This window comes from Lutra lutra, chromosome 3 (genome assembly GCF_902655055.1).
Source record: "Lutra lutra chromosome 3, mLutLut1.2, whole genome shotgun sequence".
In the NCBI taxonomy this organism is placed as follows: Eukaryota; Metazoa; Chordata; class Mammalia; order Carnivora; family Mustelidae; genus Lutra; species Lutra lutra.
In genome coordinates, this window is record NC_062280.1 from 142,813,044 (window position 1) to 142,885,132 (window position 72,089).

Here is a 72,089-nt window from a genome sequence, read left to right on the forward strand (position 1 = left end):
AAAAAAAGAAAGAAAGGAAGGAAGGAAGGAAGGAAGGAAGGAAGGAAGGAAGGAAGAAAGAAAGAAAGAAAGAAAGAAAGAAAGAAAGAAAGAAAGAAAGAAAACGTACATCAAACACAAGCAATATAAGCTTTACTGAAAATTTCGTAGACAATTTAGGAGAAGGTCACACTTCCCATTATGTGTTTCCACACTGCTACATTACTTGTCACTCGGCTACCATCTGAGTGTTTCTCCTCTCTGTTTCCTTCCTAGACTCCATTATGAACCTACCTACTTGCTTCTTTTTCCTCCTTGGGTATACAAAACAATTTCACTCATATACACATAAAACCATCAGTGATCAACAAAATGACCTCTCATTAACAGCACTGAACTTTTTTTTTTTAATATTTTGTTTATTTATTTATTTGAAAGAGAGAGAGAGAGAATACAAACAGGCAGAGCAGCAGGCAGAGGGAGAGGGAGAAGCAGGCTCCCCACAGAGCAGGGAGCCCAATGTGGGGCTCGATCCCAGGATTCTGGGATCATGACCTGAGCCGAAGGCAGATGTTTAACCAACTGAGCCACCCAGGAACCCCGAGCACTGACCTTTATTAATATCAAGTATCAGAAAACTTCTGAAACTAGAACTTGCTGCTTGGGGACTTACCTCTCATGCCAATAGATTTCCAGTTTATTCTTCTCCCCAAAATGCCATGCTATCACCAACAGGAACTCTGGTTAATGAACTATTTTTTCCCCACAGTTTTGCTACAGTGGAATGATGCTTGTATTTTGAAATATAGTTATATGATTTTCTCTGGTGCATTTATATGTACATAACTTTTCAGTTGAGTCAGTAAGATAAACTAGTTACCTTTTTTTAAAGATTTATTTATTTGACAAAGAGCGAGCATGGCAGCAGCAAGAGCAGAGGCAGAGGGAGAAGCAGACCCCCCTCTGAGCAGGGAGCCCTATGTGGGGCTCGATCCCAGGACCCTGGGATCGTGACCTGACCTGAAGGCAGACGCTTAACCTACCGAGCCACCCAGGTGCCCTATAAACTGATTGTTTTAACAGAGATGAACAGGCTCAATATAAAAAGACTGAGAAGGTAGAGAAGGAACAAACAGAGGTAGCACAAACATATGAACTGCAGGAAGCAGCTACGACCTCTAGGGCTGGAATGCAGGGAGATGGTGGAAGCTCAGTGACCCATCTAGGGAGTAGAAATTTGGACCTCCAAGGTGGTGGCACGAGTAAGCCTAATTCTGGAAGTGTGGAAAGAAACTCACAAATTGAACTAACTGCAGCTGTTCACGTTAGAAATCATTGCTGAAGCAATGTAACAAGGACAGGAACCCAATTGGAAGGACTAAATTTCTTCTCCCTTTTCCTATGTTCCAGTCTCCCTCTATTAACCCTGCTGACAAAACAGAAAACTGCTTTGCAGAACCACTCCATTTCAAAGCCGAAGAATTGAATGCCTTTGAAACACAGGACAGCTTGATGACCTGAGTCATCCATCTGCCTAGGGTTAGGGAAAGGAGGCAGGGGTCGGAGTAGCGGACAAAGATTTTTACAAAAGCAATTCTGATGGATGGAAAGATGGTGTTAATATTCATCTTCTAATATTTGCATGATGAGTTTTGAGTTTGCAGTGAGACAACAGGCATTGTTAGAGAATTTTTTTTCTAAATTCTTTTATCTCTTCTCAAGAGATAAGCCTAGGAAACCAGACAATTAAGTTTACCTTTACACTAAGGGTAGGAAGAGAAAATTACAGAGATAAACTGATAGCCTAAAGCTTGCCTCTTCCAGTTCAGTGGATTGGGAACAAGGAGAAATGCTGTAAAAGTGAACAGGTCAAAAGCAAAGGTTTTCAGAAAAATACTGTATGGGCTCATTTAACGCCAAACTCATAGGGGGAAAGAAAGAATCAGACTTTTGGTCCCACAGGCAGTGAATGGGGGAGGGGAATTGGAGGAAGATGATACAAAGGTACAAAATTCCTTATGGTAAGTCCTAGGAATGTGACATACAACATCTTGACTATAGTTAACACTATTGTATCATAGATAAGAAAGCTGTTGCAAGAAAATCCTAAGAGTTCTCATCCCCAGGAAAAGTTTTGTCTTTCTTTTTTATTATAACTATATTAAATGATGGGTAGTAAATAAACTTATTGTGGTAATCATTTCACAATATATGCAAGTCAAAACATTATGCTTTATATCTTAAACTTAACAGTGTTATATGTTAGTTACATTCAGTAAAACTGAGGGAGGCTTGAAGAAAGAGCTTTCATTCCCTTTACCTTTCTTCATATCAAACCTCAATAGGAGAGGACAATGGCAAACCTCCAGGTATACAGAAGGATAGCTTAAACACATTGGGACCATGCTCCTTAGGTATTCTGGGGAAAGACTGCAAGTCTTACTCATGGCCATTATGTAATGGCACAGATTAATGTAGCAGCAACATAATGGAAGGTAATTAAGTAGGTAGAAGACTTGGTGTTAGGTGATAAATATTCCTGATAAATATTTCCTGATAAATATTTCTAATATTCCTGGTTGTCCATGTCCATACCATAAATATGGTATGCAAGGAATGGAAAAGTTCTTCTCATGTCTCAGTTATTAAGTGTGAATAAGCTCAAAGAGCCAGTGGGTAGACCGTAGTCTGAGGAAACAAAGAGGCCACAGTGTGTGAGATCATCAAAATCGAGACCAATGGCTAGAATCAAAAATGTTCAAGCACATTGCCCATAAGATGAACCAGAGTAGATGCACAAAAGGATCATCAATTCAGAGAAGCCTGGCATTCATCTCAAGAACCAGAAGTCACTGTGTCAGTCCAAGGACTCCATCATTTTTCTACCTACTATCCCAAGACTTTTTTCTCTTCCTCAATCCCTTCATCTTTTCCCTCCCTCTCCCCCTCCTTCCTTCTGCTAAAACAATGTTCTTTATTTACTTTTTAAAGCCTAATGTAGTGACTAATGAGAACTTTTTCACCTAGGATATTAATTCCTGACCTTCGAATTTACACTATCACAGACTGTGCATGTTCAAGGTAAGGAGCTGGGTATACTCATCAAGTCGGCCTACAAGAGCAACTCAAAGCCGCATCCAAAATGAATGAATGTTATCCTGATGAAGATGGCACAGTAGGAGGACCCCAACCTCACCTCCTCTCATGGATACACTTCAGTACAAATAACCCATATCAGTGTGAAAAACCCAGGAACTGATGGGAAGACTGGCAGAATAGACTCCACCACCAATGTGAAGAAGCAGTATTGAAGAGGTTAAGAAGAGCAGAGAAGCGCTTAGGAGCTCAGGTGACATAGGGGACTATCTGCAAGAGGGAAGGACATCTCAGGAACAGAGAAGAACACACCTCACACCAGGCTCATCAGGCACAGGGGACCCTCATTAGAAGGATGAATCTCCTTAATATTTGGCTTTGGAAACAAGAGGGGCTTGAGTTTTTACAATCAAGGAGCTTAATACCCAGAACCTTAAAAGATCTAGGATGAGGATAGGAAACTGTGTTCCCACCCTTCAAGAGATAGCACAACAAAAAGTCCCACTGAGATACAGTATAAAAGCACCAATTTGAAAAAAATGCCTAGGGTACACTGAGAGAGTGCAAGCAGCCATGATAGGGGTCAATACCACTCCAAAGTGACTTCTGCCCTGAGAGAAGAGGAAGAAAACCACACACACCAGTTCAACTTTGGCCCTGGAAGTAGAATGAAGGCAGACACCTGATCTGACTGCAGGTCCCACCCATCAACAGAAGCTACTCAGGGGATGACACAGGGAGAGCACCCTGCAGATGGGTGCTACTGCACCTCTGGCAAAAGCCCGATTTGACCCAACTCAAGCTGAAGGCAGCCAAAGACTGGCCCACTGACAACACAGGGACTGAGCTGTACCCACAACAGGCAAAGAAAGCCATTGCAGATGCCTAAGACAGAAGGTAAAAGGGGCTCAACCCCAATAGTAGGGTGCATATGACATACTCAGGAGAGACCACTGAAGCACCAGTTCTCATGAACAGTGGATACTGCATGGCAGAACACAACAGGACTTCCTCATAAGGCCACTACTTTCTTTTTTTCTTTAAGATTTTTATTTATTTATTTCACACAGACAGAGAGACAGCAAGATAGGGAACACAAGCAGGGGTAGTGGGAGAGGGAGAAGCAGGCATCCTGCCGAGCAGGGAGCCCGACATGGGACTTAATCCCAGGACTCTGGGATCATGGCCCAAGCTGAAGGCAGATGCTTAACAACTAAGCAATCCAGGCATCTAAGGCCACTACTTTCAAGACCAGGAGATGTACCTGACTTTCCTCACACATAGAAACACACACACACACAGAGTTAGAGTTAGTCAAATTATGGGAACAGATGAGTACAACCCAAATGAAAGAAAAGAACAAAATCACAGCAAGGGAGCTAAATGAAACAGATTTGATATGCCTGAATATAAAGTGTCATAAAGATAATCACTGTTCTGGAGGAAAGAGTGGAGAACCTCAGGGAGACCTTCAGAAAATAAAAAACCAATCAGACAACTCAATAATTGAAATTAAAAGTACATGAGAGGGAAGAAATAGTAGACTAGAGAAGGAGAAGAACAAATCAACAACATGGAAGACAGAGTTATGGACATCAAACTGAACAGGAGAAAGAAAAAACATTGATAAAAAATGAGAACAGATTAAAAGAACACACTAACACCATCAAATGTAACAACATTCTCATTATAGAGATCCCAGAAAGAGAAGAGAGATTAGGAAGCAGAATATTCGAAGAAATAGTGGCTGATAACCTTCCTATTATGGGGAAGGAAATAAAATCCAGATCATGAAAGCAGAAAGAGACCCCCAAAAAACCAAACCAAGGAGGCCCACACTGAGACACACAGTAATGAAAATGGCAAAAAGCAGTGATAATGAGAATTTTAAACACAGCAAGAGAAAACAGTTACAGATAAGAAACTAAACCTGATAAGGCTATCAGCAGAAACTTTGCAGGCCAGAAGAGAATGGCAGGATATACAAAAAGTGAAAGAAAGAAATCTGCAACCAAGAATATTTTATCCAGCAAGGCCATCATTCAGGATAGGGGAGAAAGTTTCCCCAGACAAACAAAAGTTAAAGGAATTCATCACCACTAAACCAGTATTACATGAAGTGTTGAAGGAGACTCTGCACAGAAAGGAAAGAACATAAGAGGGGGTAAGGATGGTAGGAAGCACACAAACAGTAAAATTAAGTATATTTATAAAAATCAGTTAAAGGATTCACAAACTAAAAAGATGCAGAGTATAATATCATATACATAAAATGTGTCAGGGGTATAGGAGTAAAACTTTGATGCTTTTACAATGGGTTCAAACCTAAGCAATTACCGACTTAATATAGACTGCTATGTGCATGAAGTGTCATGTATGAAGCTAATGGTAACCACAAACCAAAAACCAGTAATAGATATGCAAAAAAATAAAGAGAAAGGATTCCAAATATATCACTGAAGAAAGGCAATTAAGTGAAAAGAGAGCAAAAGAATATAACAGAGAACTGCAAAAACTGAAAGAAAAAAAGGGAAGTATACAGCTATTATTTTGAATGTACATGGACTAAACACTCCAATCAGAAGACATAGGGTGACCCGATAAAAAATACCCATCTGTCTGCTGCCCACAAGAGGCTCATTTCAGACCTAAGACACCTGTAGATTTACGGGGAGGATATGGAAAAACATTATGGAACTGGATGTGAAAAGAAACCCGAGGTAGCAATATTTGTATCAGACAAATCGCCTCTTAAAGACCAAAAGGACACTACACAATCATAAAAGGAATAATTCAATAAGATTAACAGTTGCAAATATTTATGCACCCAACATTGGCGTACCCAATACATAGAGAATCAATTAACAAACAAAGGAAGTAGTCCATAGTAATATAATAAAGGAGGGGACTTAAACACCCCTCTTATGCCAATGGTCAGATCATGCAAACAGTAAATCAACAAGGAAACAGTGACTCTTAATGACACGTTAGACCAGATGGATCTAACAGATATGTTCATAACATGCCATCCTGAAACAGAATACACATTATTTGAGTGCACATGGAACATTCTCCAGAACTGATCACACACTGGACCACAAGTCTCAACAAGTTCAAAAGATGAAGTCATATGATACATCTTCTGACCACAATACTGTAAAACTAGAAATCAAGCACAAGAGAAAACACGGAAAGAACACAAATTCATAGAGGTTAAGTAACATGCTACTAAACAATGGATGGATCAACCAAGAAATCAGAGGAAATTAAAAAAAAATACATGAAGACAAATTTAAAAGACAATGTTCTAAATTCCTTGGGATACAGTAAAAGTGGTTCCAAGAGGGAAGTTTATAGCAATACAAGCCTACCTCAAGAAGAATCCCAAATAAGCAATTTAACCTTACATCTAAAGGAACTAGAGGAAAAAAAGAACAAAATCCAAAATCAGTGAAAGGAAGGAATAGCAAAAATAAATGAAATAGAAACTTAAAAAGTAGAATAGATGAATAAAACCAGGAGCCAATTCTCTGGAAACAAGCAAACAAACAAACAAACAGAATCAATACTTTAGCCAGGCAAGAGAGAGTGAGAGAACTCAAAATCACAAATGAAAGAAATAAAAAATGACACCACTGAAATATAAAAATTTTTAAGAGATTATAAAAATTATATGTTAGAAATTTGGACAATCTGGAAGAAATGGATAAATTCCTAGAAACAAATAACTTCCTAAAAATGAAGCAGGAAAAAATAGAAAATTTGAACAGACCAATTATCAGCAATGAAATTAAAGGAGTAGGGGGGGGATCAGCAAACAATCATCCAGGACTAGACGGCTTCACAGGTGAATTCTACCAAATATCTAAATAAGAGTTAATACCTATTCTTCTCAAACTATTCCAAAATATAAAAGAGTAAGGAAAGCTTCCAAATTCATTCTATGAGGCCAGAATTCCCCTGATACCAAAACCAGATAAAGACATCACACACACAAAGAACTATAGGCCATTATCTCTGATAAACATAGATGTAAAAATCCTCAAAATGTTAGCAAACCAACTCCAACAACAATACATTAAAAATATCATTCACCACAGTCAACTGGAATTTATTCCTGGGATGCAAGAGTGGTTCAAGTCAAGCAATATAATAAATTGCACCAATAAAAAGGGTATAAAAACCACAAGGTCATTTCAAAAGATACAGAAAAAACATTTCACAAAGTACAACATCCATTCATAATAAAACCCTCAAGAAAGTGGGCTTAGAAGGAACATATATCAAAACAAAGACCATATATGAAAAACCCACAGCTAACATCATACTCAATAGTTGAAAACAGAGAGCTCTCCCCTAAGGTCAGGAACAAGACAAGGATGTCCACTCTCACCATTTTTAGTCAACATAGTACTGAAAATCCAGGACAGCAATGAGACAATGAAAAGAAATAAGAGGCATCCTAATCAGTAATGAAGAAGTAAAATTTCTATTTGCAGATGACACGATACTATATATAGAAAAGACTCCACCAAAAAACCTACTAGACTTGGAAAATGAATTCAATAAGGTTGTAGGATACAAAAATTAATATATAGAAATCCTTTACCATTTCTATACACTAATAATGAAGCAGCAGAAAGAGAAATTAAGAAAATCCCATTTACAGTTGTACCAAAAGAATAAAAGACCTTGGAATAAACTTAAGGAGGTGAAAGACCCGTATTCTGAAAACTAGAAAATGCTGATAAAAGAAAATTAAAGTAACATAAATAAATGGAAAGATTCCATGCTCATGGACTGCAAGAGTATTTTTAAAATATCTATACTACCCATAGCAATCTACACATTTAATGCAATCCCTCTCAAAATGCCAACACCATTTTCAACAAACAGAAAACAAATAATCCTAAGATTTGTATGGAACCACAAAAGAACCCAAATAGCCAATGCAATCTTGAATAAGAACAAAACTGAAGGTATCACAATTCCAAACTTCAAGATACACTACACACTGTAGTAATCAAAACAGAGTGGTACTGGCACAAAAACAGTCACACAGATCAATGGAACAGACTAGAGAGCCCAGAAATAAACCCATGATTAATGTTTGACAAAGGAGGCAAAAATATATAATGGGAAAAAGGCAGTCTCTTCACAGATAGTGCTGGGAAAACTGGAAAGCTACATGCAAAAGAATGAAACTGGACCACTTTCTTATACCATACACAAAAACAAACCTAAATGGGTTAAAAACCTAAATGAGAAACCTCAAACCATAAAATCTTAGATGAGAACAGGGGAAGTAACTTCTCTGAGATAGGCTGTAGTAACATTTTTTTAGGTATTTCTCCTGAGGCAAGGGAAACAAAAGCAAAAAATCATTTCAACTACATCAAAATAAAAGGCTTCTGCACAGCAAAGGTAACAAAACAAAAGAGACGACTTACTGAATGGGAGAAGATATTTGCAAATGACATATCTGATAAAGGGGTAGTATCCAAAATAAAGAACTAAACACCAAAAAAACCCCAGAAATAAGCCTATTAAAAATGGATGGAAAACATGAATAGATAATTCTCCAAAGACAACTTATACATCGCCAACAGACACATGAAAGGATGCTCAACATACTCATCAGGGAAATGCAAATCAAAACCACAATGAGATATCACCTCACACCTGTCAGAATGGCTAAAATCAAGAACACAAAAAACAAGTGTTGGTGAGGAGGTGGAGAAAAAAGAATGTTTATGCACTGTTGATGGGAATCTAAATTGATGCAGCCACTGTAGAAAACAGTATGGAGGTTCTTCAAAATATTAAAAAACAATTACCATATGATCCAGTAATTCCACTACTGAGTATTTACCCAAAGAAAATCAAAGCACTAACTTGAAAGGATATATGCACCCCATGTTTACTGAAGGATTATTTACAATAGCTAAATTCTGGAAGCAAGCCAAGTGTCCATCCATAGGTGAATGGATAAGAATAAGTGGTGCATATATACAACGGAGTACTATTATTCGGCCATAAAAATGGATGGAATCTTGCCATTTGCAACAGAATGGCTGGAGCTAGAGGCTATAATACTAAATGATATAAGCCAGAGAAAGACACATACCATATGATTTCACTCTTACATGGAACTTAAGAAACAAAACAAAGATAACAAGAGACAAAAACAAAAACAAACCCAGATTCTTAACTACAGAGAACAGATTTTTACCAGAGGGGAGGTGGGTGGAAGAATGGGTGAAATAAGTGAAGGGGATTAAGAATACATTTATCAAGGTGGGAACTGAGGAATGTAGGGAACTGTTGAAATACTATGTGTACACCTGCAACTAATATATTATACTGGCATTAAAATTTTAGAAATTATTTCAAGAAAAAATACAATGGCAGATTATTTTATGTGGAAAAAAACCCACAGACTAAGGCTTCCCTTAATAGAACTGGTAAAATTAAAATTGAATGACCATGAAAATAGGCTCAATTCAAACATTCTTTGCATCTGAAATTGTAAATATATTGGCTTCAACAGATTACATCCCTACTACTGTGAAGTTCATCAGTCATAGAGAATGAAGGAATGCATAGGATGATGTAATGATAGAATTGTGCAATAAAATTTCCAGAAAAAGTTTTAATACTGCACAGTTACTGAAATTTATAAAATGGAGCTTAAATTTTAAAAGTTTATCCTTATCCCTTTTTTCTCTGTAGTACACGTTCTCTTCCATATTACCTGTATTTTTCCTTACCCTCCAATTCTTTATTTTTTCCAACTGAGATATAATTAACCTAATGAGGTATAATTTACCAAGTAAATTGCCTAAGTCTCAGGTATTCCATTTTGATGTTTTGATTGTTGTATTTAACTTCTATCAACCATCCAAAAAAATATAAGAGCTTTTCAGCACTCCAAAAAGTACTTCTGTACTTTTTTCCAGTCAATTATTGGCCACAAGCTCACCCTTCAGGAACCATTTTAACTTTTGTCACTAGAAACGTAGTGATGCTTTTTTTTTTTTTTTTTTTTTTAAGGAACCAGTCTATCTTCTCTTATCCTGTGAGTGGCACATTATTTCCAAGACATTTTGATTCTATAAATGAAATTGTGGAACTTTTGCAATATAAAATTTTAGATACTGGAATTTAGATGGTCTGGTAGAGCACTACTGTATTCTGTAACTCAGAGCAATGGCAACAATGGCAACGCCATTAGAATCATATCTACTATCTTTTATTTATTAGTCCATGTTATCTAATGAGAACAAACAAACGCCACAGGGTAAGAAGGTAGAAATTCTGCTCTTACTATAGTCTCTGAAACAATTATTGCTAGGGATCAATTGGTAGAAAACAAAGATAATCTTCTTAAACAACGTGCTCTCTTTAGAGCCTGAAAGATATTGTCATCTTAGAATTGAAGGGTATTTACCTAAGCAGGAAAAATATTGTTCAATATTAGTGTTCTGATTTCTTCTCATTTTCAGTGTTTTTACAGTAATTTCATAGGAGGTTTGCTGATTGTGTCTTTTTGCAACAATTAAGAACCATTCTTAACTTGCTGGGTTTTTTGTTTTGTTTTTGTTTGTTTTTCAAAGGAGAGCATCTTTTGAAGAAGTGGACCTCATTCCCAAGAATGAGGAGAATCCCATGATTGCAACAAGACCCTCAACTCTCAGAGCTACACACCACCACCATTTGACTTAAGATCCCCAGGACTAATCTTGTTCATTCTTTAATCTCTATTCATATTAGTCACCTAAAGAAGCTCACAATTCCCAGGTGTTTCCATCTCCCAGATGTTACTTCCATAGGAGGTGTCTTGGGCAATGAGGCAACACCAGTCCTACCCCACCACTCCCTACCCCTTTTTCTTCTCACCATACCATTTACCATCTGATATACTTTAAGTTTACTTATTATCTCCCCCTACCTACTAGGAGGTAAGCTTTATGAGAGAAGGAAGTTTTGTTTTGGTCACAGATGTATTCCCAATGTTTAAACAGTGTTACATATTAGGCACTTAAACATCTGTTTAAGGATAAATGAACTAAATTATCCCCTTCTGTAATGGCATATATGACTCCAGAATTATTCTTCTCCCTCCTAGTTTTCCTCCACTAGACAACTGGCATGGTTAGGCAGAGGCAAACAGAGAAGATGCCATGGTTAGTACTGGAAGGATCCTCTCACTTCATTTTTTCCCCAAATGGAGGTCTTTTCACCCCTAACTACTGAGGGTCTCTGGGTAAAAATGGGACAAATTAAAAGAGATGATTCTAAGCTCCAAGTCTGACCAAGGCAAGTGCGTATAAATGGCTATAAGCAAGGCTTTTCCACATTAAAACCCTAAGCCTAACTCCTAGGGTGAAAGCAAGGCAGTAAGTAGTGAAGTGTTTTAATGCAAGAAATGTGTACCCCACTATGCAGGAAATCCTCAAGGACAATGAGAATGCACTTGATAAAATCTCCATGATAATGCCAGAACCTAACTATGAGTTTGAACAAAGCATGCAACTTCCATTTGATACAGTTTTCCATCTATAAAATAAAGACAACCCACACCCCCTCACTGAAATGAGTTCTATTTTTTTATGAGATATGAGGATGAGAATCCTCATATAAGGGAATATTATGGTTCTGGAACAAGATCATCTTCCATCTCAAATCAACTTTGGCTTCTCCCATTCCTCTACTATACACAATCTACTGCCAAGACTTATCTCTCTTCTTGGTATAAAAACTCCCACATACACATTCTCCCCATTCTCTCAATGGCTACTATCCTAACCACATCATTTCTTTCATAGACTCTTAAAGGTTTCTCTACCTCCAGTGTCTTCTTTCCTGAAATCTTTTTCCCCGCAGCTTCCAAAATAGTCCTTCTAAAACAAAAAAAGGGCATCATGTCACTACCCCACTAAAAAAACTGTCAATTTTTCACAGTAATATTTCACATTACTTAATTAGGAAAATTTGTGAAAGATAAACTTCCAATTAGTTATCATTTTTCAATGTTTCTTCCCCACTCCTTATGTGTCTGTCTAGTGAACAGAGCTCAAATGGCATTATTTCAGTACTTAAATACAAGGAGTAGAGATATCAATCTGATTAGTAAATTTCAGAAAAATAAAGGAACATGTTTGACTCTACTCTATCCCATGTTCCCTTCCACTGGAGAACAGGAATTTTTGACAGCACCTCCAAACTTTAAATTGTAGGGACCTGCCCGACGAAGTATGCCTCACTCTGAACCATTTGGAACTAGGGTATTAAGTCAGCCTAATTCTAGAGGTCCACTTGGGTCTCAGATTAAGATACAATACTGTAAACTTGTCTCCTGTCTCTCCTTCTCTTTTTGAAACAAAAATGGTATTTTTTGCTTTCATCTTTAGATTTGGTTTTTATTTCCCATATCGTTTAAAGCTGTTTGGAGATGAAGAGTGTTATTTTTTGAGGTAATGATATTATATAATTTATATATATACACACATACATATACATGTATATAATATTCTCAGGAAGTGTTTAGCACATATTATTCAGTAAATGGTGTTACAATAATGGTAATTGTATCAGGACCTTTATCAGAGTTACCATCCTCATCCCTTAATCACCTCCAGGCAAATGGCCAAGTTGGAAGTTCAGAGAGCACTCCAAACAGAGTTAATGTTCACAGTCCATGGATTCCAGACAACTGGCATTGATGGACGTACACCAGTGAGGGGTTAACTCCTTTTTCCTACACCACTGACTTTCTTCCATGGTCTCAGACAAAATTAAGTACAAGATTATGAGATAATTCCACCTGGGATGGTTGCTTTCAGAACTAGGCACTACATTTCAGGAGTATAGCCAGTGCTGGACTACCATATATGTTCCATGAACAGTGTGGTCTTTTGAAAGGTGAGAATGGGCATTCATTGAACCAACACAACTTCTGATCCTAAAGGACCTACATCAGCTTCAAGCAGGGATAATTCAGGATGAAGATGCTAAAGACCTGACATCTCCCTTTAAGTATCAAGAACTTCTGTGGCTAAACCTGGGAGAACATCTTGGTAAGAAAGTTTATCAGAAATAGACTTTGGACTTTTAACACCCAAAGACACAGAAATGTGATGTGGGGCTTTAAGATTTGGATTAGGGGAAATTCCATGTTGCTGGCATTTCATATTGGTGAATCTTTATAAATTTTATTTTACAAGTATCTTAATATTGCCATTCAGTCTCATTGAGGACCCTTGGTAAGCTATGTTGGATAATGTGGCCAGACTAATCTGTAAGGGAAAAAGAATAGAGAACAGATTTTTAGTCTGGAGAATGGATTAGCCTTAGGTATTTAATCTTCAGATTCTGGAAGCAAAGCATCTGCTCACTAGCAGTCTAGGAAAGTACTAAAAAAAAAAAAAGCAGTGCTGTATATGAAGGTAAGAGTTTCAAGAAGGTGTAAGCAAGGCTGTCCTGAGAAACTGCTGGTTTCCTTTCTTGAGTGTTGTGGGTTTTCCTATTTCTTACCATAGGCTTAATAATTAAGTACAATTGGTTAAAAAAAAGGGGGGGACTAAGAAATGTTAACAAGAAGGACTACTTACCTCCTACTACTGTTTTGTTTTGTTTTCCCAGTGAAAAGAGCATTAAGCTCTCTAGTGTAACTGACTCTATTCATCTGTATACTTTCCTAATGTTGCATATGTGGAATGATTTATCTGACAAGTATAGGAAAAACAGTTAGGGAAACTTGACCCAACCTAACCCAGTCCCTTTTTCCTCTTTGGAGATTCTACCCATATAGAATCACACCATATCATAGGTTGAACAAAGGCTCATTCTTGCCAGAGGTAGGCCTTCCCTATCCAGCTCTCCCTATAACACAGTGGGTAAATCTGGCTGATCCCAAGGTTCAACTCGAGTCTACAGGCTTTTATACCAAGCTACATTTGCCAATCTAATTCCATATTTACCCACTGTTTTATTTCTCACATGGTTGAAAACCCAAACAGAAAGAAGAGCACTAATAATCATGGCATAAATTGCAGATTCTCTTTCATTCCTTCTATTTTCTAGTCAGCCTGAGCTATTAATTTCTCCCCATACTGTTTTAGAATGTCTTGTTTCATGTCTTTGCATCACTGTTGACTTTGCCTAGAATATTCTTCTGTCTGGTCACTGCATGTTCAGAAACGTTTTTCATACTTCAAGACCAATACCAAATACCTCCTCCAAGGTAAGCTATGTGACCCCAGAGACACTGTTATTTGCAGCTGTATCCCTAATGCCTAACATTGTACTTGGCCCATATGGATTGCTAAATATATTAATAAAGGCTGAAATAAAATGAGGTGGGCATTGGGAACATATCACTTCCTGCTTCAAAAGGATTTAATTATTAGTTGTAAGATAATTTATGTTCTTGCATTCAAGGAACTTGGTCTAAGGCATACATTTATGTAAACAAATAGCAGAAACTCATCACTTTATTGGAGTTTTTTATATATGTGCTTCTTACCCTCAAGTCCTAAGCTCCTTTAAGAAAGGTAGAAGGCAGTATTGAATTCAGAATGCAATACGTATTGTAGGAAATGCCTAAGTATCTGTTGAATGAAAAACTCTATGCATAAATTATTAAAAGACACTCTAAAAATGGAGTTTCCATTAACCTGCTACCTCAATGCTAGAACATAGAAAAGCAATTCCCTTTTCTATCCACTGCCCCAAGTCACCACTGGAATCAGTCCTAAAATTTCTATTAAGCCTAAAGATGAAAAGAACTTCTAGTTTATCTGACGTGCTCTTCAGTAAAAGTTGACTATTTATGATGGAAGGATAATATATACTACTGGATTCTCTAACTCTTAACTCCTTAGACAGTTTAGTTATATGTCCTGTTTAGTTCACATGCTGTGTTCTGTTACTGGGGCTGTATTCCATGCCTTTAAGTGTAAGATGACTTGCAGGGTGTTGTCAAAGCTGGGCACCAATGGTGATCCACCATATTATGATGTAGTTAATTTCTTACTGTTTCTCTTATATTTTATCAAAGAAAAAGTGATTTGATGAACTGAAATATAAGCAACCTGGCATTTTATGAGGCAATACATAGGAAATTTGGGAGATTCATATGCTTTAAACATTCTTTGCAAGTGCTGATTTTTTAGCCAAGCATTCCACAGCATAAAACTGAATTTGACTGAATTTTATTAACATTTGTGGCCTTTTAAATAAAATTATAGGTACTTTGCCTCATTTATTATTTTTTTAATTAGCTTGATTTTGAACAAAGATGGCAAATATCACCATTTCTATTCTATACTGCATTGATGTTCCTAGCCAGTGAAATAAAGCACCTTATTCCTTTTTTAAGGATTGTGTGTAGTCCTAAATGTGGAAACTAAAAAAATAAGCAGGTTTTATAAGAAAATACTGCTCATTATCTTCATGAATTTGGATAGGTAATGATTTCTCAAAAGGTATGAGAAAGCAAAAGCATCATTAACCAATTGGACTTCATTGAACTATAGAACTTATGTTCTTCTAAATGTACTTTAAAGAGTAAAAAGGTGAGACACCAACTGAGAAAAGATGGATGCAATACATGTATCTAAAGAAGAATTCAAATCTAGAATATATATAGATCTATAAAACATTAAGGAAAAAATGACTTGGCAGAAAAAAATTTGTAAGAGACTTAAATAGGCAGCCCTCCTAAAACAAACAAACAATATTCAGATATCCAACGAACATGAACATTGTCCCCTATATCATTATTCATCTGAAGACTGGGAATTATAATCACAATGATACCCTTTCAAGTCAGCAACAAGGCTAAAATTAACGGACAGTGGGACGTAATATTAAGTGATTAAAACTCATATTGCTAGCGAAAGTGTAAGTTGTGCAAAGCACAGTTGGTAATATGTATTGAAGCAAAACACAGGCCTACTCTATGACTAGTAATTTCACACCTGACAATACCAATAGAAATAAATGTGTATGTCCATAAAAAGTTACATTCTGAAACTTTCAAAATAGCTATATTCAAAGTAGCCCAAAACTGGATACAAAACTGCAATGTCCAACAACAGAATGAAAGAACTGATTATTCACAGAATGGAATACTAAACAAGAAACAAGTCCAAACTAGTTCTAGACACAATAGCACAAATGGGCAAAAGGGCACATACATTATGATTCTATGTATATGAAGCTAAAAATAGGCACAACCTACCCATGGTGATGTAGGTCATATATGTATATACAGATATATAACTTACATATCCATCTATCTATATAGATAGATAGATCTATAACCCAGGATAATGGTTGCCTTTAAGTAGTATTCACTAAAAGAGGCAACAGAGGCCTAATAGAATCCTAACAAGTTTTTTTTTTAAAGATTTTATTTATTTTATTTGATAGAGATCACAAGTAGGCAGAGAGGCAGGCAGAGAGCTGCCCACTGAGCAGAGAGCCTGATGCGGGGCTCAATCCCAGGACCCTGGGATCATGACCTGACCCGAAGGCAGAGGCTTAACCCACTGAGCCACCCAGGCGTCCCACAGAATTCTAACAAGTTTTAATTCATGATCTTGGTAGTTTTGCATGGATACATACCTATATAAACGTATAGTGAGAGGTACTACTAAGATTTATGTAGTTTACTATATGAATATTTTAAAAAATACATTTTTTAAAGGTAAAACAAAGTAAAATAGTTTTGTATAACTCAGTTGATGGTCTTACACATTTACCTAATGAAATCTCCTAAATATATAGACTTCAGCCCTGAAAAATGCAGGTGTAATACTATGAAGAATTACTTGCTGGGTAGTCTCATCCCCTCTGCCCTGTGGTTTTCCTGCCTTCAGGAAAGACACACCAGGGGAAGGGAAGAATGGCAAGCAAGGTGGTCTCAGCCTGTCTATACTTTAGACAGGTGTCTTCCTGACTATAGGCCTTCCTTTTCTTATTACTTTAGAAAACCTCCAATTGTAAATTCATTCTCATAGTTCTAAGGCTGGCTCAGAGAGCTTAAGTTACTTGTCCTTGTTAACACAGCCATTGACCATTTCCACCATAACTAGGATATAACTAGATCAGTCTTGGACTCAAGAAGCAAACACTGACTCATAAACAGAATGATGCAAAGAGATATTCAAATAACCAGATGTGTCCTATGTCCAGGAACTTGACAGAGACAATGTGGGATTCCATTTGGATCATCATTCAGCTGCAATCTCAATTCAGAACATCAATATGCCCCAAAACATGTTAACTCATTTTAGTCTGGGTCTGGAAAAAATACTTTATGTCATCCATGATTTTTATAAATTGAACAACCTATATTATACCTATAAATTCAAAGAAAGTTAGAAGGACTGAACAAGGAGAAGACAATTATTTCTTTAGGGCAAAACCTCAGAAAGTAGCTTAATAAAGTTACAACTGGCCTAAATAGTGCCTAAGATATTCGGGAGCACTGAGACTGGAGATAATTGGCCAGATATCACATATGGGTCCAATAAAGCACTTTTCTACTTGGTTAAATCAAGTTAGAGCTAGGACCTTCTGAGAGGTAAGGGTCTTTGGATTACACTTCTGTTTCCTAAGAAAAGTAGCTCTGGAACCATTTATCACCCAAGCAGGAAAGGCGATAAAAAGTGTTCTGTGGGTAGCAGTGAGTTAGGTTAGGTGAAGTCATGAAGTCATGGCTTGTTCTCTAGTTTTCCATAGTAGCAGGCCATCCGATATAAAATTGAGTTGAGGATCCATAAAACACCTTTCAGACTGTTCTCACAGCTATTTTCTGCAGGCTGGCATTCTTATGCCTTTTCATTGTTAAGCCCTAGCCAAAACAAAAAAATTTAAAAAATCACGAAAACTTTACTAAGTGTTTCTCTGTCCCATATGGTAAGTATCTCTTGAAGTTACTCTGCAGGTTTATTAACCTTACTGTGGGTATGAGAATAGGGCCATTTGTGTTATAGTGGTTTCAGTATGGTCTTCCTTTCCCTTTTCCATACATAGGTCTAGTAAGTATGAGCTCTCCTAATTTTTCAGATGAAATGGGTCCATATAATGTGGAGAACACTTATAGATCCATCTATAATCAAAGGAAATTATGTCAGTTCCTTCAAAGTTTTGTTTCCTCATTCCTTTACTTTGGGGTACAGCATGCAAGTCAGGGATGAGACTTTGTCACTGTGTTCAGTAGCGGAGATTTTTAAGGAGGCATCAAATGGCTGAAGGGGAACAGAAGACATCATGCAGAATGGTATCATTGCCAAGTTGGCCTCACTCACACTCCACCTCCCCACTAAATCTGAATTATCCATTAATCATTAATTCAATGTGAAGTTGGATCTGTTTACAAAATACACTAAAGCACTGAGTCTACTTCGATGACAAAAGCAAAGTAAGAACTTGAAACTGTTCATGACTTCTCTGAACATGCCTTCCTAGACTCTGCAATTTTATGTTATGAACACTATGAAAGAGCCATGCACAGTGAATTACAGTTGTGTGTGGAAGGCACATAATACCAATAAGTAGTAAGTGTTAAGAATATGTGAGCTCCACAATGGGCTCCTTGCTCACTGGGGAGTCTGCTTGTCCCTTACCCCGCCCCCTGCTTATTCTCTCTCTCTCTCTCTCTTTCCTCTTCATAAATAAAATCATTAAAAAAATATGTGAGGAGGTGCCTGGCTAGCTCAGTTGGAGCATGTAACTCTTAATCTCAGGGTCATGAGTTCAAGCCCAATGTTGGGCATGGAGGCTACTTATAAAAAAATTTTTTTAATGAAAAAAAAAAAGTATATGGGAGAAAGACTGCTCAAGGGGGACTCTGAATTGAGATTTGGGAATTTTAAAATTACAAAGTTTTTACTCTGCTTTTCAGGACAAAGATTAATCTGGCACTGAGTAAACATAAAAAAGGTATAAAAACAAAAACAGCATGGCACACAGACATGGCACCAAGGAGATCTGAGTAGACACACTGCCTTTTTTTTTTTTTAATAAAGATTATTTACTTATTTGACAAAGAAGAGAGAGGTATCACAAGTAGGCAAAGAGATGGGGGGAAGCAGGCTCCCTGCTGAGCAGAGAGCCCGATGTGGGACTCAATCCCAGGACCCTGAGATCATGACCTGAGCCAAAGGCAGAAGCTTAATCCACTGAGCCACCCAGGCACCCCAACATACTGCCTTTTGAAAAGGGATTGTATATTAGTTTGCTAGGCCTGCCGCCACAGACTAAGTGGCTTAAACATCAGAAATTTTCTTACATTTCTGGAGACCAAAGTCTTAGATCAAGGTGTCAGCAGGATTGGCTTCTGAAGACTCTCACCTTGGCCTGTGGAAGATGGTCTTCTCCCTGTGTCTCCCCATCTTCCTCAGACACATCCCTCAGTACAAATCTCCTTTTCTTAGAATAACACCAATAATAACTGAATAACACCTTGAATCAAGGTCCACCCTAACAATCTCATTTTAACCTAATAACCTCTTCAAAGACCTTATCTCCAAATAGGGTAACATTCTCAGGGGTTAGGATTTCAATTTGTTTGGGGAGGACATAATTCAGCCTATAACAGATGGTCAACTTCTTCCTGAATTTTAAGAGTATTTGTCTTGAGACTGAAGTAGAACTCTTTTCTAATTGTATATAAATTAAAAAGAACAATAAAGTACAGGCCTCTAAGTAGAATGACTTATATAGACCAATTACAGAAAATGAGAAGATCTATATATATTTATATATATGTATAGGTTCTCAGAAAAACATATTTTCGGGATACAGAGGTTGTATGACAAAAAGTTCAAATAAAAGAACTGAAAAAGACTAAGGATAGCCTTGCAAAGAACTTTGAATGCAAGTCTAAGCAACGTGGAACTGGTCAAAAGGAAGGTATGAAGATCTTATTGTTTATTTTCATCTAAAATACTAAGAACCAAACAATTATTTTTGAAGTTTAAATTGCTAGTATTATGTAGGTTGGGCTGCTGAGAGAAAGAACTGGAATTTCACACAAAAGCATCAACAGTTGCTAGAGCTTAAATCCAATAGAACTCTGGAAGTGGGGGATGGAGACAGTGGAGGGGAAACTAAAGAGAAAATAAGAAAAAGAGCATATTTAATAACAAATCGGAACTCAAGAACTAGCAAGAAGAATGAACAAAAGATGATGACAAAATGTAAGCCCAACTTATTCATCATCACCCGGGATAGCAATGTCTCTATTTTTCAATTTTAAATATCTAATTAAAATGTCACTTAAAAATTATGGAGTAATTTCTCTGTTGTTTGTTGTCTGATTTTCTTTTACAGAGCTATGAATATTATTTAGAGTATACCTATTTTCCCCTCAGAATGGTCTTTTTTTCAGTGAAGTGTTAAATTACTCACAAAAACTCACTAATTAAATTGACTGTAACTGCCACTATTACAATATGATGGCCAACATAATTGGCCTGAAAGTGACGGCTAATATCTCATTCATAGAGGACATGCAAATTAATTTTATTGTTTCCCATTTCAAAACACAGTGCCTTCCACTCCCTCCATGACCCATCTGTCAGCCCCTGCCTATGTAGTCTCCCTCACTAGGCTTACTTATGGCATTACTACAGTGCTCTTCTAGGTTCTTGAAATAGTAGTATTAACAGGAAGTAAACAAGCCACTTCATCTTAACTAGCAGGAGTGTGGAGACAGTCTCACTTTTATAGATAGGAATTCCCAGCCTAAAGTAAAACTCACAACTCATGGATTGCCCCACTCATCCCCTCCTTCACTAAGACCATGGTCTTACTTCTGCCAGAGCTCCAGGGCATACATGTGCACAAACGTGTACATGCACATGCATCTGCCATTCTTGTCCAATAGCTGGCTGTGAACACCTGCCTTGATTTCCCTACACCACTTTTATTCCCATCTGATTTAACTCTGCCCTAACCTCAACCACCTAGTTAGGGCCCTTGTAATCTGAAATGCTTCTGACAATATTCCTTCCCTCTAAAGCAGGATCCTTCGCTTAATCCTAGACATTAACTGACCTCCTTTCATGAACTAACTAGACCACAACCACCAACCTGAACTTTCAGTAGTCCCTACTACCGGGCTCAGGCTACCAGGCTTCATCTAACAAATGAGACATTCTTAGGTGTCAATACTAAGCTGAGTTATTCATGCCTCCCCGATTACTCCCCTTAAGTAGTAGCCAATAACACACATAGACCCAACTTTTTTCCACTTCCCTATGGGAACCAGTGTTTCTGAGCTCTTTGTAGGTCTCAGAGCTGAGACTATGTGAATGAAAATACTAATTCATGCTGGAATTTTTATACTGTTGGCTCCAGCAGCAAAAGGAAAAGTTCACTCTTCACATTCACAACTGTAACTTATTCTAAAAATAGCCATGAGGTATTATGGGTAGTCAAGTAATATAAGAAAACAAAGGAAATTAAAACAAAATAATAACAAGCCTGAGGAGTAGTTAGCAATTCTAAAATCCTGGAGGAATTCATAAATTCATTGTCTTCAAAATGTAATAAATAACAAAGCTGGCTTTAGATAGTAAGAGAAACAAGTTTTTCTTTATGGAAATATAGCCATTACTTTTTACAATGGACTCCTACAAATAATCAGGAACCACAACTCTCTAGAATGGTCTTGAATCTAGAAATCAATTCAAAGCCCCCAGGGTGAAAATCAAATTATTTGTTACAAAGTGTTCCCATGTGCTTTACGTCTATTTAATCTTATAGTGCTCACTTCCACAGCACATATACTAACTTAATCTTACAAATAGGACTTACGTGATTAATCCAACTACGTATTTTTTTTTCTTGAAAAGCGGCTATAATAAAGTAGAAAGACTAGGAAACTGGAATCAGAAGGCCTGATATATTGAGCAGTGTTTAGTTGAAAGTGACACCCCATTGTGGGAAGTGTAAGCAGAAGTAGATTTTGTCAAAGACAGAATCTCTACAGGTGCTTGAGAACCAGACTTGCTGGCTACACACTAGGGCATACTGTAGCCAGTCTTGCCCAGCCAAGAGGACAGCCCTCAAATTCCCACAGATGCTGGACTAGTAAATTCCTATGGGTGTCGCCAGTGAGGAAGGAGCTCCAGAACCTCCACCAAGGCCAGCTCTATCCACTCAGACACTTCCACCACCGCAGTTGCTCCTTGTTCACTGCCACAAGGCTCCTGCCTGCTTTCCCAGTCTTATATGCTCCATTGGTTTGGTAGAAACCCATCCACTTGCTGGCACTGTAAACTGCAGGGGAATTTAAAAAAAAAAAAAAAAAGGTGGTTGTGTGTGTGTGTGTGTGTTTCCTTTACAACCTCACTAGCAGAGAAAAGCAAACAAAAAGGGAACTAGAATGGGTGTTGTATGGGCCAAACTACAGTATCGGTCACAGTCTGTTCCTATAACATAACATCTTTCCACACTTTCTTCTTAGAATGGAACTTCAAGAAAACAACACACTCCTGCCTAACTTAATACAACTTTGCCTTATATGAATTTAAGCACTTTTTCACAAAAAGTAGAGATCCATTGGTTTATTAATCCCTCTACCCATCTGAGTGGTTACACATTCATTGTCTAGTTCAGACACTACCTTGTCTTGATATTCTGTAGGCTAAGGACTAAATTATATACATATTCAATGTAAAAGTAAGGGGGAAAGTGATAGGAGATAAAGCTCTGAGCTTTAATTTCTCTGAGCTTTGGAGCCCAGTCAGAAGCCAACAGTCCACTGGTCAGTATTCCTTACACATCCATACTACCCTGTGGGAGATGCCTTCCGGTCCACCCACACTCTGTCTTCACAGGCACTCCAGGTGACCTCTAGTGATCATTTAAATAAAGCACAGCAACATGGAATACCCATTTCTCCCCCTGTAATACAATGAATGGATCCTCACTACCTTCAAGCTTGTCAAACCAATCATAATTCCCATTAATAATGCCTGTACCAATTACTAAATTAACCCCCAGTTTTGGTTCTTCCACTTCCCAACTGGTACATATTTATCAACAAAATAGTATAATATGATTCTTTTGAGGTTAAAAAAAAAAAAGTGAAAGCCTAGCATAGTGTACTTAGTAGATGCTTAATATATGTGAAGTGAAACCTATCTGATAGATTATGACCAAAATAACTCTGCTGGGCAAGAAGCATAGGACACTAAGGGCAATGGATAAGAGATTGGGATTGGGTCCAAGGAAATCAATGGCAGTTTAAAAGAGGTAATCCTAGGGGAGTTTCTTAGTCAGCTTGAGCTGCTTTAACCAAAGTACCATACATCGTAGTATAAACAACAGACATTTCTTTTTCACAGTTCTGGGGCTAGGAAGTTCCAGAGCAAGATGCTGGCAGATTTGGTTCCAGGTGAGAAACTTCTTCTGATTTACAGGCAGCCACCTTCTGGCTATATCCTCACAGGACAAACTAAGGGAGATGTAGCATTTCTTCCTCTTTTTGCAAAGTTACTAATCCCATCAAGGGAGCCTTACATTCATGACCTACTTTCCAGAAGCCTTACCTCCTAATACCACGTTATTCAGGATTAGGGATTCAACACATTAATTTTGAGAAAATAAACACGTAGTCCATAACAGAGTTGGTATGAGAAACCACATGTAGAACCACACAGCTCTCCAGGGAGCCCAAAAAGAAGTAAGCATGCCACACACATCCCAGGCACCCTTCGGAAAATCCATTTTACACAACTATGCAATGACTACAACAAGGAGAACGCTTGAGGCAGTGCAGATAATATAAACAGGCTGATACTCCGGAGCCAGATGCAAATGGAAGTCCCAGCTCCAGAATTTACTAGCTTCATGACCATGAGTAATTCAAATATAGTTTCCTTATCAGTAAGTTATAGACATTTTTAGCAAAGCTTAAGAATTTTAAGAGATTATGTATCTAAGACATAATGTCTGGTTTGTGACAGATGCTCAATACTACATTTTAGTAAAACCCTATCTGTGTTTCAGGCACCATAGTAAGTTCCTTACATGCCTTACATCATAAAATTCAAGGACAATCCTGTGAGATGATTCTATTACTTTCATGCCTATTTACAGATGAGAAAACAGAGGCTTAGGAAAGTTAAGTGGTGTGTCTCTAATATCGGCTACTGTAGGGCAAAAAAAAAAAAAATCAGGATTCACACACAGGTGATCTTGCTCTATAACTTGTATTTAATTATTCATCCCTATGTCCTCCTTGTAAGGACAGCTGTAAGAACCAGAATAGGGGATCCTGACCTCACAATCCTGACACGAAATATCAAAAAATAATTATTAAATTTTCTCTGAACAGTAAAGATGGACTTATGTAAAACATTTTCAGAACTTTCAGTCAATGCTAGATTACAATCTAAACATTTCCATGCCAAAAGATAGAAGCTCGCCTATCTGGGAGACAAAAGCCACTAATCTAAGTGCTTGATCACCTGGGAAAACTAAAATACATAAGGAAACATGATAATTACAAGGCACAGGCTGCAGAACATCCCCATAGGGAGAGAGGCAAACATCTCAAAGCAGAGTAAAATTCAGCATAAGGGTTTTCTAAACCTAGAGATTTAGCAAAAGATAAAAATTATGGTCCCCAGAGCTCATTAGCTTAAGAACTAGATCAAGTAGAAACATACAGAGGGGCTACTTGGAGGCCTAGAGAGCTAGGGGAAAAAAATATATAAACAATCTCTATAGCAAATCAAACCATTCCAAAAAGGCACTACTCAGCACAGGGACTGGATGACACTTTCATTGCACCTTTTTTTTTTTTTTTGCCTCAAGACCAACGAGGCCTAAGGCCCATAATGGAAATGCCCTAGGACAAGGAATAGGTAGATCTGGTTCCCACAGGCAACTGGCAGACCAATTAGTTGCATCACAATGATTAAGTGGCTATATGTCTTTGCCTCCATGGCCTTGGTGGCCTCCAGAGTTGATGATCCCAGGCGGAGCAAGGTGTGTGATAACCAAGTCATGGCAATCAGCCTGAGATAATGCATGTTAAAGGCAGGAACTACAAAACAATGAAATTGAAGCTGCCCCTTTAAACCAGGCAGGGGTGGAAGAAAAAACCCTGGCAAACTGTACTAATTGTGAAAAGATGACCTTCTCCTGGCCTATGCCTGGAATTAATTTGAAGACTGTAAGACTATAAATCAATTTTAAATAGGTTATGAATAGTCAGATTGGAGGAAAAAAATCAAATGTTCTTATATGAAAGCTTAGACAGAAAGGGAAAAGCCCTGGAGGAAAAAAAAAAAAAAAGATTCATTTGCCAAAGATATTGTTTGGGGGAAGAACTAATTGTATTTATCTCTTATTATCTTATTCTTCAAAGTTTTCCACTATACTTTGCAGTTTTTTCTAACTCTAACCTTGATGCCTTGGTTTTCCAGGGTCCCAATACTGAGGTAAACAAAGTAATCAAGTAAACACTGAACTTGGACTCAGCACATTTGGTTCCAATCCTGGTTCTAACCACATGTCACTTGAATGAGGTAGACATAGAGATGAGTTGTCTAGTCCTTAATCAAGGAAGGGCTTGCTGCAGACAACCATCAGCCATCAACTGCAAAGAACCATGCGATATTTCTGAATAAAACCCTGTAACTGATGTTAGTTTGTATTAAGATGAAAACAAAATTCCTTCCCACAGCCTAAAAATCCTTGCAGGGTACGTTGCCTACCTATCCGTTCAGCCTTATCTTTCATGACGCAGTTCCTAACCATCTTCACACCACGCAATCTAATGTTCCCTCCTACCCCAGAACATTTGTAGATGTTGTTTCTTTTTCCTGAAAACTGTGGTCATCTTTCATTGGTTTACTATTACTCATCCTTTAGACCTCAGCTCAAGCATCACCTCCTTAAGGAATTTTTCCTGACCTCCCAGCAATTATCATAGTTGCAATTTCACATTTGATCAATGTCCATCCCCTCCACCAGACTATAAACACCCTGAGGACAGAGAAAGCATTCAATTTAATTCTTTATCACCAAAACCTATTACAGAGTTAGGTACATGAGGACTTAATAAATGTTGAATGAATAAATTAAAACACTAGCTATTTCTAGATCAGTATTTTGGGGGTATTTGGTGGTAGTTTCCTGTGTCACACTAGTATCTTCTCCTTTCTGAGCACACAAAAGACCAAACTTCCTGTTCCCCTTATAGTTGGGTAAGGACATGTAATTAGTTCTGACCTATAGGTTATAAGTCAATGAAACATTTAATTGACAGTAGTAAACCTTTTTTCTTTTCTTTTTGATCCTGGAATCACACTGAAATGAACTTTTAATCAGCCTGGCTCCCTGAATGAGGACAGCAGACACAGCAGAGCATGCCAGGCAACCTACAACCGATATGTAGCAGAGGGACAATAGGATATTACAGTTGAATTCTCAGGGCTGGTTGTTATAGCAGCATCACCTATCCTGAATAAAGCAGAAACTCTACTAGGAATATGGCAATCCATATTTTACAGTGATAACATCTGACAAAGTCATTACCTATAATAATTTGGTAAACTGATAAATATACTTGGTGATCATGTATCTCTAGAAGTGGTTAGAAATCAGAACAGTCATACTATGTTCTTAAGATGGTTGGTTTCAGTTACAAGGTGTATAATTTGCTAGGGCTGCCATAATAGACCACTACCAACTGAGTGGCTTAAAAAAATAGAAATGTATTGTCTCAGTTCTAGAGACTAGAAAATCCAGGATCAAGGGGTAGATAAGGTTGGTTTCTTCTATGGCCTGTGAAAGACAATGTATTTCATGCTTTCCTTGTAGCTTCTGGTGTTTTGCTATCTTGGTGTTCCTTGTTATATACTATTCTAATCGGTCCTCATCTTCACATGGCATCCTTCTGGTCTGTGTGTGCATGCCTGCCTATCCAATTTTCCCCTTTTTATGAAGACACACATTGTACTATATTACAGTTCCTTCTAATTACCTCATTTTAACTTCATTACCTCTGCAAAGACACTTTCCAAATAAGGTCACTGTCTGAGGCACTGAGGGGTTACATCTTCAGATCTTTTTTGGAGGACACAATTTAACTATAATAGAGGAACTACAAGGAAGACATAAAGTCCGGAAAAAATGGGCCATGTTGCAAGCAGAAGTATCAATCAGGTAAACGACTAAGTACATACTGTAAGAACTTATAAGTTTGGAAGAGACAACTGCTTCTCAACTATAACGCATAAAGGAAAAAATGAGAAATGTCTTGAGCAACAAATGCCAACTATACACTGAAGAAAGAATTAAACCCAAGTTTAACTACCTCACCTATGATTAAAACCTCTGAATAGTCGATTCTGTTGGTTGGGGAAATATTCATCAGCAAAAAGTACACTGAAGGAATAGTTCTCAGTGTCATGACTAAATGGGACTTTTGGGGTGTGATCCTCGGAGAGGAGTGCATATAGTTCTTATGTGTATAGGAGAGTAAACAAAGTATTTGATGAACATATGAGCAGAAGGTGTTACTTATTACCACTACCCATTGAAATCCAGTTATCTCTTCCATTTGGGAACATGGGCAACTAAATTTCCAGGCTCCCAGTTATAGGGGTGAAACTATGAGACCAGGGAGCATGAATGATGTGGGTCATTTCCAAGCTAGATTATTAAATTGCTGGTGTAAGACCTTCCAGAGTTCCCCACCCCCATTTCTTCTGCTGACCTGATCATGGAAGCCCATGTTAGACTGAGACGTGCTTTCGAGCCTGAGTCTCAGTGAGTAGAACAGAGAAGAGTCCCCCAATTTAATTCAAGACAAACATGTAGCTTCCATAAACATTAAAAATTTTTGCTTTAAAATACTGAAATTTTGCTCTAACATAATTCCGTCATCATGCTCCTTGGTATTTACCTAAATGAGCTGAAAATATGTATCCACACAAAAACCTGCACATGAATGTTTATAACATCTTTAGTCATAATTGCGAAAATTTAGAAGCAACAAAGATGTTCTTAAATAAGTGAATGGATAAACTATGGAATACTCAGACAATGGAGTAGCACTTAACTTAAAATGAGCTATCAAGCCGTGAAACAAAACCATGAAGGAATCTTATATTCATTTTACTCAGTGAAAGAAGCCAATCTCAAGCCTATACACTATATGATTACAACTCTATGATAATCTGCAAAAGACAAAAGAGAAGGGAAGAATACATGGAGCACAGGGAACTTTTAAGGTCAGTGAAACTGTTCTGTATGATACTGTGATGGTAGATACACGTCATTATGCATCTGTCAAAACCCACAGAATATGAAACAAAGAGTAAACAGGATGTGAACTTTGGACTTTGTTAATCGCGTATTGATATTAGCTCTTCAAAAAAATGATATTAGAGGTTATTACTGAAGCATTTCCCTATCCTGACACCGCATTAATAAATCAATTAAGTAATCTCACAAAATTAAAAAGATAATGTGGATTTAGAATAACTCAAGTATATATTTAATATACATTTATATAAATTATATAATTATATATTTATACATAAATATATTTATATATATTATAAATATATTAGCCATTTATTAGCCATTATTAGCCAATTATTCAATATAAAATCAGGATTTTACTTCAGAAGCAACAGCACATGATTAATAGTAATATAGTATAAAACGAGTCTTCCAATATTGAAACACCTCTCAAAAGTAATATCATCGACATTTAAAAAATAAATAAATAAATATAAAAAAAAAACAACTCCAGGGGCACCTGGGTGGCTCAGTGGGTTAAGCCTCTGCCTTCGGCTCAGGTCATGATCTCAGGGTCCTGGGATTGAGCCCCACATCAGGCTCTCCGCTCAGTGGGGAGCCTGCTTTCCCCTCTCTCTGCCTGCCTCTCTGCCTACTTGTGATCACTGTCAAATGAAGAAATAAATAAAAATCGTAAAAAAATTAAATTAAAAAAATAAACTCCAACTAACCAATCTTAATACATCACAAAATTATGAGCTTAATTATTCCTAATAAGTTAATATTTATTTGGGGGTTAATTGCAGTAAATCATATTGATCCTCAAAATTTCAATGACTCCAGTCCAGCATTTCTAAAGAAAGGTGGGCCAACTGTACTGGAATAATCTGAAGCATTTGTGAAAAATGCAGATGCCCAGACTCCCTCCCAGAGTTATTGACTCAGAATCTTTAAGAGGCCCAGGGATCCGAAGTGTGTCGGGTTCTACAGGTTTGAGCATCACTGACCTCTGTTCTATATAAAACAACAAGACTTCATACAATAAATCTTTTTGCATTTAAAGACACTCATTTCTAAATGCCTAAGAAATGCCTGAGCACTGCTTTCCCAATTAATCTTACATATATGCAATACCCAGAGCAACAAATAGGGGCCCGTCCGGGCGCCTGGGTGGCTCAGTGGGTTAAGCCGCTGCCTTCGGCTCAGGTCATGATCTCAGGGTCCTGGGATCGAGGCCCGCGTTGGGCTCTCTGCTCAGCAGGGAGCCTGCTTCCCTCTCTTTCTCTCTCTGCCTGCCTCTCCATCTACTTGTGATCTCTCTCTGTCAAATAAATAAATAAAATCTTAAAAAAAAAAAAAATCCTTAAAAAAAAAAAAATAGGGGCCCGTCCTAGCGCACCATTCTCCCTCTAGCCCTTCAGCTGCAGTGAGTAACATAATTGCTATGTAATAAACAGTCCCAGAGTGGGGCTTACTAACAGAATGCAGTTCAAGCAAAAAGAGCTCATGAATGAATTCCCATTTTTCCTAATGTAAAACTGAGCTAATTCTCAGTCTGAATTTTCCTCCTGCTGCCCACATTTCCCAGAGAGGATAAATTGTATAACTTGAGGTAATAAGGCTTTGCAGTTAGGAAACTGATGGAAAACCTAACAAACTGCAAGATCTTCAAGTGGTTCTTTGGGGAGAACCCAGCCCCATGGTGGAAGCATACAGAAAGAAAATAATATACTGCAGTGGGACAATTCATCTGTGTTTTCCTAAGAATGAAAGCAAAATAGATTATTCGATGTATCTTTTGGTAATGATTTTATTCCATAATTGCATGTCTATGATTTTTAAAATGAATGAATCAAAGGTGATTAGATACAGCGATGTTCTACATCTGGAGAATATTAGCACCTCTAGCATTCTTACAATCTAAGATTGGTGAGCTAGGATACCATTTCCATGCTCTGAGTAAAGGGAAGTTCAATTAATACTTTTTTGCAAAGCCAATCAGAGGCAAGAGTAGGCTAACTCTCATTTAATGAGATTTATTCAACCTATACTGACCTTTCTCCTCTGATATTTAGATTCACATTCAACATCATTTAATACTTTAATGGCTACATATCTGTTAGTTTTTCTACTCCAAATTATACAATGTAAGCTTTTTTGAGAAAGAGACCATATCTAATTAAGATTATAGCTATGAAAACACTGATGACTGTAAGAAGCAACATAAAAGTTAGGTATTATTATCATCATTTGTGCCTTATTCTAAAACAGAAAAAATATAATCATTTGAGCTATATTTAGTGAACAAATACATTTCTCTCCAAAGACTGTGAGACTAAAGTTCATTTCTTAACTAATTAAATCCAGCACACAAACTAAATCTTAGTTTCACCTTCAGTCTAGTTTTTACATTTATGGTCACCAAGAAAAATACCATCAGTCACATAAATGTCATAATTTCACAGTCTCCAGGGAGGTGGGGAGAATTAAAGTATTATAGGATAAGCCAGTTGGCAGATTTCTGCATTAACTATTTGACTTTTTTCCTATTACAAAATGTTTGAAGACACAAATGCATATTAATCTAAAATGCATTAAAATGATAATTCAGCAACTGAAAATATATGCAGTAAACACACTTTCAGGTTGATGGATATGTATAATGTGCTCCTTAACAGAACTTCTCTGACACAGAAGGTGTGACCTACAATACAAAGTTCCCATTACTATACCCAAAAGTTCCTCAATGCCCGAAGGCCTTCCTGGAGAGAAATGTGCATGTCCAGCCATAATACAAAGCTAAAAATCCAGAGAAGTGACACAGACATTTAAGAGGCAGAAGGACTGCGGAGGTACTGTAGTGAGGTGGTGGCTATGGGTCAGATGGAAACAAATATGGAAGATGGATGCAAGGCATATAGGATCTGCCATAGGTTAGGACATTAGAATGCTAGTCAAAACTTGCAGTGGCGAAGGGAATTGATGAATATGCAGTTTGGTGGTCAAATAAGAGAATGAATGTATGGTTAGCTTACAGTATGTGCTTGATGAATGTTAGGTTTGTTTTTTTTTAATGATGATTTTATAGTTGATGGCAATCAGAGGCCCCGCATTTCTACAAAATCTCATACAGGGTTTCTCTGCCCCTACCCATGCCCTCATAACATTCTTTTTTTTTTTTTTTTAAAGATTTTTATTTATTTATTTGACAGACAGAGATTACAAGTAAGCAGAGGAGATAGGCAGAGAGAGAGGAGGAAGCAGGCTCCCTGCTGAGCAGAGAGCCTGATGTGGGGCTCGATCCCACGACCCCGGGACCATGACCTGAGCCGAAGGCAGAGGCTTTAACCCACTGAGCCACCCAGGCACCCCCCTCATAATATTCTTAAAGGAATTGGTATAATGACCTATAAGGGATCAACGATGGATACTAATAAATTACATCCCAAGGAAACTTCAGCAGAATGGAGGGGTTAAATAGTAGAATCCTTCCTTCTACAGGCTCATTTGGTGTTCTATGCAAAAGACTGTTCATGCTGCCTCCACTCAGTAGGATATGCTCTCACCCAAAGACACAGAGCCGGATACCTGAATGGAATGACACTCCTAAAAGCTCATCACTTCTCTTCTCCTTCATTCTTCTGGCCAAGCTTGCCTATCAGAAACCACAATAGCATGGAGTTTACAGAAGAGACCTGAGATCAAAGATTTGGTCTAGGACAGATCTAAGAAGTCTGACAGCCATATTTACCAAGTCAGTATCAAGGACAGTCTGAGAAGGAAACATTTGAAATTGACACTGTAATGAAAAGACCAGGACATGTAGAAGTCAGGAACATTCCATCTTCATTTTACAAATAAAGAAAGCTACAGAGTAAGAACTATGTTTCCCAGTGCCTAGTACCAACATCTGTTCTGCCATGAGGCTGCTCCTCAGGACAAGGGGTGTGGTGAACACTCCTGGCCAGGCCCACTCTTCCTGGACCTCCCCTTCCCATGCTAAAGCCACTCATTCCTTATCAATCAAAGTTAAGGGAAAGAGCACCCATTTCTCATTTCAGACAGATTCAGATCCATCTCTTCCTTTTTACTTACCCCTTCTTATTGTCCCCAGGGACTATTTTATATGTTGTGTGTTTATGCATATGTATGTATATTATAATATACTGTATATATCTGATTTTAAAATATATATTCTATATTTGATATTACATTTCTATATATGTTAAAATGTTTGGGGTTTTTTTTTTCCACTTTTTTCAAATATTTAACTTATTTATTTGACAGAGAGATATAGAGAAGAGCACCAGTAGGCAGAGCAGCAGGGAGAGGGAGAAGCAAGCTCTCCACTGAGCAGGGAACCTGATGTGGGGCTCGATGACCTGAGCGGAAGGCAGATGCTTAACCAACTGAGCCACCCAGGTGCCACAAGATGTTTGTTTTTAAAAAGCAAGGGTTTGTTTTAAAAATGATGTCACTAACATTATGAACATTATTTCATGAGTCATTAATCAGTTTTGCCTAAACCAGGAGCTTCAGAAAATCAGATCATACTTAACCTATCAATCTTCAAGCCCCACATTTAACATTTTTTCATTTTTCTCTCACTTACTTTCTCATTTTCCCAGAAATCTGGTAGATCAGGTGGGACAAAAATGACTAAGGTGATAGATCTGTTGTTACTTATTGGTACATTCTTTTTTATTAAGGTAGAAAATGCAACATGAGATCAACAATTTTTAAGTGTAGAGTACAGTATTAACTTTATGCACAGTGTTACACAGCAGATCTCTAGAACTTTTTCATCTGGTATGACTGAAACTATAACCACTGAACTCCACAGCACCTCTGTACTGTTAGACACCTCACAGAAGTAGAATCATGCAGTCTTTGTCTGTGAGTGCATTATTTCACTTGGCATAATGTCCTCAAGAGCCAACCATATGATAGAAAATAACAGGAGTTCTTTTTTAAGTCAAAATATTCCATTGTAAATACATGCCACATTTTCTAAATCCATTCATCTGCTGGACAGTTCAGCTGCTTCCATGTCTTGGTTAATGTGAACAATGCTGCAATAAACATAACTATATAAATATCAATGCAAAATTATGCTTTTAATTCTTCCAGGTAAATACCATGGAGTGGGACTGCTGGATTACATACAGGATAGCTTTTTTTTTTTTTTTAACCTCTATGCCATTTTTCATACCATCTGTACCATTTTGCATTTCTACCAACATTAGAGAAGAGATCCATTTTCTCTGCATACAAACCAATACTTCTTTTAATAGCCACCCTAACAGGTGAGAGATGATAGCTCAAAGTATTGATTGGTATTTCTTTTTTGTTTTAATTTTATTTATTTATTTGACACAAAGAAAGAGCGATCACAAGTAGGCAGAGAGGCAGGCAGAGAGAGAGTGGGAAGCAGGCTCCCTGCTGAGCAAAGAGCCCGATGTAGGGCTCGATCCCAGGTCCCTGAGATCATGACCTGAGCTAAAGACAGAGACTTTAACCCACTGAGCCACCCAGTCTCCCAGATTGGTATTTCTCCTGATGATTAGTGATGTTAAGTATCTCTAAAACAAACAAACAAACAAAAAGTATCTTTAATTATACCTGTTAGTCACTAATTCTTTGCCTATTCAGTCCCTTTATTAATTCAAGTTATTTGGATTTTTTGCTATCAAATTGATTGAATTTCTTACACACATTGGATATTAACTCCTTATCAGATGGATGGTTTGGAAATAGTTTCTCCCATTCCATAAGCTGCTTTTTCCCCTCTGCAGGATGTTTGTCAAAAAACCAGCTTTTTAGTTTAATGCACTAATCTACCTTGACTTACAATGGGGTTACATCCCAATAAACCCAACATAAGTTGAAAATACTGTCAATTGAAAAGACATTTAACACACTCAACCTACCAATGCTAGCAACTTAGCTTAGACCACCTTAAACATGCTCAGAATACTTATAGTTTACCATTGGGCAAAATCATCTAACCCAAATCTATTTTATAATATGGTGTTGAAGATCTCATGTGATTTATTGAATACTGTACTTAATGTGAAAAACAAAATGGCTGTATTGGTACAGGATGGTTTTAAGTTTATCAGTTGTTTACTCAGGATCACATAGCTGACTGGGAGTTGCTGCTGCCCAGCATCATGCTAGAGTATCATATTTCCTGTCACTAGTCTCCCACAAAGTTCAAAATTCTGAGTATAGTTTCCACTGGATGCCTATCACTTTCATAACTGCAAAAACTAACTGTAAAAACTTGAAAAATTTTAAGTAGAACCATTCTAAGTCAGGGACCACCCATAGTCCCACTAGCCCAATTTTTTGTTGCCTGTGCTTTTAGTGTCATATCAAAGTAATCAGTGCGAAGACCATGACCATTAATCTTCTCTTCTGTTTTCTTATAGAAGTTTCATGGTTTCAGGTTGTATGTTAGGATACAGGATTACTGTAGCTTTAGGATAGGTTTTTACATCAGGAAATAGGAGGAGTCAAGCTTTGTTCTTCCTCAAAATTGTTTTGGTTATTCAAGACCTTTTGTGGCTCCATATGAATTTTAGGATTTTTTCTATTTCTACAAAATATACCATTGGGATTTTGATCAGGATTACACTGAATCTGTACATTCTTTAGATAGTATGGACATTTTAACATTAAGTCTTCCAATCCATGAACATGGGATAGCTTTCCATTTATTTATGTTTTTAATTTTCTATCAACAGCCTTTTATAGTTTTCAGTATAGGAGTCTCTTACTTCCTTCGTTAACATTATTCCAAAAAGCTTTATTTTTTTATGTTATCATAATTGAGTTTTTTTCCCTTAACTTCTATCTTAAATTGTTGTTAGTATATAGAAATGCAAGCAATTTTTGTATATTGAGCTTCTATATGGCAACTTTGCTAAATTCATTTATTAGATCCAATAGGTTTTCTACATAGGTCTTATTAATTTGGATTTTTTTTCTTATTTACCCCACCTGTATTTACAGTACTACACTGAATAGAACTAGCAAAAGGGGGCATCCTTGACTCATTCCTGATCTTAGTGGAAAAGTTTTCAGTTTTTCACCAAGTGTATTATCTATGGGATTTTCATAAAGGCTTTTGTTATATTGATGTAATTTCATTCTATTCCTACTTCGAGTGTTCTAACATGAAAGCCTGGTTTATTTTGCCCATTGCTTTTTCTACGTCTATTGAGAGGTGATTTTTATTTGTCATTCCATTAATGTGTTATTTAACATTGATTTTCATACACTGAATAATCTTCACTTCCCAGAGATAAATCTCACTAAGTCATTCAATTTGTTACTGAATACTGTTTGCTAGTATTTTGTTGAAAATCTTCACAAAATAGTCCTCAAGGATACTGTCACGGGGGGAGGGGGAGTTTGCTATCTATAGGGGTAATGCTAGACTCATAAAATGAGTTTAGAAGCACCCCTCCCCTTTTTGGAAGACTTTAAGAATGACTGATATCAATGCTTCTTCAAATGTTTGGTAGAACTCTCCAGTGAATCCATCTGGTCTCAGAATTTTTGTGTTGAAAGGTTTTTGATTATTAATCTTCTTACTAGTTATAGGCGTCTTCAAATTTTCTGTTTCTTCATGAATCAGTCTTGGTATGCTGCCTGTTACTAGGAATTTACCCATTTCCTCTAGATTTTCCAACTTTCTGTCCTAATTTTTCATAGTAGTCTTATAAAGCTATCTCTATGCCATCAATTGTTAGGTCTCTTTCATTTGATTCTGAGTCTTCTCTTATTTTCTTGATTCATTTAACTAATGATTAGTCATTTTTACCAAATAATCAACTCTTAGTTTTATTCATCTTTTCTGTTGCTTAATTCCCTATTACATTTATTTCTGCTCTGATCTTTATCATTTCCTTAGTTCTACCAACTTTGAGCTTAGCTTGTTCTTTTTTTTTTTTTTTTTTTTTGAAGTGTAAAGTTAGAATATTTGAGATTTCTCTTCTTAACTTAGGCATTTATCACTAAAAACTTCCCTCTTAGTACTGCTTTTGCTGCATCCCAGTGTTCTGGTATGTTTTGCTTATCTGAAAATAGCTTCTAACTTCTCTCATGATTTCTTCTTTGGTCTGTTATTCAAGATGTGTTGTTTAATTTACAAGTAGTTTTATTTTCCTATTTTTCTTCTGCTACTACTTTCTAGTTTCATTTCATTGCAGTAGGGAAGAATACTTGGTATGATTTTAGTTTTCTTGTTAATACCTATTTTGTGACCTAATATATCAACTATCCTAGACAATGTTCAATTAGTAGAATATTCTGTGTATGTCTGTGTGGTCCATTTGGCCTATAGCATTGTTCATGTCCTCTCTTTCCTCATTGATCATTTGTCTGGACACTCTGGCCATTATCAGAAGTGAAATTTTACATATCAAACAATTGATTTCATTTTTCCCTTTATTTCTGTCACTTGCATTTATTTTCATGCTCTAATGTTGAGTACATTTATACTTTTTACAGTTTCCTAGTGGATTGACTCTTAGATAATGTGTTTTCATCCCTTGTGTTAGTTTTTGATTTGGTCTATTTTGCCTGCTTTGACTTGGGCCACCACTACTCTTGCTTTCTGCTTGCACAAAATATTTTTTCCAATCTTTCATTTTTAACCCAATGTGCATCCTTAAATGGAAAGTGAGTCTCTTGTAGATAGCATATATTTAGAACTCATTTTTTAATCCATTCAAAGAATCTGTCTTTTGATTAAGGGGTTTAATTCATTAACACTTGAACTAATTACTGATAACAAACGATACACTATTGCCATTTTGCTGTTTTCTGTCTTGTAGTTCATGTGTCTTCTTTTCCTCCCTTAAAGTCTTTTTTTGTGCTTTGTTTTGTAGTATACTTTGATTTCATTCTTGTTTTCTTTTTTTAATCTTCTGTAGGTATATTCTTTGTTTTATGTAAGCCCCCTGCAACCACAATCTATTTTAAGTTGGTAACTTACTGTCAATCACATGCAAGACTTCTACTCTTACTCTCCCCATACTCTGTTATGGATGTCACAAATAACATTTTTTATATCTTATCCATTAACATGTTTATAGTTATATTTTTAATGTTTTGTCTTCTAACTTCCACATGACAATTAGAAAGGGTTTATGCACCAGTAAAGCAGTGTTCTCTCTATTTACTTTTAACAGTGAGCTTTTTACTTTCATATGCTTTTTTTTTTTTTTTTTTTTTTTTATAATTTTTTTTATTTTTTTCAGCATAACAGTATTCATTATTTTTGCACCACACCCAGTGCTCCATGCAATCCGTGCCCTCTACAATACCCACCACCTGGTGCCCCCAACCTCCCACCCCCCACCCCTTCAAAATTCTCAGATCGTTTTTCAGAGTCCATAGTCTCTCATGGTTCACCTCCCCTTCCAATTTCCCTCAACTCCCTTCTCCTCTCCATCTCCCCTTGTCCTCCATGCTATTTGTTATGCTCCACAAATAAGTGAAACCATATGATAATTGACTCTCTCTGCTTGACTTATTTCACTCAGCATAATCTCTTCCAGTCCCGTCCATGTTGCTACAAAACTTGGGGATTCATCCTTTCTTTCTTTCTTTCAGGGATCATTTCTATAGTTTGTTACTTTCATATGCTTTTGCATTGCTGTCTAGAATCCTCAGTTTCAACTTGAAGGACTCCCTTTAGCCTATCTTATAAGGCAAATCTAGCAGTGATGAAATCTGTCAGGTTTTGTCTCTCTGGAAAAGCCTTTACATCTCCATTTCTGGAAGAATTTTGCTAGATACAGTATTCCTGGTTGACAGTATGTATCTCTCAGCACTTTAAATGTAAAATCTCACTGCCTTCTGGCCTGCAATGTTTCTGCCGGGGGGCAGTGTGGGGGGGAACACATGTAGTCTTATGGAGGCTCCCTTGCCTATAATGAGCAACTTTTTCTCTTGCTTTCAATTTTCTTTTTTATTTTTGTCTTTGAAAACTTGATTATATTATGTTTCTTTCAGTAACTTTGTTTTAACTTTGTTTTCTAGGTGGGCATCTATGGACTTCTTAAATTTGATGATCTCCTTCCTCACATCTAGGCAATTTTCAACCACTATTTATTCAAATACACTTTCTGCTCTTTCCCCCTCATTCTTCTGGGACTTCAGCAATGTGTATATTGGTCTACCTGTTGATGTTCTTCACTCCCTGGCTTACTTCACTTTTTTTGTTGTTGTTCCTCTGATAGGTCATTTGAAATTACCCAATCTTGGTTCACCAAGTCTTTCTTATGCTTGGTCAACTCTGTTGTTGAATTCTTCTAGTGAATTTTTCATTCAGCTATTCTGCAGCTCCAAATTTATTTCTTTTTTACATTCTCTTTGCTTACATTCTTACTTTCTTCATGCATTATTTTCTTAAACTCATTGACTATCTTTATGTCATTATGAGGTGTCAGGTAATTCATATTCCTCTCTTTCTTTGGGGTTGGTTTCTGGAACTTACTCTTATTCCTCTGGGCCATGTCTCCATCTTTCTTCACATGCCTTGTAACTTTGTGTTAGGATCCAAACATTTGAGAAAAATGTTTGGATCCTAACACAGTCCCAGTCTTTAGGGACTGGCCTCATACAGGCAAAGATTCACCAGTTAGCCTGGCTAAAGATTGTGCCAACCTCTTAAACCTTTTCAGTGAGTGTATGTTCTCTGCATTTTTACATGAAAATTATGAATTAGAGATATGTACCTGCCCGCCCAACCCCAGAACTCATTATCTCTCCCTTTCTCTGGTGTCCCTATAAAGGTGCAGTTTTTCTGGAGCTGCCACTACCCACACCAAGCAATTTTTTTTGTTTCATGGCCTCCAGGTTTCAAGAGTAAGCCAAGTCCCAACAGCGCTCCAAGTCAGACAAGACAGAAATTAGTCCTTTAGGCATCCCCTCAAAAAATCGGGAACATGAAATACCTGCTCTACCCTTTCTTCCCCCTCTCCCAACCAAGAGACAACCAAGTTAATCTCATCTCAAGGTCATATAAAACAGCAACAAGCTCCATAGTGCTCTTGTTCTCAGTGGCTTCTAGAAATCTCAAGTATCCCAGGTTCCATCAGGGCTCCTAGATCTATCAGATATATGTGTGTATATATACACATATCATATATCTGATATATGATATGATAGATATGATAGATATATGATATCTGATATATACACATATCAGATATATGTGTGTATATATACACATATCAGATATATGATATGTGTATATATACACATATCATATATCTGATATGTGTATATATACACACATATATCTGATACACACACACACACACATATGTATATATACATACACATACATACATATATAATCTCCCCCTAAAATGTAGAAATGTTGGATACAGGTGCCAACTCTTTCTCTCCCCAGGGAGAAGCTGGGAGTTGGAAGTTTTGTCCCATTCATGCCATACTGAGCCAGGGGGAGAGACTATAGTATGTATTAGTTCAACCCATCACTATTGTTCTTAGCTTCCCCCAACCTTGTACCCTTCTTGCCTTTCTTGTTAATAGATTCAGGCAACACAAAAGCTAGGGCCTCCAGTAGCTCCTCAAAATATCTACATGTTTGATGTATAGTCTTGTCTTCTCTCTCCCTCTTCAAGGAGAAGTCAGGTGCTGGGATTTTTCTCCTGGTAATACCACTAAGCTATGGGAAGGAGGACAGAGTGAGTGCCATGAATTCTCCTACAAGCTTTGATACAACTGGTTTCACGTTCACCTGGGGTGCAGGTGCCTCTTAACTGGTTTCTGGATGTCTCACAAAGGGAATTGGTACAATCAATGTCTCTTTTGGGGAGAAGTCAGTCTGGTGCTTCTTTTTCTACCATCTTTGTAATGTCACTGCTATGTCATGTCCTCCCAGTGGAGCTGTTTATATGACCCTACATCCTCAACTACAATTTCTTCTCCCATGAAATGAGAGCCTACACTGTATGATTGTCATAAGTTATAAAATCCCAACAACCTAAAAATTAAGATCTATGATGTAAGTTGAGAAGAGACAAAAAGAAGGTCACAATGAAGGTGGAATAGCTATTGCAACCCATTGCAAAATGAATTTCTGAGATTTCTAAGAATGGCAAACTCAGAAAATATCCTGTCTCTTTAGAATAAAATGTGCTTATCCTTTTCAAGTGCCTTTTCAATGTGTAGATACAAACTAAAATGTCTACTTTGCACTTTAGAAAGTTAGAAAGTTGACTTTTATAATAAAAGGAAATTCTCACTCAGAATTAGCGATTATATGATTAATAAAATAATTGTAACAGCTATAATGTTGATTAGCAAGACCAATGCAACCATGGTATACATACTTAAATTGAAAATATTCAATTACAGATGCCAAGTTTTAATTACATCCATTATCTTTGGTCCAATTTCTACCATTCTCACCATTCTAGTGGCCTCTCAGATAGGAAAACATGTGTCTCAAACTTTCTCTGCTGGAAGCTTAGCAATATAAAATGTCAAGCAGCTGCACACTTCATTCATCTTTTGCCTCTTTTATTATACACACAGTTTGGCCCCTTTTTAAATAGATTAAATAAAGTCTAGCAGTAAATGAATGCTTGTTGACAAATACAACTATAATGCTCAAAGAACAAATCGTTTTTCCTACCCTCCAACTGTTCCTAAAATGAGAAGCCATAGAAGTAATTGACCAGAAAAAATATATATGCATATCAAGCCTATAAGGACAAGGGTTTTTTCATCCTATTCATTCAATTCCTTTTTGTTAAAAATAAGTATTTTATAATATTTGGTAGGATGTAAAGAATCCTACATAAAAAATGCCTAAAATTTTAACAAATGTAATACCACCAATTATTTGGGCTCAGACCTGAATGAGAGGAGTTTGTGGTTGAAGGTAGTAATGGCAAAGCATTTGAGACACTAGTAGTTAGAACATACATTTGGGAACAGGATGGGCTTAACATGCACTAGGGAAAAAATCAGAAAGGAGGGCCCAAGGGCCATCATATATGGGGAAGAATGGTAAAGATGAGGTTGCAAGCAAGCCACATAACCTCCGGAAAGGAATACAAAATTTATTCCAAGGAGATAGCATGATACTTGAGGATTTGAAGGAGAGTGACATGATCTGTCTGATATGTCAAAATGATCACTCCAGCTGTTATGTGAGGAAGAGCTTGTAGGTCCTGGGAATAGGGTAGGAGTGGAAGCTGCTAGACTACGATAGGAATTCAGACAAAAGATGGTGGCTACTTAAATAAGATGGTGGTAATGGGAGCTGGGAGAGAGAGCAGATTAAGGATAGATTTTGAAAAGGCTGCTGATAGCGATTTGTTGATGGATAAGATGAAATGGGGGAAAGAGCAAACAAGAATGAACACCATGCTTTTGGCTTGAGTGGTAGAATATGTGCGCTAGTAGAATGTGGACCAAAACATGAAAGATCAACTTTGCAGAAGATTACTTTAAAATTCTGTATTTAGGTTTTTAAAAACCTACTGCACAATTTAAAAAGATTTGTTTTAACTCAAGTGTATATGAAAAATGTTTTGCAGTTCCCACTGTGTCCATTCTTAATAGAACCTCAAATAGCAAGCGACAGAAAACCATTCCTATAGTGTCTCTTTTAAATGCATGTGTGCAACACACATTATAACTCAACAGTATATGATAGTCATTTGTATATTATCACAAAGCCTTCATAACCATTTCATAAACTTCATAATACTCTGATTAAATACATCCAAATGTAAACAGTCCCTTAGGGAATATATGTTCTAAATTATCACAGTGAGTATCAGCATGCATATAGCTTTTTGAACATTTGGGCTCACTTCCTGAGAAAAAAATTCCACAGCTAGAATTTTTCGAATCAATACTGATCAATACTCACATAGTACACACTAGAATATCCATATTAGTTTGTAACATATTACAATATATTCATACTGTAGTCACTGCCCAGCATCTCAAGTGCCTCCTTGCCTTGTCAGGCCTTCCCTTCCAACCACACTGACATCTCCAGGATCCTAAATTAAAAGATTAACACCTGGCTGCCTAAAAGTGTTACTGTGACCAGGGTCCTGATTAGTCACTGGCTATTGTCAGTTGTTAAATATTTTGACACTCCAGAGTCAGAGACTTTTATATAAATTATAACATTTGTATGAATTAGCACAGTTTTAACAAGTTAAATTTAGCTTGCATAAATGTGTTGATATTGGTGCTTTAACATTCAAGGAGGAATGGCTATTTCATGCAGTTCATCTTCTTCTAATCATTCTAGCTTTCTCTGAGCCTAAAAATGCCTCGTGGGGGTGCCTGACTGGCTCAGTCAGAAGAGGATATGACTCTGGATCTCAGGGTCATGAGTTTGAGCCCCAGGTTGGGTGCAGAGGTTACTAAAAAATTAAAACCTAAAAAAAAAAAAAAAAGTACCTTATGAAATTACTACAAAAACTCCCCAGCCCAGCCTTGCCTCATCTCACCTCACCTCTCGTCACACTTCACATAGGTGCCCTTTCTTCTTTCCAGATATATTGCAAAATGGCTGGATCATTTTCTTTATCACTCCACTCCTCCCTCTTCACTTCGGTAAATCTTGGTCTCTGCAGATGGCCTCACTCTCCTCTCTTCCGTGTGGGAAGATGGTCTATAAATATTTTTTGATTTGTTGATGGTACACAGTCTATATTTTTTACTGCTGTCCTAATGTCATTAGGACTTTGAAAGATCATAAAAATAGTTTCAGGGCTGCTAAGGGATCAGATGATTCTGAACTCAATGAATAAACTGTTTTTCTCCTTCTGAAATAAATACTTGAGGGGGCCTGATCTCGACAATAGAAGAAATACTCTATTTAGTAAATAAGGAATGTAAGCAGTTTATGCCAAACATGTTTTTCTAAAAACACTGTTTAACCAAAGCAATCAGTCAGTCCGGGGTTATTGCATTGTATGGTAGTCACTAACCAGGTAGCCATTACAATATGTATTCTAAATTTAGGTATATCCGAGTCCGTTTGAGTTCTTCACAGAGTTGACTTGCCTTTCTCTTAGCGGTACCAGTTAGTTTTGAGAATCATTCAAAGCAAAGTTAGTATAACACATAATTCAGTCAGTGAGAGAACAGATGGAGCCCATTCAGAGTAACTAGGAATTTAATCCTCAGAGAAAATACATGGAGAAAATATAAAATTCTATGAGAAGTCTATCATATGAAAAACTACCATACTGAAATCCATTAAAAGGAAAGTATGAAAATTTGTCCTACAATACTTAAAGTAGATAGAATTTAGGATGAAATTAACATCAAGAAACAAATAGTTATCTTACCTAAAACTCCTCAATTATTGACAAAGGAAAAAAATCCATCCATCCATCCATCCACCATAGGATATGTATTTACCACTTTAGACAAGCTACAGTGGTAGACAATCCATGTGGTAAACAGAATATGCAACCCACAGGGACTTTGCCATTTAGTTGGCAAGTAAAGGCAGAGTTGAAAAGAAATGTTAAGTGTCAGACATGAAAACTCACTGTTCTAAGCTATCTTCCTTTTTGTTGTCATGAAGTGGAGCATGTTCTAGACTGTAAAGGGTAAGGAACAACTGAGGAAATGCAAAGTAAAGGACTGTACAGTTGACCTCTAGATAGTATCATGAATAAAGCAACTGAAATAGAAATCTTTCAGGATAGTGAGTTCTCTCCCCTTACTACTCTAAAAAGCAGCAGCCAGACATTTGATTACCTTTATAGAAAACTTTGAATATTCAGATTGGAAGTCTGTACACTTCCTTTGAAGGGAACAGCAAGTCCACAACAGAAGAGTGGCTGAAAGAGGTACTTTAATACTAGACCAGAGTTTGTGTAACAGCCAATCTAGAAGGAAGTTAGTTGAGTGATACTGCAGTGGTCCAAGTAATGGCATACCTGTAACAAAGCTTCTTAGATCAACAGAGATTCAAAATCAGTTTATCTTTTTAAATTTGTCATAAGGCATATGGGAAAAATGGTAAGAGAATAGAGGACAGGAGAAAAGGCTTCCTGGTTTAATGGCCTCACACTTCCTCTTCACTACCTGCTTACCAATGTGGGCAATGTTCTTAGTAACTGGGAATTTAGGGATAGTTACATGCAATCGCACCTCTATTCATATAAAAGCCCCCTAAAATGTAACCACTTGTCATGTGTAAATACAGATAGTTCTAAAAACACAGACATATAAGCATTAGGAGAGGCAATCTGCTATGGGCCCTGAGTGCTCCCTCCTACACATTGCTGCAGAGTCTGCCAAACCGCAAGGCATGATAGTCCCCTGAGCAATTTCTATAGCTCGTCACACAAGCAATTAAGTTAAGGGGAGCACAGAATGACTACTGTGTTACACCCCACAGGAGAGATTGTTTTGTTTGCTGTTTACTGCAAAAAGTGCTGCACCCTTGGTCCAGTGTTCATGTCACAACATACTAAGAGTATAACCATGGTTTAGCCCCATCACCATGCCCTGTGGGATTTAGGGACTGTGAAACAAGCACTACCATACTGACATCCCCTACTCTGATGTACTGTGCGTAGTAAATGGTCTTGCTCTGATCCATTGTGTCTTACTCTCTTTTTTTTTTTTTTTTTTTGCACTTAAGTTATGACATAGCTGTGGGGTTGGGATTCTTCTAAGATAGCAAAGTCGGTGCCAAGACAATAACATTTGGAAAAGGCAAGAGCCTCATGGGTCAAGTTCTAGGATATAAGAAAACTGCCATCCAAGTGCTGGGCTGACGCTGAAAGGAATCAGCTATCCCCCACTGTCCCACCTGCTAATGAACAAAAAGTTGGGTCAATGAATAGAGGTTGAATGATTAAAAGTAGGATAAACACAAGCCACCCAGGGGTGCCAGGGTTGCTCAGCTGGTTGAGCAGCTAACTTGATTTCGGCTCGGGTCATGACCTCAGGGTCATGAAATTGAGCCCCACATCCTCGGGCTCCTCGCTCAGCAGGGAGTCTACTGGACACTCTCTCCCTCTCCCCCATCTGCCCCTCCTCACGCTCTCTCGTCTTCTCTCATAAATAAATCTATGAACAACAACAACAATAAAAAGAAAGAAGCTGTCCAACCAGTGCCATGGTATTCTTGCTATATGGAATAATGCTCTAAGAAAGCACCCTGGGCCCACATGAGGGAGGAAAGTACAACCACGCCCTGTTTTAACCTAGAATCACTACAGCAGACTTCAAAACAGAGTATCAAGACACAGACCCACAGCGAGAGGAGGGGAGAGAAATGTGGAACCACTTTGATCAACAAATTTAGGATCCGTTAGAGACATGGCTAGTGCATTTCTGTGATGAGGGAGTTAGAGAGGTTATCCTCTTAGGTGAATAGCAACACATAGGCCAGCTCACTCTGGAAACCATAATTCCAGCATTTGCAGACAATTCGGTTGAGACAAAATTATGCTTTGCAATAAGGCTTCCTACTTTGAATGTTTGTTTCAGTGACTATATTATGGCCCTCCCAGGAAGACTTCCGCAAGGCCAGTGGAACTGAACGTGCCTTTAGAGAAGAAGATTCCTCCTTGGAGATCAATGTTTTTCCACTGGAGAAATTAAGAAGCTGGGAGCTGGGTAGCTTCCTTAGAACAAACTATTCCTTCAGTAGCTCCACTTTCTGACCATATATTCTGCCAAATTTGACAGTCCTTAACAGAAGGGAGGACTTGGGGTGAGCCCAAGATCTCTGTCCCCAGAGGGACTATAAGTCTCATACCCCAGGGAAGGTACATAGCTCAAAGCCTCTACCCATTCCTGGCAAAGAGACCACATTGATCCCCTAATATTGCTACCAATATTGTCTGGAAACCATTGAAAATTACTTCAGTTATGACCACAGAGTAGCACTACCAATTCAACTGTAACTAGTTTGGGGGTATATGGGCTTTTAGAGTAAGATAGTGACATCCTATTAATGAGAAAAGGGACTCAACTGTGGGAAAATGGGCATGGCATTCAATAGGTATTTCACATCCTTACGGTCCTGCAGTTGCTGGCATAACCAAAAGGTGAAATGAACATTTAAATAGTTGACTGAAAAAGATCAATCACCAGACTGTCATCATTGTGGACTAACATTTTAGTGATACAGTAACGGCAGGAGACGCCACTGTTCTTTACAAGGGACTATGCCCTTTTTTTTTTGCCCCCGGACTCTAGTATCTGGGAGGCCTGAAGAATTTCATCTCAGAATGGCAGTTAGAGTGAATGACTTAGAGTGAATGACTCCCACCTGTTGCTTAGACTACTCTTGGTTTCAGTTATTAAGTATGACAGATCACAGATCACGAACAAATTGAGCAGCTGGCAGAATGTGTGAACTCTACCCTATCCCTGCTTGGCGTAGCCCACTTAGGAAGTGACAGAGGCACGGTTAAGTCATTACAAGTCTACCACTGTGCCACAGCTCATTTGATGCCTGACCCATCAGGCCAGGCAAAGGAAAGGAGTGTCTAATACATTAAAACTACATAGTTGTAGAAGGACAAAAACTCTAGCACACAAGAAGAGAAGACCTTAGGAGCCCGAGAAGTATGGAGAGAGAGAAAAATGAATAATTATCATCTAGTCCCCTAGACCTAGCACCACAAATAGGCAAACTCTGAAGTAGTCTGAGTCAACAACATCTGAACTGGGAATCTGACCCTCTGATGGTTTCATGGTTCTCATTCACATGCTGTGGGAACAGAAAAATTCTTATGAGCATGACTGCCCAGGAATTTTTCTGTGCTTGATACTATTGTCAAAGGCTCCCAGTGTGGGATCTCCCCTCTCCCATATAGAACAAACATGGACTGCCACAACCTTGTTTCAAAAGGACTCATAAAAATTTGTATTTGTCTCCTGAGGCCCAAGCAACCTTGGGTTATATCATGTATGACAATCCAGTTTGTATGTCTCAGTAATACTGCCAATGAGGCTTAATCAAACCCATGTAATGGTGATCCAAATCAGACTGAATAAACCCTAAACTATAGTGACCTGTACCCTTTGGGTTAGATGTTTATATGTTAAGGACAGTGGGTCATCACTGTCTGCTATTGGGATGGCAGTGGTTTTTTTTGGACATCTGTTGCTCTCTGTAATTACTGGTACTGGCTTGTTTCCTGTTTGCTCTAAAAGACCATGAGCCCTTGGGCCCTATGTTTCTCTCCCACAGCATAACTTCCCACACAGTGGGCTTGTTGCATTGCCTCTAAGACTTGGGGATATCGACACTCCTGCAGACTGCTGTTCTTGAATCATTAACTATCTCATTGAGGCTGTTTTGTATTTTTGTACTTACGTAGTTATTCCTTGCTGTCCACTATGAGTTTGGGGTCCCTTCCTTACAAATCAGTTAATATATAATTATAAAAACCCAACAAAGAACTCTCAAGAGACATGAGTCTAAATGTATCAACCACATACTTAGGCTTAAAGGAAAGGATAGAAAGGGAAAGTAAATATAATCCCAGTTACTAAAAGTATGTGTATATATATACTACTTGATCACGTAAAGTGGCCATAGCAATCCAGATTGACTAATTTTACAGTGAGGGAAAATTCATAATGAACAATAGTTTATAAATAAATGATAAATAATAGTAATCAAACTGGTAGTTAAAGAGAAAACAGGGCTTTTGGTAGATATTTTCACTTTATTCTCATGAACAATCGGCTCATATATGAAGATATTTGTACTTCAAGAATTCTGGAAGGGTTTAAAAAAAAAGAAAAAATAAAAAAGAATCCTGAGAGGATTTTTAAGTACTAAATAAAAAATTATGTGATTTATAAGAAAGCAGAATGGGTAAGAAGAACAATAGGTCCATAATTCAACACCATTTAAAAAAAAATCCAACAATCTGCAGCAGAGATGTGTTGGTGTACATTTAACAACCAGTTTTAGAATAAAGAAATCTGCTTTGTAGTGTTTGCCTATGTCCATGGCATCACTACTACTGCTTTATGGCCAACTTCAAGCTACCAACATAATACCATTCATCAGAAAAACACGTGCACAGTTGGCTCTTCTGAACTGGGGAAAGCCAGCTCTGGTACACCACTGAATTAGGGGGAATGGATTAAAGGTCATAATAAGAATTAGTGGTAAACACACACACACACACACACACACACAAACCCTACCATATATTTATTGTCCATGGAAACAGTTCAGCTTAATGGCAAAAAGGTAGGCATTAGCATCAGGTCTATTTGGGTTAAAGAATCCTTCACCATTTACTACTGTGCAATCATGGGCAATTTACTCCCATGGTCTTGGATTTACTTTCTTAAATGTTAATCAAGTAAAGAGTACCCACCCTATATTTTGAAGAATATACCAATGCATGTAATCATCTGGCACTGTGCCTAGCATATAGCTGAAATCTGTGTGTTTTCCTCTTCATGTTACCAATATACCCAAACTCCTTAACGTAAGGAACATAGTCCTTTCTAATCAAACTGGAATACTACAGTCCCCATCTCTTTTCCTCTCATGTCCAGTGACCAGGTAGGTTTCTCTCAACAGACTAAGCAACTCTAGACTTCTTTACCTTGCTTTGATCTTCTCTCTGCCACTTCCCCTTCTAGTATCTATTTATCCCTTAAGTTCCCGTTAAAACTGACTGGTCTTTTAAGTGTTCTTTGACCATTTTCTCAATCTTCCCTATAGGCAAAATTAATCCCTCCTTTCTCTATTTCTTCATGCCTTTGTGAATACTTTTATTGAAGTACCTATCACATTGTTTTTTTTAAATTCTTTGTTTACATTTCTGTTTACCCAATACTTTAAGTATCACTATTATTTGTTTACATTTATTTACATTTGTTTACATTTATTTACATTTGTTTACATTTATTATTTGTCTACCATCTCAAGCAGGTTAGCATACTAATCTTTATACTCCAAGCCTCTAATATAGTGCTTGGCCCAGTGCCTCACGTATTTTTAATGATTTAATGATGTTTTAATGAGTAATAATTTAATGAATGAGCCCAAACTATAACTATGAAAGCCCGATGCAAGGGAAGATTAGTCAGGGCTCTCTTTAAAGTGACAGAAACCCACACTGAGTTCCCTTAAGCAAAAGTAGTATTTATTACAAAGTAATAAATTTAGTTCGCTATATCCCTTGGGGTCTAATTAGAAGACAAAACCACACCAATGATTTGAACAAGGAAAATATTAATACAAAGATACACTAGGTAAAAGGGAGTTAATTATTAAAAGTTGTAAAAGAACTTCAAGGTATAACAGGATAGCAATTTCAGAAAGTGTCTGCCACTGTAGGGCTGAGAAAAAAGTGAATAAGGGACATGGAAACTTAAGAGAGGGGGCTCCTTCCCTCCACAGGGTAAGGATTCTGACATGTGAGGAGAAACTAGCCTTTGCAGAAATATGTTGCTGCTAATCAAGGTGAAGAGGAAACAAGGTCCAGGCTACTTTCCAGAACCATGGGAGCTGGTTACTGCTGTAGCAAAGGTTTCCAGGGCCACTGACCCCCAATCTGGGGAATCCCCAGCCCCCCAAGCAGGGTCAGCAACACAGAGGAAACAAACAAAAGCCCAGGTGATCTTTCTCCCATCTTGCTATCTCCCTACAGCACCACCTACTGGCAGAGCTTAACATTAAGCCAGTTGGTAAAGGAGAAATGGAAGTCCGCAAAGTCCAAATTCATCATCACACAGTAAGAAAAAATTGGTGAATTTATAATTAATAACTGACATTCCTGAACTGGAATAAGTGCTATAAAAACAAGGGACTTAAGGTGCTAGGAGCTGAGGCTCCCGCCCTGTAAGCCTCTTGCCTGTGCAGCTCCCACCTTGCTTTTCTCTAGGAATCCTGCTCATTCTGCCATTTGACCATGGATGAGCTCAATATATCAGAGATCATGGACATTGTCACCATTCAGAACTGTACTTTTCAAAGTGAGACCAAAGTGGAGTTTGAAGGTTAGACATGTTGTCCTTCTGCTCCATTATTTAAAAAACAAAACAAAACAAAACAAAATTCCAAAGGAGTTTTGAGTCATTCAGTGAGTCTCTGTGACCGAGAGGATGTTCAACTCCGAAGTTTTAAGTGACATATGCTCTTCTCTGCAGGGAGAAAACAGGGGCTATAATTGTAATGCCACCAAAAGCACATGGGTAAAATGGAAAGAAGATGTCCCCAAGAAGAGGGGGCAGGTGAAGACAAAAGAGTAAATGTCAGAAAGCTCTATGCCTCACTTCTCTCTCCTTCCAGCCATTACCGAAGACCCTGTGAACTAAGCACAGAGGTAGAATTCTGCAAATTTAATACTCAAGATGACAGTTTTACTCCTACACAACCATCTTCTTCACTGTGCTTGATTCTTCCCTGCTCTCATTTTAGCAATGACTGAAATAGATAACCAGGGCATGGTGGTGGACACAACGATAGATCACAATGTGGGGAGTTATCATGCTGGTTGGGTTTCACCACCGCAGCTTTCTAAATGCAGGGAAAAGCAAATTGGAAAAGCAAGTTAACGTGACATATATGAGAAAAGAAGGGTTTTAAATTAAAAATTTCCTTGACAGAGAACCAATGATTATGACTAAGGGATTTTTTAATTCAAGGAGAGGAATATACATTACTGTGGTCTTTTCATACTCAGTTTATGAAACTTACATTTGATAAAAACCTGAAAAATCACTTTACTGAGGACTTACACATCAATTATAAATTTAATTAAATCTCCTCAGTTTAAGTTGCAATTACAAATTGAGTATGGTTGATTCCTTTGAATGTATTAAGCATCTAAAATAGCAGACAAATTACATACAAATACAATGATTATAAAACTTGTAACACATTAAAGCTAGTTACCAAAATGCTAAAACATGTTTAATTTGTCTTATTCCTACCCTTATTTTGACACACTGCTAGTGTTATTTTTAGATGCTTATGAGTTTTGTTAATCTAACAAGACACAAAGGAAAAAGATTAGTCTCATACACACCAATGTGGCAGATTCTGAGTTGTTGGCTAGATGACCATGGCTAGAAACCCAGTCGTCACTGTAATGGCCATAATGATTCAAATGAGTGACACAGGATATAATAAACTGAGTCCTTTATATAATAAATGTTTGTTTCTTTTTTTAAAAAAAAACTTAGTTACTTTTCTGGAAATGATATGTTCCTAAACTTTGGTTTCTAATCCAATGTCCTGTCAGTATGATGTATGTACCTAATCTATTGATTTTTAAGAGTATGTATTTTTTACCAGATTTATTTTAATTACTAGAGGCACCTAAAATTTATTCTCTATAAACAGTTCACCTCTTGGGCTATTAGGCTTAGAGATGAGAGATTAAACTGTTTTACTGGAAACAAAATCTCCATCTTATTGATGAAAAGGTCTGATTATTTTTTGCATTATTGTAGGTCACAACTCATTATAATAGTTTTTTTTATATATCCACAAATGTGAATTACTAATTCCTGTTCTTGGTAGAGTTCTTACTTGATACAGATTTCTTTCCTGCTTACACAGAAACAAGTATATGTATGCATATTTGTAATTAATAGAAGGAAAATATCCCATCTAATAGACTCTGCTGTAAAAGTCAACTTTTAAAGCATCCACATACATAAGCGTCTTTTATATTACTACTTTCTGCATACTTATTAACTTTTAACTTGGGGTGTTATTAGGAATTCATGCCATTTTGCAGATGCAAATTTCTAAATACCATTTTTGCTATTATTTGATGCTCTTGGGAAGTCCCCTTTAGCAGTCATTACAGTCATTCCTTATTCTGCCCCTTACGTGCTTTGAAAGCATTCTTGCCTTCTGACAGCAGATACTCCAGACACATCCTGGTTTTCCTCCAGCCTTAAAGCAGGAAATATCAAATACCTCCAAGGAGACCTGTTCTTTTATACAGAGAACAAAACTGATGATCAAACTGTATCTGGACACCAAGTGTGCACTGTAGAAACGGGGAAAAGACATGAAATGTTGGAGTTGTTTTCTTTTTTTTAATTTTTTAGGGTCTGAGCTGGAAAACTATTATGTACTTGAGTATGGCTTGAAGCTAATTTTTCCAGTTGTCTATGGTTTTGCTCCCAGTTTTCCTGATGCTTTTTCACCACTAAAATTTTCTCCTTAATTGGCCTCAATAGTTAAACAAACCTTCAAAAGAAAAGTTTAGGATTGCTTATACATCTAAAGAATATTACCCTATAGAAAACTAAGAGTAAGAAGGTATATTTTTAAGATTTTTAAATTTTGAGAGAGAGAGAGCATGAGCAGGGGATGGGGGTGGGGAGGGCAGAGGAGGAGAGACTCTCAAGCAGACTCCACGCCAAGTGCAGAGCCCCTGTGGGGCTCCATCCCAAGACCCTGAGATCACAATCTGAGCTGAAACCAAGAGTCAGAAGCTCAACTGACTGAGCCATGCAGGCATCCCAAGGAGTTTCTCAAAAAAGTATATACCAGAAGTGAAGAGAATTAAGAAATAAAGTACGATTTATGATTTCGGAAAGGAAAATTCCTGTAATGGTGGAAAATCCATGTTTGTGGTCCTAGAGAATTGCCCCTCTTACCCTCCTTTGAAAAGGATATAAGGCAAAAGTTGGAGGACCGAATAAAGAAAAAAGCCACTGTTTTATGTAACAACTCAGCCAACTTCTTAAGAGTTCATGGTTCACAGTGCTCGATAAGTGGTCCTAACTCAAGAAAATTTTTCATATACTCCCATATTATCCACAAAAAGGTTACAAAATCATCTTTGTATTGAAACTAATTCCATAAATGACTCAACTATGTACTACTACTGTTAATATACTCTTGAACAAACAATAATAAAATTTGATTCAGGATCATGGTGGCAGTGGCAGCTTAGTTTTCAAATCTCCATAAATCGCACCATACAAAGAAGATAGCAAGCTAGAAAAGCAAATTATCCAGGTCTTCAACAAAATTAAGTGACCAAGTATCTTCATGTACCCCCATAATATGGGCGATGTAGACAAACTTTTAATAGCTATAAGATATGCATAACATTCACACCAGAGGACATATAAGTAAACAACTAGGAATCCTATAGTCCTAAGAATCCTGAAATAGCCAAAAGAAGTCACTGGACATTTCAGAGGCCAGTGTGAGAACAGCACCTAGGATTGCCTGGGTTCTGCATACACTATTAGCAGGTGAGTATGAGGGCCTTTGCAACAAGTTCTGCGGAGACTGGAACAATCTGTGTACCATGAACCCTCAAAACCAACTTCCAAAGCTTCCTTGCAGGACAAAACCCAACACTGAGAATAAAGCACTAGAAATAAAGGTCCAAATTAAGAAACATATATACAAGAGAAAAAGGGAAAAGTCATGTAGAAGTTGGACATAAGAACAGAGCCAGGAGATCTCAGAAAGTAAACCAGATATTTCAAGGCTACACCAAAGAATAGAAGTGCTACCTTGAGAGTGTCAAGTTAGAAAACTCCTTCTGAAAAAGAAAATTTCACATAAAACCAAGCAACAGAAAAGCAGCAAGTTGAATCTCCTATTATAGTAATTTGAGAAATACAGAAAAATGGTCATCATGATTATACACCAAGAAACAGCTTCAGAGGATTTGCCAAGTGACCTGGGGGATATGTAGTTTACATGGAAGACACTGAGTTGACTTTTTATAATCTGTATATTTAGAAATATTTTATTCACTGAGCGATTTGTACTTCCACTAAATTTTAAAATTTGGTCTAATATTTGGAACTAGCCACAAAAAGATTAAGAATATCTCCCTCATTTATAACTTGGAAAACAGGCTCACAGGACACATTTGGGATCCCATTGCTAAAATTCCAGAATAAAAGCATTCCATAAAGCCTGCTCCAAAGGGTATCTGGAAACTGATATTTCAAAATGAGCTAAATGCAATATAAATAATAAGACATGAAAGATTAACATAAATCAGGATTAGAGAAATGAGGTGATAAAATTCAGAAGGGCATTAGAAATACAAGAGCAATTTTATAAACGAATACTCAACTAGAAGGAATAGTAGAAAGTAGACATTAGAGACATCAAAGGCAAAAGGAAAGGAAATTTTAAAAATCCAGAAGAAAATTACTGAACATTTAGATGCCACTACATACCCATCAGGATGATGAAAGTCCCAAACTCTGGAAACACTAAATGCTAGTGAAGATTGGGAGTAATTGGAAACCCAGCCACTTTAAGAGACATTTCCTTACAAAATGGGCTCTTACCAAACAATCCAGGAATTGCATCTCTTATATATTTACCCAAATGAGTTGAAATTCATATCCACACAAAAACCTACATAGGGTGTTTATTAATAAAGGTCTTAAAATTGCCAAAACTTGGAAGCATCCTAGAGGTTAGTAGGTGAATGTATAGACTGTGGTACTTCCAAAAAATAGATCATTATTAAGCAACAGGGGGGAGGGGAAAAAAAGCTATCAAGCCATGAAAAGACATTGAGGAATTTTCAGGGCATATTACTAAGTACAGTAAGCCAATCGGAAAAGGCTACACGCTGTATAATTCAACTCTATGACATTTTGGAAAAGGTAAAGCCATAACACACTGAAAAGATCAGTGGTTCACAGAGGTTGTTGTGAGGGATTGAGGAAGAGGCAGAACACAAGATTTTTAGGGCAGTGAAACTATTCTGAATGATACTACAATTGTTTGATACATATGTCAAAACCCATAGGATGTACAACACTTAAGGAAATCCTAATGTAAATGATGGACTTTGGGTGATAATATGTCAATGTAGATTCTTTTTTAACAAATATACCCTGATGAAGGGTGTTGATGATTAGAAAGGCTGTGTGCGGCAGTGGCATGAGCTATCTGGGAACTCTGCTTTCTGCTACTCAGTTTCGCTGAAAACCTAAAACTGTTTTTAAAAATAAAGTCTATTTTTTAAAAAGGTAGAAACACAGATTTGAGAGAAAGGGACAGATACCAAAAGTAGAGAAGATCCAAAATTTTAATTAAAAAACTGATATTACAGGGGTGCCTGGGTGGCTCAGTCAGTTAGGCATCTGCCTTTGGCTCAGGTCACGATCTCTGGGATCGAGCCCCACATCGAGCTCCCTGGTCAGAGGGGAGTCTGCTTCTCACTCTCCCTGCTGCTCTGCCTGCTTGTGCTCTGTCAAATAAATCAAGTCTTAAAAAAACAACAACAACAAACAAACAAGCAAACAAAACAACCCTGAAACTACATACTAAAACTATATTGGAACAACTAGTGTACCTAAGAAGAAATTACCGTTTGCCTAGTAAAATTCTAATAATTTTGGAATTTGGAGAAGAAAAAATTATATCCAACCAAAGGCTATATTACTTCTCAAAAAAATCATACATTTTAAAGATTTTATTTATTTGAGAGAGAGAGAGCACATGAGAGAACACAAGCAGGGGGAGGGGCACAGGAAGAGGGAGAAGTAGACTCCTCTCTAAACTGGGAGCCTGATGCAGAGCTCAATCTCAGGATCCCAGGATCACAACCTGAGCTGAAGGCAGACACTTAATCGACTGAACCACCCAGGTGCCCCAAGAAATCATATTTTTATTCAGACTTTTCAATAACAATGTTTTATGCCAAAGGAAAACAGAATAAGATATTGAGTTATCAAGGAAAGCAAATATAAGTCAAGGATTTGGTATCTAGTCCAACTAACTTGTAAATATGACTACATCAACCTAGTATCAATGCATTAAGAACTCAGTATTTTCCCCATGATTTTCCTGAGGGATCTACCTGAGAACAAGTTTAATGCCCAAGTAACTAGTGAAACACTAACCTAAGGACAAGAGATGAACATTAATATGCACTTATTTGTAGAGCTAGGACACAGTGAAAGTTAAAACTGTGATAATATATTATTTCACAGTTATGTTCTCACAATAAAGAAATTGTACAATTTTTTAAATGGGGAATAATGAGGAAACATGCATCAAGGAATATTAACTCTTTTAATGTGTGTGATAATAGTAGTCTTGTGTAATTCTGAGCCTGCTGTGTAAGTGATGTGGAATAAAGTAATTGGGTAATTATGTGATATTCTAATTCAACCATCCTATCTCCTTGGAAATCAAAATTTCCAACATGGAGGAAAGAAGAGTCATATGTAAGATAGAAGCTACTAAACAGAAACCCTAGTCATGAATTTAATTTGCAAATATTTCTCATTATATAATATTTTTATATGTTTTGGGGATATTTCTTCCTAACTGTCCACTGATAAGGCCCGGAAATAACCAGCCCAGTAGCAGTGAAGAGCCCTACCACGGAGGTTATGGTCTCAAAAACCATTTCTCCCTAAAAAACACCAGGGACCCTTGGGGAATGACTGATTACATGTTTAGAACAGGAAATGTCCAAGATGAAGCACAAGCTATTATCCCACCAGAGAGCAAAGAAGCTATTAAAGACTACTAGGGGCATATACCAAAGACTCAGGAACCAACCCAAGAAGACCTCTACAGCCAAAAGAGGTCAATTTTATTTTTAATAAGGATAAGATTAAGACACAAAATATATTTAACCCCTTTAATTCAAAATGATTTTTATTAAAAGGGGTAGCCTAATTGATCGGCCTTGTGAGATCATGGTGAACCACTCATTAATTTGAAAACTGGTAACTACTATAAAAGGGTTATTTATGCTGTCTTTCCAATTATAGCTACACCTAGGAAAAACCAAATAGTAGATGAGGGTAAACTTCTTAAGGTTTCAATTAATAGATGAAGATAGAATTGGAGTATCCTAATTATGCAATCTTAACAAATGACTGGATCTGACCAATGTACAGCAATGGCTGTTAACATCCACAGTAAAGAACATGCCCCACCCATGAAATAGTCTTGTCAAAAAATTCTCATGTAATTAAGTATCTTTTTTTTTAAGATTTTATTTATTTATTTGACAAACAGAGATCACAAGTAGGCAGAGAGGCAGAGAGAGGAAGGAAGCAGGCTCCCTGCTGAGCAGAGAGCCCAATTGGGGCTCCATCCCAGGACCCTGGGCAGAGGCTTTAACCAACTGAGCCACCCAGGCGCCTGTAATTAAGTTTCTATCGCAGGTATTAATATACAGGAAATGAAAAGGGCAGAGGCATGTGCCAAACCCCATGTTGGGGATGCAACCAGCATACTCAGCCCTAGGAGAAACTCTACAGATCAAATATATGAGTTAGGTTGGGAGGGGAACAAAAGAAAAACCTGTACATTAAAGAGATCATAAAGGGACTATATTATTCTGTACTGCAAAGACATTATACATATGAAGGAAAGACTACAGGGAGGGAGGGTACCAAAGTATTCGAAGTTGGACACTGATGGCAAGACAATAAAGAAAAGCAAGAAAGTGATTATTTTCAATGTCAATATAGTAGTTATTTTTATTTTTTTTTATTTTTTTTTTTTTAAGATTTTATTTATTTATTTGAGAGAGAGACAGTGAGAGAGAGCATGAGCTAGGAGAAGGTCAGAGGGAGAAGCAGACTCCCCATGGAGCTGGGAGCCTGATGTGGGACTCGATCCCGGGATTCCGGGATCATGACCTGAGCCGAAGGCAGTCGTCCAACCAACTGAGCCACCCAGGCGTCCCATAGTAGTTATTTTTAGAAGAAGTGGAAGAGGTTGTGATTACAATAGGGAATTGCAAATATAAAATTCTATTTCTTCACATGGGTTATTTATAAAATTACTTGCCTTAATTCACTGTTGTATGTGTTTTATGCAATTCTTTATTTTACACAAACAATTTTTAAAACCGATTGTAAGAAGATATTTTAGTTCTTTTTTTTTTTTTTCTTAAAGGTTTATTTAGTTGAGAGAAAGCACAAGCAAGAGAGGCAGAGGGAGAGGAAAAGAGAAACTCAAGCAGACTCTGCACGGAGTGCAAAGCCCGATTCAGGGCTTGATCCCAATACTCTGAGATCACAACCTCAGCTGAAACTAAGAGTTGGGACACTTAACTGACTGTGCCACCCAGGCGCCCCAAGACAAAATATTTTAAATGTTGTATTTCATCTTATTACGTTCAGTTAGCCACTGTATATTCTTGCAGAATATACCACATAATTTGTCTGTTTGATAGTTCATTAATAGATTCAACTAACTTCTTTCATAAAAATGTTAGAGGCAACATCATATACTTATTTCATTTAATCACAATGTACATGCTGTTTTCAATGTAGTGTTCAATGATTCATTAGTTGTATATAACACCCAGTACTCATCTCAACACATGCCCTCAAGACCCATCACCCCATAACCTGATCTCCCCCACCCCATCCCGTCCCCTCTGAAACCCTCAGTTTCCCAGAGTCCACAGTCTCTCATGGTTCATCTCCTTCTGTTTTCTCCCCCTTCAGTTTTCCCTCCCTTCCCCTATCAGACCAGTGGTTTATCTGAATTTATTATCAAACATTTTTAATAAGAACTCCCCTTCCTGGAGTTACCATTTTATTGAAAACTGTATTTACACACAATCAATCAATAAAAGAAAACTGTATTTACAGTCTTCTCCATGCTTAAGACAGACCATGCACACAGCATGGACTCAGGAAGTTTTTACAAGGCAAAGTAAAATCTGTCCCAATAGCATAAAAGATCACAGAAGTTTGAGGGCAAACAGGGTGTCCATGGAAAGACAGATAAAATCAGACCCTTTTGATTTTAGGCAGAACTATAGAGTATGTGTTGTTTTTCCTCCATAGAACTGAAAATGGTCATAGGACAGGTCAGAGGTAGAACAGACACAAACATCATTAGAGTCAAAGAAAGAGCAATTTCTCCCAAAGCACCTGTAACAGGATATAATTTCTATTTTTGAAATCAAGAATACCTTTACACTTGGCACAGAGGTCTAGCAGACTAGCTTTGATTACAAGGAAGCTAACTCTATAAATCAGAGACTCCCTTCCCAAGGAGACATACCTGAAAGCTGAGCATGAATAGGTTTAGAGTTATTTCAAGAGGTCTGCGAAACTACACATTAGTAAGCAACACTTACCGGCTGAAAGGGTCATCCACATAAAATGTGTACTAACTGTTAAACATAATTCCTTTTATTTTTAATATAAGAACTACTGAACTCAATTTCTCTCATATTTAGATCTCTATGTGTATTTTGATTCAAGATATTTTCCTTTTTTTGTTTTAAACATTTTCAAAGCTACAAAGTCGTTAGAAGCATAGCACAGGAACACCATATGCCCTTCATGTAAATTCACCAATTCCTAACAGTTATGGAAATACATTCTCATTCTCTCTTGCTCACTCTCTTATGTGCACACCTGTAATGTTCTTTATTTTCCTGATCCATTTTTAAGTTAGCTGTAGACTTCCCCTCTTTACCACTAATACTTTAACATCAGCTCCTAAGATTAAAACAAAGGACATTTTCCTACACAACCCCAATACAACTCTCATACCTATTGAAATTGACACCAACAGTCGTACTAAAAAGAAAGGGAGAGAGACTAGTTTCAATAACTCCAAAATATTTCCTAAATTTCAACAATTCCTAAAATATTCCTAAATATTTTATTCCTGAATTTGAAAGTCTTTTTTCAAGTTTGTTTGTTTGTTTTTCCTGACTCCGGATATAAACAGAATCAGGGAAGAAATTTTGTTTTTTCCTTTTTTTTTTCTTGTTTTTAAAGATTTTATTTATTTATTTGACAGACAGAGATCACAAGTAGGCAGAGAGGCAGGCAGAGAGAGAGAGGAAGGGAAGCAGGCTCCCTGCTGAGCAGAGAACCCCATGCAGGGCTCAATCCTAGGACCCTGGGACCATGACCTGAGCCAAAGGCAGAGACTTAACCCTCTGAGCCACCCAGGCGCCCCAGTTGTTTTTTTCCTTTATTCTTCAATATAGAATTGTCTGCAGGACTTTTTTAATAACTTCCTTTTTTTCTTTTTTGACAGAGACCAAGACAATTTTCCAGAATATACCACATAATTTGTCTGACTGATAGTTCATTAATAGATTCAACTAACTTCTTTTGTAAAAAATGTTAGAGGCAACATCATGTACTTATTTCATTTAATCAGGATGTACATAATGGCCATTGTCACACTATCAGGGATTTTAAGTTTGATTACTTCATTAAGAAGATCAGAGGCAAATGTCTCCATTGGAAGGTTTATTTTTCCCTGAGTTAGCAAAACATTAGCAAGCTATGTTTTTACAAACTTATTGACCATATTCCCTGTTTTTCATCTCAGTGACTTGTTTTGCAACTGGAAGTTTGTACCTTTTAATTCTCTTTATCTATTTTACCCATTCCCCCAGCCCCAGTCACCACTCCTCTGGTAGCCACTTGTTTGTTCTCCATATGTCTGGTTTTTTGTTTTTTGCCCATTCCTTTGTTTTGTTTCTTGAATTTCACAAGTGAAATCATTTGTATTTGTTTTTGTCTGCCTGAAGCTAATAATACAGCATGTTAGTTATAAGGAACCAGTTTAAAAAAAAAAGTATATATACGTATATTGGCAAAATAAATTCAACAATACATTAAAAAAATCCTTCCCAGTATGTGCTATGTGAGTGCTGTAAAGTGTGTAAACCTGGCAATTCACAGACCTGTACCCCTGGGGCTAATAATACATTATATGTTAATAAAAAAAAATCCTTCCTCATGATCAAGTGGGATTTATGCCAACAAGGTAGGGATGATTCATCATACACAAATTAATAAATGTGATACACTACATTAATAAAATGAAAGAGGTCATCACCATTGTAATTAGTGTAGAAAAAAACACTTGATAAGTTCAACAAATTAGGTATAGAAGGAATGTTCCCCAGAATAATAAAAGCTATATACAACAAGCCCACAGCTAATATCATACTGAAAAGTTAAAAGTTAAAATCCTTTCCTCTAAGATCAGGAACAAGACAAGGATGTCCACTTTGTCACTTCTAGTCAACAGAGTACTGAAGTCCTAGCCACATCAATTAGGCAAGAAAAAGAGAAGTTATCTGTATCAGAAAGGAAAAATTAAAACTATCGGTTTGCAGCTGACATGATCTTATATATAGAAAATCCTTGGGGTGCCTGGGTGGCTCAGTGGGTGCCTTCGGCTCAGGTCATGATTCCAGGCTCCCGGGATCGAGCCCCACATTGGGCTCTCGGCTGGGCAGGAGCCTGCTTCCTCTTCTCTCTCTCTGCCTGCCTCTCTGCCTACTTGTGATCTCTGTATGTCAAATAAATACATAAAATCTTTAAAAAAGGAAGAAGAAGAAGAAGAAGAAGGAGGAGAAGGAGGAGGAGGAGGAGGAGGAGGAGGAGGAGGAGGAGGAGGAGAAAGAAAGAAAGAAAGAAAGAAAGAAAGAAAGAAAGAAAGAAAGAAAGAAAGAAAGAAAACCCTAAAAAGACTCCAGTAAAAAAAAAAAAAAAAATGAATTCAGCAAAGTTAGGATATAAAGATCACCATACAGCAATCAGCTGGATTTCTATATACTATTTGAAAGAGAATAAATTTAACCAAGGAGGTTAAAAAAGGAGGTGGAGGTGAAAGATCTGAACAATAAAACCTTAAGACACTGATGAAAGATTGAAGACAACACAAATGGAAAGTTATCCTTGTGCTCTTGGATTGGAGCAATACTGTGAAGTTACTCATACTGCCCAAAGTGAACTACAGATTGGTGTGATCCCAATCAAAAATCCCAGCAGCTTTTATAAAAAAAAAAAAACAAAAACCCTACCTTAAAATTTGTTTGGAACCACCAAAGACCCTGAATAATTGAAGAAATCCTAAGAAGAACAAAGACAGAGGCATCATACTATCAGATTGCAAGCCATATTACAAAGCCAACAATAATTGTAACAGTATGATACTGGCATAAAAGCAGGCACACAGGCCAGTGGAACCTGGCCACACATATAATGTCAAATAATTTTTTACAGGTTGCCAAACACACAATAGGGGGAGCAGTCTCTTCAAAAAATGGTGCTGGGAAAACTGGATATTCACATGCTAAGTAATAAAACTGGACATTTGTCTTACACCACTCACAAAAATTAACTTAACATGGATTACTTAGGGGTTCCTGGGTGGCTCGGTTGGTTAAGCCTCTGATTCCAGGAGTCTGTCTCTCTGCTTTCTCTCTCTCTAAAATACATACATAAATCTTTAGAGGGAAAAATGGAACACTTAAATGTGAGACCTGAAATCAAACACAGAAATCAAAAGGAAGGAATCTTTGTCACTAGTCTTGGCAAGGATTTCTTGGAAAAGACACCAAGTGCACATGCAACAAAACTAAAACCAGTGGGATTACTTTAGATGTAGTGAAAAGAAGGGCCATATGCACCCCAATGTTCATAGCAGCAAGGGCCACAATCGCCAAACTGTGGAAAGAGCCAAGATACCCTTCAACAGATGAATGGATAAAGAAGATATGGTCCATATATACAAGGGAATATTATGCCTCCATCAGAAAGGATGAATACCCAACTTTTGTATCAACATGAATGGGACTGGAAGAGATTACTCTGAGTGAAATAAGTCAAGCAGAGAGACTCAATTATCATATGGTTTCACTTACTTGTGGAGCATAAGGAATAACATGGAGATCAGGAAAAGGAAAGGAAAAGTGAATTAGGGGAAATCCAAGGGGGAGACGAAGCATGAGAGACTGTGGACTCTGAAAAACAAACTGAGGGTTTTGGAGGGTAGGGGGTTGGGGTATAGGTGAGCCTGGAGGTGGGTATTAAGGAGGGCACGTATTGCATGGAGCACTGGGTGTGATGCATAAACAATGAATCTTGGAACACTGAAAAAATAAAAATTTCAAAAAAGAACTCTGTATAACAACAACAACAAAATCAAGTTGAAAAGGCAATCTACAGAATGGAGAATATTCACAAACCATATATCTGATAAGGAGTTAATACCCAAAATATATGATGAACTCATACAACTCAGCAACAAAAAAAAAAAAAAAAAGGAAATAATCCATAAGAAGTTAGCAGAGAGAGGTGCCTGTATGGCTCAGTCAGTGTCCAACTCTTGATCTCAGGGTCATGAGTTCAAGACCTGCACTGGACTCCATGCTGGGTTGTGAAAAACAAAGAAAAAGAAATGAGCAGAGAACCTGAATAGGTATTTCTCCAAAGGAGACATGCAGTTGGCCAACAGGTACATGAAAATATGCTCAACATCACTCATAACCAGGGACATACAAATCAAAACAAGAGTGAGATACCACCTCACAGCTGTTAGAAGGCTAGTATGAGAAAGATAAGAGATAAATGCTAACAAGGATGTGGAGAAAGGTGAACACTTTTACACTCTTGGGGGAAATGTAAAATGGTAAAGCCATTATGGACAACAGTATGGCAGCTCTTCAAAAATTAAAAACTGAGGTATCATATGATCCAGTAATCCCAATCCTGGTTATGTATCCAAAGGAACTGACATCAAGAATCAAATTGAAAAAACCATCTGTGTCCTATATTCACTGCAGCATTATTCATAATAGCCAAGATTTGAAAACAGCCAAGAGTCAGTCAACAGATGAATGGATAAAGATGTAGAATATATACATGTAATGGAGTATTCATAATGGTGTATTATTCAGCCATGAGAATGAAGGAAATCCTGTCATTTTCAACAATATGGATGGACTTTATGGGCCTTATGCTAAATGAGGTAAGTCAGATAAGGCAAGACAAATACTGTATGATCTCACTTATATGTGGAAAATAAAATAACTGAACTCAAGAAGAGCTGAATGGTGGTTACCATGGGCTGGGCAATTGGGATGATGTGTAAGGGGACAAACTTGCAACTAGTAGATAAATAAGTTCTGGAGATCTAATATGCAGTATAGTAAATACAGTTAGTAATACTGTATAATAAACTTTGAAATTGCTAAGAAACTAGGTCTTAATTGCTCTCATCACAAAAAAAAATTGTGATATGATAAAGGTGTTAACTAATGCTCCAATATTGCTATATATAAATATATCAAATGAGTATATTTTACACCTTATCATTGTCACAACATTGTGTCAGTTTCTCAATTTGTAAAAATCAAAACAGAAATAGTGTTATCTAAGGAGGGATATTTCACAGTAATGTTTCCTGTTTTCAACAACCTTTGCCCATTCATTTTAACATCTGTTGATGTTACTCTGCTGGAGGGGCCAAGATAGGGATTGTCAAACTTTATTTATCTTTTCTGCATTTCCTAACATAGTAACTTTTGTTTTCTCAACCCCTAGTTACAAACACATGTACTGTTATCTGGGAGTGCAAATCTTCACCTAAATTAGTAGCTGCATTATCTAGGCAGACACTGGACTTCTGGCTGCAGATTATTTAAATGTCCTGCTTCCCCAGAGTTAGCTGCACCAACACACAGGGCAATCAATTCTTGGCTTAGAAGCACTGTTGATTGACAGGACTGTTATCTGAATTATTTTTGTAGACTTCATTATTAGATTTGATAATGATAAACTTTTCAATTTGTATAAAATTCAGAATCTCATTATTCCTGACATCTAGTATTAGGATTCTACAAAGTGATAGGAAATATCAGACTTTATCTAGATCATGAAGACACTAAGCAAATAACTGCACAATCCCTACCTCCATACATGCTGAGACCAATAGAATTTTAATATTTGATGCTTAATTTATCTTCATTTCTCTTAATTTCCAATGTATTTAATGCAAAGACTACATGGGGCCATGTTGTTAAACTTTTATGCAGGCATGTTACTCTGTAATTTCTGATTCCCTGAGCTGTTCTTGAAAATCAGCCAAAAATTGCTACAGGTGCAGAATTCAGCAGCTTAAAAGCTGCATTCAAGCAGAGACCAATTTCATCAAATGAGAACATGGTATGTAGATCTTTCAATAGGCTCAGATGTAAGGACCTGACTTACTTGTATCCTAAGCCAAGCCAAGAATCTGACTGACCAATTACAGTCCCACCCCTCTGAGCTTAATAGAAACATCAATTGAAATAGAAGTTGCATTTATAAGTCATTTTTGTTGTTATTATTAATACTAAATTATTAAGTTTGCCAGTAGAAATTAGTAAGAGCCTCTTTTCCAATCTAGGGTGATCTTATTCAAGATAGATAGATGGTAGGTATTTAAATACAGATGAAATCAAATAAGAAAAACAGAGAGGGAGGCAAACTATAAGAGACCTAACTAGGAGAGCCCAGGTGGCTCAGTCAGTTAAGCATCCAACTCTTGGTTTCAGCTCAGGTCATGATCTCGTGAGTCATGAGATTGAGTTCCACACTGGGCTCTGCGCTCAGCACGGAATCCGCTTGAAGATTTCTCCCTTCTGTCTGTCCCAACTCACACACAGAGGCTCTCTAAAATAAATAAATCTTTAAAAAAAACAAAAAAAAAAGAAAAGAAAAGAAAATGAAAGAAACTCTTAACTCTAGGAAAAAAACTGGGGGTTGTTGGAGGGGAGGAGGTGGGAGGATGGGGTAGCTGGGTGATGGGCATGAAGGAGGGCACTAGATGGAATGAGCGCTGGGTGTTACATGCAAGTGATGAGTCACTAAGTTCTACCCCTGAAACTAATACTACACTATGTTAACTAACTTGAATTTAAAGAAAATCTTGAAAGAAAAAAATACAGCAGAAATCATAAGACCATTATAGTCAATAGACCATACCAACTTCCTGGAACATGCTGGGATTACTTATCTTCTTATTTTAATCAAATTTGAAGGATGATAATGGAGTAAATACTTGCTTACAGGAAATGCTAGCTTATAGGAATTATGTAAATTTTGTAAGAAAAACCTAATAATTTTTTGATGAAATCTAGAAAATGGCTGAAATTGGGGAATGGTTCCTGAAAAAGGAGCTAATTCCTTAAACAAACAATGCTTTGTACTTTTTTCAGAAAAATCAAATAAACACTATCCTATTATATGATTTAAAGTAGATTATCATATTGCAAACAGAATTCTTCTACATAAAAGTCCAAATGTTGTTTAATAAGTTCACTAAATACACAGAAGTTTGCCTTGCTAGAAGCAGAAAACATTTGTTCTCTTAATCTGTTGTTCATGTAGCTGTAAATGAGCATTATTCATTCAACACTCTCTAATATTCACCTTGGATCAGCAGAGTTATTACCTGGTGCTGCACCTTAACACTCAGAGATTAAAAAAAAATTAATACCTGGGGTGCCTGGGTGGCTCAGTGGGTTAAGCCTCTGCCTTCAGCTCAGGTCATGATCCCAGGGTCCTGGGATGGAGCCCCACATCAGGGTCTGCTAAGCAGGGAGCCTGCTTCCCCCCGCTCTCTCTGCCTGCCTCTCTGCCTACTTGTGATCTCTGCCTGTCAAAGAAATGAATAAGTAAATCTTTAAAAGATAATAATACACATGTTGAGCACACCTCCAAAAACACTCAGGTTTACTGGAGATTTACTGGATTCAGATATGTTCATATTTTAAAAGCTCCCCAAGTGATTCTGATGTATATGGCCATTTAGAACCACTCAGTAGAAAGTAGATATACACAGGTTCTAGCACTTTTGCCTTGCTAGTTAAACAATATTTAGAAAGGTAGTAAAAATCTTCAAACATTCCTTCATTGTATGTAACCTTAACCACCTAAGTATGGAAACACAATGAAACATCATCCTATTTCATTTCATACTATTTTTGTAATTGTTTTAGTTCTAATAGTCTATGCACATGTTTAACAGGGTTTTTTCCTCCATAAAAACTATTATTAAAGTCACAGCTGAGTCTTAGGATGAATGATATCCTAGGATGGGCAAATAGAGTTTGGATCCAGTGACATGGCCCAAAATTAATGCTGCCCTGGTAATGTTTTTCAGCCACATTCTTCTCTGCTATGCCTTAGTACTAGTCAAGAAGGGTTTTTGAACCTCAAAATTAAATCTGAAAAGTCAGATCAAACCATTTGAGGCTATGGAAGTGTGAATCTTGGTAGGAGCCATACCTAAATATGGGTAATCAGAATCAATTTTTTGTACCATCCCAGAATATAAATATAACCTAAAAAGACCTGTAATTAGTCCTAATCTAAACTTCAAGTCTCAAATTTAAATTCTTTTTTTAAAGATTATTTTTTTTCTATTTTTTTATTTATTTTCAGCATAACAGTATTCATTGTTTTTGCACCACACCCAGTGCTCCATGCAATCCATGCCCTCTCCAATACCCACCACTTGGTTCCCCCAACCTCCCACCCCCCCGCCCCTTCAGACCCCTCAGATTGTTTTTCAGAGTCCATAGTCTCTCATGGTTCACCTCCCCTTCCAATTTCCCTCAACTCCCTTCTCCTCTCTAACTCCCCTTGTCCTCTATGCTATTTGTTATGCCCCACAAATAAGGGAAACCATATGATAATTGACTCTCTCTGCTTGACTTATTTCACTCAGCATAATCTCTTCCAGTCCCGTCCATGTTGCTACAAAAGTTGGGTATTCATCCTTTCTGATGGAGGCATAATACTCCATAGTGTATATGGACCACATTTTCCTTATCCATTCGTCTGTTGAAGGGCATCTTGTTCTTTCACAGTTGGCGACCATGGCCATTGCTGCTATAGACATTGGGGTACAGATGGCCCTTCTTTTCACTACATCTGTATCTTTGGGGTAAATACCCAGTAGTGCAATTGCAGGGTCATAGGGAAAATCTATTTTTAATTTCTTGAGGAATCTCCACACTGTTCTCCAAAGTGGCTGCACCAACTTGCATTCCCACCAACAAACAGTATAAGAGGGTTCCCCTTTCTCCACATCCCCTGCAACACATGTTGTTTCCTGTCTTGCTAATTCTGGCCATTCTAAGTGGTATAAGGTGGTATCTCAATGTGGTTTTAATTTGAATCTCCCTGATGGCTAGTGATGATGAACATTTTTTCATGTATCTCATAGCCATTTGTATGACTTCATTGGAGAAGTGTCTGTTCATATCTTCTGCCCATTTTTTAATATGATTGTCTGTTTTGTGTCTTCAATAAATGGTGCTGGGAAAACTGGACCGCTATATGTAGAATAATGAAATTCGACCATTCTCTTACACCGTACACAAAGATAAACTCAAAATGGATAAAAGACCTCAATGTGAGACAGGAATCCAACAGAATCCTAGAGGAGAACATAGGCAATAATCTCTTCAATATCAGCCCCAGCAACTTCTTTCAAGATACGTCTCCAAAGGCAAAGGAAACAAAAGCGAAAATGAACTTTTGGGACTTTATTAAAATCAAAAGCTTCTGCACAGCAAAGGAAACAGTCAACAAAACAAAGAGGCAACCCACAGAATGGGAGAAGATATTTGCAAATGACAGTACAGACAAAACGTTGATATCCAGGATCTATAAAGAACTCCTCAAACTCAACTCCCCTTCCAATTTCCCTCAACCCCTTCTCCTCTCCATCTCCCCATGTCCTCCATGGTATTTGTTATGCTCCACAAATAAGTGAAACCATGTCATAATTGACTCTCTCTGCTTGACTTATTTCACTCAGCATAATCTCTTCCAGTCCCGTTCATGTTGCTACAAAAGTTGGGTATTCATCCTTTTTGATGGAGGCATAACACTCCATAGTGTAAATTTTTACACAAGTTCTGCCTCTCTTCATACCAACTTCAAAAGACACACATCCTCTTGTTTCCTTGTCTTAATTGTCTCTTCTGAATCACCTGCAGGTGGGTTAATTATCCTTTCATGTGTTTGGGACTACCACACATTATTATTACTCTTCATCATCTCATTTGATTAAGGGGAAAGACCCTTCTAAAAATCGAACTGGAATGTCTTGGATAGGTGCCTCTCTACCGCAATGTATTCATTAGGGGTTTTTGAATTATGACTTATGTTAGTGATTTGGGGTCTCTAGCGAGAATTTTAAACCTTCCTAGCTCTAGCCTATCTCCTTTGCACAAAGATCGTATTAGTGAAAGAATGTTAAGTAGCTAATTCTACAGAAATGTGGTGACGAGTACTGGGTGTTATAAAAAACTCATGAATCATTGAACACTACATCAAAAACTAATGATATACTATATGCTGGCTAACTGAACATTATAATGAAAAATAAAATAAAATGAACTCTAATCTCCCTCATATCCATGAAAACTTCTGATATAGCAAAACAAAACCCATAGTCCTTAGCTCTAGTTTTATCAGTTCATTATTTATTGGTGTAAGGTCTCTTCTCTTTTCCAAGACAAGCTACCCAAAGGATTTTGTCTTGTCACTGCTCCATGTCAAATGCTTAGCACAATGGTAGATGTATAATAGAAAAACATTTCTACTGAATGAATGAAAAAATTGTAAGCATAATCATAGGACATTCATCCCAGAAGTCACTCCTAAACCAGTCTGTGACTCTGACTTATCTCACATAGATGTTAAGTAGCAGTGATTTTCTTCCTTAAAATATCTATATCATAGTACCTGAGCACCTCCCTCAAACCATCTCCACTCTCTGTGAGGATCCCAGAGGCCCATGTTCTGGCTAAAGATAGCAGCTTTATCTGTGGTCAAGAGGGTAACTATCATCACTATGCACATTTTTCATTTGGCCATATGAAAGGTTCTTTCTGCCATTGCTTCTCACACCAAGTATGTGGGATTTTTCCTCACTCCAATTCTGATTCTCCCATACCAACTGGATGTCCAACAATTCAATTCTGACACCAATTCTGGAACTAGCTCAGACTCCCCAGGTTAAGGGCTCAGTCCCACAAATCTAACCCCACTTCAGATACCAGCTATAAATGAGTTTTCCAGGCTACTTACCTTCTGCCAGCTAATAAAAATGCATGGATTCCTTCAAGTTTGACAGCTCACTATAACTACTCACAGAACTCAGGAAAGCTTTACTTTTCTTACTACTTACTGGTTTATTACAAAGGATATATATTAAAAGGGCCCAACTGAAGAGATGCATAGGATGAGAATAGGAAGGAGTACAAAATTATCATGTGCTTTCTGGGTGCACCACCGTCGTAGCACTCTGAGTGTTCATTAATCTGGAAGCCCCCCAAACTTCATTTTTCAGGAATTTTATGGAAGTTCCATTAGGTCAACATGAACTAGTTAGTCATTGGCCTTTGAACTCCATCTCCAGTCTCTCTCCCTTCTCCAGAGTTGAGGGGTGAGCTGAAAATTCTAAGGTCTAATCAAGGCTAGGTCATTCCAGCCCCCATCCTGAAGCTATTTAGGGGCCCCAGCAACAATTGCCTCATTAGCAAAAGCTCAAATATAGTTGGAAGGAGCTTCCATCTCCCTCATGACATTAAGAGCTCTGTGCCAGGAACCAGAACAAAAGCCAAGTAGTTTTTCTTATTTTATTATACCATGTTTGTTGCCTCTCATCTTTATTTTACCTGTGGTTATACTGAAGGGAGACATGCACCCCGCACTGGGGTTCCAATCCAGTGTGAAGCTATAACACAGAACAGCCTTAAGATCCATGATGTCAACACAATCCTCAGACTATACATGGTTCTTTAATATGCCTCATTAAAGCCTTAATGTAGGCCCACCCCAGCAACCTGGTATGCTCTCCCCAGTGGAAATTTGAAAGATAGTCCAAGAGATCTTACATCATGATCCACATTTCTTCCTTCAAACTCCCAGTAACTATCTCTAAGCCAAATTTCTATGTGTAGACTATTTGGCTTACAAGCAACTCTTACAATTGGTTTTTCCCCTTGTTGAAGCATCCCAGAAGGCTGCCCATGAGTTCCAGATAATGAGAATTTTTTTTTAAGTAGGTGAAACTTACATAGTGTCTACCAGCCAGCAGGCAATGTACCTAGTGCTTTACTACACTAATTCAACCCTTACAACAATCCTTGAAATGGGTACTGTAATTTCTCCATTTTCCAGATAAGGAAACTGAAGCACAAACATCTTCAGGAATTTGTCCAAAGTAATACAATAAATAGGGGAGCCAAGATTCCAATCCCAGGAGTTTGGCTCCAGGGTCCAAGCTCCTAACATCAATACTAGTAACAGCATTTCATGCAAATTAAAACCCATATACTCTACTAAGTGGTTGTAATTACTAAATGATATATCATGTAAGAAAGTATTAAGATATTATTTTTTAAAAGAAATGTTGGTTTCTCAATTTATTGTCTCTTCCTCTTCCTTCTCCCATTTCTTCTTTGTTTTTCTCCTATCAGCTCCTGGAACAGTATTATGGCAAAGTCCATTGCTCTTTAATGAGGGTGCTGAAAGCAGGATTAACAGAGAGGTTCATTAAATGTCCCAATGGGAACCCTGGATATAGGTTCATACCAGCTTCTTCTAGATGTGAAATCTTAGGCAGAAACAAGTCACAGAACCTCTAGGGATGCCTTTTACAAGAGTAACCAGACTTCAGTCTGCAATATAAAACTGAAAATAGCACTTTTTCTAAGAGAGCTTTTCTTGGGATCAAGACAATACATCTCTGTCAATTCTCCTCAGTTCCTGCTGTCTTAGAAAACTTTGTGTTTCCATGGAGGAAAAAATTGAGTCATTGGGATAACACTTGGTTCTGAGCCCACCACCGTAGCAGACCCTCACACACTTTGGTTTCTATGCTTGTAAACTGGCTTGAGTTTCTTTGGTCAACATGTACTTCTAATTAATTTGTG